The following is a 72,089-nucleotide window of genomic DNA, read 5'->3' as shown; positions in this document are numbered from 1 at the left end:
GATTCCACTATTTCTTAAAATGTTTTAAATTGGAAATCTGCTATAAGATCTCAGGAGGCAGTTTTTGAAAAGTGGGGCGACCCTGACAAATGGCAGCCCTTCTAGAATGCATCCTTGGGAAATGACAAATATCACAGAAAGATCCAGTAAAATTGACCACCCTAGAGATGCTTAATGATTCTCTCTGTTTTTCTACTACCCCTAGTGTAGCTTTGACAGAGCCTGGGAAGGAGAGACGAGGAGGCATGCCTGCAGCTTGGTCTCAACGTCCTGAAGCTGATCCCATCCTGCTACCATCAAATACTCACTCGGAATCAAAGGTGCCAATTCCAAATCAAGACCCTAATGATTTCTCCCAAGCAAACCAGGCCTACGGAGAGACTGTGAGCTGGCGACCACTGGATCTGAGACGGGGAAGCCTGGGGACACCTCCTAGCCAGAGGGCTCTGCGACATAGCAGCAGCAGTATCTTCTCAGGATCTGTAGGTTTGGAGACCTTCCGAGAGAGAACCAAGGGTGCAGTCAGCTTAAAGTGTCCAGTTATCACAGAAGTGCAGGAGGCCAGTTCAGAAAGGCGAGCAGAACTCCCCCTGGGGAAGAAGCTCACCAAAAGTTTTTCCCAAAGCTCGATGCACTTTAGCTCTGAGGGGAAGGTTCACAAAAGCTCCCCAGTGGCTCACAAAGACTCAAAGCTGTATAGGACATTACCCTTGCGGAAGCTGGAGGGCAGCAATTGGAGATGCCGGGGACCTTTCAGCTACTGCTTTCTGAACCGAGGACAGGATGAAGATGGTGATGAGGATGAAGAGGAGGGAGAGGCCACCTATCAGGTCTCTTGCCTCTTTCGACCACAGACAACTGAAACCACGCCAGAACCAACCAGCCCACCCCTGGCTGTTGGGATTCCGAAGCAAGGAGGGGAGCTGTCCAGAGTTTCAGTGCTGAAGGTCTGGGCAGAAGATCTGAGTGGCCCAGATGACCTGAACTTCAGCAACCTGGCTTTTGATGCCCGGATTGCCAGAATAAATGTCCTAAAGGAGAACACATATGCATTGCCCGATGGGTTCCTCGCAGCCCAGAATGATGCCAATGAGCTGCTCTGCCTTGTCAGGGCAACCAAGGGGAAGAGAGAGGAGTTACGCCCTGACGCGTATGACCTTACACTTTCTCAGTACAAGCAACTGTTATCCATCGAGTCCAGACAGTTGGGAAGTGCCTGTAGGAAAATGGCGATGGCCGAGAAAAGCCCAGAGGAGATGCTCCTAGCTATGACTTCCAGCTTTCAAGTGCTCTGTTGCCTAACAGAAGCTTGCATGCAATTAGTTAAAGTTGTGAACTCAGAAACACAGCGGCAGGAAATTGTAGCGAAGATTGATGAAGTGGTCATAAACTACATTTGTCTCCTGAAAGCTGCTGAGGCAGCCTCTGGAAAGACCACTGGGGATCCGAATGTTGGACTCTCCATGCGACATTCAACCACCATGGCCGCTCTCGTAAGCACACTAACACGTTCTCTCAAGATGCTTTTAAATAAGTAAAGTACGGAAGTCACGTCATAATCTACCTTTGCAAAGCCATACATGAACTTTTATTTACTTTATGAGTACGATGAACAGATGTCTCCTTTCTTCTCTGTAAATTTGGCTATTTTGTATAAAACGGGAGATAAAAGTCACATTGAGGAAATGTTGAAATGTACTAATCAGATGTATTGTGTTTATATTATACATATGTATACATGTAAAAGAAATATACAAGAAAGTGATGACATTTGGCTATTTTTCATAGTCGAAACTCCAGGTATATGATGTGAAATTTTAAATTCCATCATGTTAGAGCAAAACAATGAATCCTATCCCCTTTCCTTCCAAGTGGATACGTGGAGACCATATCATTCATATTTAGAAGTTAAAAAAAAAAAGAAAGAAAGAAAGAAAAAAGAAATCACAATGTATATAAAACAGTAGTTATGTTTTAAAATTATGATTTTTAAGCATTGGAAATAGCAAAAAGACATTTAAAATTCAAGAAGCTATTATGAATTATTAGAGAATCTATATAATAAATTAATTTTTTGCTCATAGTGTTTGGTTATCTGATGCCTTCTTCCAAGAATCCTACAAATTTTATTTTGGCTTGTGCCATTTGGGTTAGAAATGGGTGGGGATGGATTCTATTGTGTCAACACAAATGCTCTTCATGATATTCCTAGAGTTAAAATACTTCCCAAATAGAAGAACAGAGGGAATGATGGCCAGGTTCCTGGATAATACCTAGTTATCGATGATCTAATTACATAAATTGAAAGGAATTGATAATACCAAAATTAAATCATTTGATGAAAAGAGAGATCTGCTTTGACTAAATGTCAAAATATATAAACCAAAGACATCATCCCCCCTCTCCCAACTCAACCATGAAACTTAGAGTTCCCTTAAGAGTGACAGAACATTTAGTAAAGTATTTGCAAAATTACACAACAGAAACATTTATTGATCATCAGAAGTAAGTGCAGATCCAGTCATGTAAAGCAAACTGCACACCAGCCTGAGTCACATCTCAGATCACAGCTCTCAGTGTCACAGAGCTTCATGCATCACCTCCTCTACCGGGGCCAATGCTTCCAACCAAATTTTGAATTACAGCCTAATGCTGGGACAAAATTTCAAATCTGGAATGTTCAGAAAATCAGGGAGATATCCTACTCTAATATAGAAGCCATGATTAAATAAATAATAAAATATTTATTAAATGATCTAATCTGATTTGGCTGATAGACTATGAAAACCATAAAAAACATAAATAAATAAAAACCGAAGTGGTAAATTTGACCACTTCAGGTAAAACTGACGGAATGCAAAGAAGTTTTCAGAACTGTCGTCTCTCTCAAACTGTATCTTTGGGTCAAAGCAAAAGGATGCCAACTCTGCAATTGTAAAATAAAATTGACGTGTACATATGTACTTCATGGGTCATTTAGTGCTTACGCTACACACACTCCTATTTATGTACGTGGCTTCTTAAAATATGACAGGAGTGTGCCAAGTACAAATTTTTTCATTTTTGTAGCCTACTGGGCAGGAGGCATAACACAGTCCACAGTTGCTGTCTCTCATCCGTCATTCCATAGAGATTCAATAACAAAAATCACACATATTTGTAGATGGTAGCATACAAAAGGAGTTTAGACATGTGTTATTAAAAATAATGTTTAAATAACAAAACATTATTTTACTAAAATTATAATTATAAACATTGATGTTTGATATTGAGAAATATTAATGGTGTTTTCTGTGGAAATTTTCGGTAAATATTCTGTGTACTAAAATACTAACATTAATAGGGTGTGTGTTCTATGTCAGACAATGTGCTAAACATATTACATATTATCGCATTTAATCATCACAACAATCTTATGATTTGGACACTGCCATTAATTCCCTATGGAGGCAATATGGTTTAACAGTTAAGGGCATGGAGCATGGGATTCGAAACTTCTTAAGTTTGAACTCTGCCATTTTCTAGCCCTTTTATCTTGGGAAAGCTAATTAATTTTTTCTGTGTCTCAATTTCTTCATAGTAAAATGCAAATCAATGATAAGTTGTATTTCCATAGGGTTGTCATGAGTTTTAAGTAAAATTATGTGTGTAAAGTTCTTACCACAATTCCTGGCAGAGTAAATCATGTTAGATATTATTATCATCGTAATCATTGCATTAACTTTATTGCCCAAGATAATATGTGGGTATGTTTGTTTTATATGCATATTGTATCCTGACTCTGTGCAGAATACATTATGTGTATTGCATATGTATGAAAGAAGTGTACAGGGAGGGGATGATTCTTGTTCAAATCATATATCCAGTTAGAACAACTTCCCCACCCATTCCAGTTCTTTGAGAGGCCTCAGTGAAATAGCTCTGGGTCTTTCTCATCTATCTCCCATTACCTACGGGTGCTCCAATAAGTTGCTCTTTCTTATAAACAAACACTTTGCTACTTAGAAAACCTTAAGGGCCCCCCCATTCACTAAACATGGGGCTCCTAAGTGGGATCCACGTCCACAAGAGTGTAGAAAGAACATATCAGAATGATACTGGTGTTTATTTTTAACCAGCTGTTTTTATGTTTGTGTATGTTTTATAATGGCATAATAGTACAGTGGGTATATGTACGTCATTTAAAATAAATAAATCAATTAACAAGCATATGCCTGGTGCATGTATGCAAAAATCTTGTCACAGGTAGGATTGCCTTTACTGAAGTTTGGAGACCACTCAACTAGAGATTAAAACTTTCTTCCACTCGAGGTCCTTCACATTTAGTCCCCAGCCTATTTTTCCAAGTGTATTATAATACCATCATTTTTATTAATTTATTATTATAAAGTGTTCAAGCATACACAAATGTAGACACAATCATGAATATAATGAATTAACAGGTACTCATAACATGCCAATTCATGTGTAATCTTATTTTCTCTATTTCTACGCATCTCCTTCCACACTGTATGTATTAGCAAATCTGACATCATAGCATTTAATTCACGAATATTTCAGTAAGAAATTCCTATAGATAAGAACTTTTAAACATAATCACAATGCCTTTTCACACTTAAAAATTAATCATTCCCGAATAATATCAACTAAATATTACAGAAATAAATGATAAAGAAAGTGAAAATTCCTATAAACTCAACCCCAAAGAGAGTCATTGTCAACAATTTAGAGCATCTTCTTTCCAGTTTTTCTAATATATATAAATGTGGTATTATTGTGTGTATTTATGAGTTTAACTTTTGACTCAGAAAGTTGTTCTGACCACATTTGCCCTTCTGTGTGAGTCTCAGTTCCACCATAATTTGGGTTGGCCAAAGGGATCTGATTGATGTGGGAAGACAGAGTGCTCAGATGACTAAGCACCACACCATTAGGCTTACAGTAAATCCAACCATGAATGCAATTGCCTCAGACATTCAAATTAACACAGACCCCTAGGCCCAGCTGGAATTTGCCTAATCACAAAAGATATTATTTTCCAAAAGAGAAAGACTGACAATATTGAAATGAGCAGGCGCAGCAGCCCTACCATGGATCAGTTGCTTTTGCTATGAATTTCATCTTTTGGAAGACAATATTCATTTGTTTATGTTCCTCTTTCATACATTTCGAAATGCCAGCTATTCTTTGTTACTTCTGAGCTACTCAGGATGTTACTCTAATTTGTTCTGGCTGGATTACTCTTGATTTGGCAGTAGGAGAAGTTTGCTGTCTTTGACTGGTTATTACCGTTCATAATTGTTAACTGTTTTTGAAATTGGAAAAAAAAAGCAAATTAGCTATGTTCAGGTGATTCCCGTCACTTCCAAGCATTTAGAAATCTTCATAGGGACCAAATATACATGGATATTACATTGTTTCTCTCTAACCTGATTTTGTGTCTGCTTTGAAAGTGGTCCGTTTTTGGGGGGGGTTGTTTGGGTGTATGGAAGTTTGGGTGTATGAAGGCATAGGGAAGGTGTTTGAATAGATAGTTACGGGTGTGTGTGTCTGTCTGTGAGACTAGTTTTCAGTTTGGCTTCATGGACTTCAGAACTAGTTTCCCCTCTGGCAGTACAAAACTGACGATAAAAATGTTCTTATATAACGTCCTACATCTTCCTTTAAAGTCAGATTGCAGAAATAGCTTCCCAGCTTTGAAAGATCAAAGAGTTAGAATCTTAACTTTTGAACTGAATTTTCATTCATAACAACCTGAACATCACTGAGTTAGATACTTTTCAGTTATTTCACCTATTCCCGGGCCTGTCCCTCTCACTTTTTAACTTTAAAGTCTATACTTAGGAAATCCATGGAAGAACAATTTGTGTATTTATTAAATGTCTCTGCTGCACAGAATAATGGAATGAATTAAATCCTGCATCTCTGAAAGCAGTAGATAACCAAGTAGCTTACCCCAAGTAGCTTATTTCACTATTCAACTTGAAATTAACCTGCTGCCTTCAACTGAACTCTCTCCACATTTATAATTCCATCTCAGTTTTCTGTTCCACATTAATTTCAAAGCATTGAGGTTTGCTTTTTTTTTTTTTCGTTATACCTGTTAATTCTCATTTTCCACTCCACAGTCTGGGCCAAAATTCTGTGCCATTTGCAGCAGTATCATCCAGAACTTTAGGGAGAATTAGCTTTGGGATTCAGGAAGCTAAGCCTTCTTGGTAACCTCCAATCAAGTAATGTTTCTCCGGTTTTCATTTTGATTAGTACCCTTTGTACATCTTGCACTTTGTCTAAGTGATCTGTGACTCCTTTCTGTCACCCACTGAAAGAAGCAGGGTATGTCTATTCATTCATTCAAATAGCTATTAACAACTTCCTAATCCAGGCAAACATTGTTCTAGGTGCTGGAGGTGGGGTACAATGGAGAACATAATTGACATGCTCCCTGCCAAAAATGGAGCGCCCATTCTAGAGTGGGTCATCACTTGTCATTTGTGGAGAAAGGAGGGGCTCAGAGTGAGTCAGCATTACAGGCAGTCTTCTCTTTGCGTGGTAATGCAAGACTGTCAAGATGGACATGCCAGCCAAAAACATGCAAGGTGATCTTAATAATCAATGAAAACAAATGAAAATTGTTCCATGACCTGTACCGATTGTTTTCAAAACATTATTTTCTGTCAGTTATAAATGTATGAAAAAATGTAGTAAAACGTATCTATTTAGTACATAGTAATTTAAATCATTACAAACAGAATTAAAATGGGTCTTTTTTGTAAAACCTTATAAAGAGTAGCTTGAACAGTCTTTACCCTCTTTGATTCAAAATGTGGAGTGAGCCTCTTTTCTATGCTTTGGCAAATTGTCATACTCCTTTCTAAATTTGAATCGGCTTCAAACATTTTATAGGTGGTGCTTTCAATGTTGTGAAATATCTCCAAGAGTTCCTTTAATGTGAGTGTTGTTTTTTTTCCCCAGTGTCACTTCCTCTGGGACAGCTTCAACCTTTTCATGACAGCCACTCTCCTGATTTATATCAGTAAGTTCGCTTTCGCTGCCGTCCTCTGCAGTGTCGAATGAGGGCAGTGTATTCTTCTGATACTCAATTGACATCTGATTTTCATTTCACTCCCACAGTGATCACTTTTTGTTTCTTCACTGCACTTTCATCTTTGTTGGCCAGTTCCCTCTTTCCATCATCAGTTTTATGAAACGTTTTGTGGCTGCCCTCAGGTAGTAAAGGCAGACCACGGTTCCTTGCCACAGGAGCATCTTCAACATGGCTGTTCATTTTATTAAACCTGCAAGGGGAATCTCTGTCTTCAGGGAGGGCCTAGTCCCTCCCCCTTTTATGGGTTTTCACCTGATCAAGTCAGGCCACCCGGGATAACCGCCCTATTGACTGACTCCAAACTAACTGATTTGGTACCTCAAGTACATCTTTAAAAGTCCTTCATTGTTGCCATATTCTGTTAGTTATAAGCATGAGAGAGGTCCCACCCACATTCAAGGTAAGAAAGCTATACAGGACATGAACACCAGGAGACAAGAGTCATGGGGACCACTTAAGGGTCTGTCTGCCGTGCCATCTATGGCTCTTCCCACAGTATAGGCACTTGAAATACAGACTTGAAAGGCTTTCGTAACCCTGACATAAGCCATCAGAGTACACATAGGTAGCCTCCAGCCTCTCTGCCCTGGCCCAGACACAGGCCCAGGCCCATTCTATAGATATTTTTGTGTGTTAAGATGCCCAGTTGCTCTGAGCTGGAAACACCAATAATTATGATGTACTGACCTATGCAGTTCAGGATTTTATTAGTGCCAAGTTCATAGATAAGCTCTCGGTGGCAATATAACTTTATTCATTGCACTCATTCTAGAATCAAGTTATGACTTCGAGATCAGGTTAGACTGAATAATTCAGCTGGCAGATGAATTATTGAAGAGGCTGAACTTTAACCAGTGTGACCATACCTTTCCCAAGTAGTCATGTGAAATGGGATGAGTGAACTCAGGTCACTTGCTCCTAAGTTGTTCATCTGGAAGTGGAATCCATGTGTTCAAGTTCAGCTACCCATCATGCCCCGCTCCTGAAAGGACGCTGCTTCCTCCATTTGGGCTCCAGCGGAGTTGCATATGTAACAGTTCATTTCTTTCTAGATTCTATGACCATTTATTCTCTCCCTTTATTTTCCAAAGATATATTGTTGACTCAGACTTTACTGAAGTACTCCTTTAGTACTCCCTGGATTTCCAAGAAAGGTGCAACATGGCACGTGTGCATGTGCACACCCACATACACATGCACACGTGTGTGTGCATGCGTGTAAGGTAAATAAATGTAGTGTGTCACATTCCCCAGAAATCATGCATTGACCAGATTTGGCTTTCCTTCTTCCAGTCTGCCTCTGCCCCCCACTGCTGCAAATTTGGTCTCCAATCTGTTGCCAGTATGATTATAATCACATTAATAATAATAATGCCTAATATTTATTCATGCAAATACTGTGCAGGTACTGTGCTAAATGATCTTCACGCATAATTGTCACTTCTATTTCCTAGAACAACCTATGAGAAATTACTATTATCATCCCTTTTTTTATGAAAGGCAGTTGAGTTTAGAAACTCCAAATAGTGTGCCCAAAATCATGGATGCTGGCCAGAATGAAGATTTGAACTCAGTAATTGTAATTTTGTTCAACAGTTTTTGGCCAAGCAGATAGATGGCTTCATTGCTTTTAATCAAACAAATACCAGCATAAGTTTTTTTTTTAATTTTATTTCCAACAAAGGACTTAGACATAAAAGCAACCATCTCCTGTTCTACAACTCCCCACCCTCAGTCCCAGTTCTACGAGACAACCCATTTCACCAATTTCTGTTTTTAGTGTTTTTCTCCTTAATTCTAAATAATATTATTTCTTGACTTGCCCACTTTGGATGATTTGCACCAACTACCACTTGAAAGATAAAGAATTCACTTACTTATGTTACCCCCTCACCTTTCGTTCTACCTCCCTAACCAATATTTGATAGGGAGATTATTATTATGTTCTATTCTTGGTTACCTATTCAGCTTTAAATATTATAATTGCATCTCTGCTTCTTGTTCAATCATCTTTAGATAGTCTCTGTTGATGCCTCGTCTATGTGGAACGAAGCTGTTTGTTCCCCCAGCCTTGCTTTCCCTCCACCTCACCACTTCTCTAATTCTTCCCCTTCTCCTAGGCCATCAGTACCTTCACGTTTACATTGTTATGAAAAGCAGTGTTTTCCACCGTGCTTACAGATCAAAATTTTGTAAACCACTGCAGCCTGGAACAACAGCATAGTCCACTGCTTTCCCAAGAACCATAAAGTTATCCAGAGCTCTTCTAGAGGGTAAATCAAACATGCTACGCATGGAAGGAAAGAGGAGTTTACCGTGAATTCATCATATCTTAAATTGAGGGTTCTCAAAGTGTGGGCCCTGAATCAGCAGCATTCGCCTCACTTGGGAACTTGTTGGAGCTGTAGACTCCTGCACTCCACCCTAGACCTACTGACTCAGACACTGTGGGGGATGGTCCTGTGATTTAACAAGCCTTCTAGATGATTCTAATGCATGCTCAAGTTTGAGAATCCGTGTGTTACATGATTTCAGAAAGTTTCTCAAAGTCATGCCATATTTAGATCCCTTTGTATTTACTTTCTAGGTTAAAAAAATTTTTCCTGGAGTTTCTATAGGTTTACCTTTTTTCTTACAAAATTTAAATGTGCTGTTCTGAATATGTATTGCTGCATTAAAACCACCCCAAAATGTAGGAGATTAAAGAACAATTTATTATCATGTCTCCTGGGTCTAGAAATGAGCTCAGCTGGGTGGTTCTCACGAGCAGTCTCTCATACAGTTTCAATCAGGTGGTGATGAGGCCAGATTATGTGAACCTTGACAGGGCCTCAAGATGACTTCTCTGTGGCTAGCAGTCGTCTGGGAGCTTACCTGAGACTATCAAGCAGAGTCATACATGTGACTTCTCCATGGGGTTTGGGCTTCTCACAGCACAACATTCTCAGGATATCAGCACCTCTTCCACAGGGGCTGGCCTCCAAAATGGACCATCTCAAGAGCAAGTATCCATAGAACCAGGCAGAAGCTGCACTTCTTATGACCTAAGAGCCTTTTGATTTCCTTTTCTAGGGTAAACCTGTTTTTATCTGAATAGGTACCATCCTAGGACCTCCCTTCCCAGCATTCTTAGATAAGGACCCCACAGTTTCCTGTATCCTCTATCGCCTAGAGAAATTTTCTCATAAAGATTATATGGAATGTAACCTTCTTGAATCTATCCTGTCTGAACATACCTTTACTTTGCCCTTATGCTTAGTTGATCATTTTGCTGCATATGGGACTCCAGGTTCAAAATGACATTCCTCGAGAACCTGGATGTCATTGCCCCATCATCTTTTTGCATCAGTTTGCTAAATATTATTCTTGTTCCTTTAAAAGTCTTCCCCCTTTATCTAGAAGATCTGTTTCTTCTATTTCCTCAAAGTGTGAATTTCACAAAGTTGTGTCTAGGTCTGGAATTTTCTTTAATTCCTTCTGCCTGGAATTTAGCGTGTCTTTTCCTTCTGATAATTCACGCCTTTCTTCAATTCTAGATCCTTTTCCTATTGTTTCTTTTTCTCCTCTCAGTTTTCTCTACAGCCATTATCTAGTGTTCAGTGAACAGAGCAAACCAGTTAGATATTTGTTCAGAGATATCAGCTACACTGTTTTCAAAAAATTCTTTTTAGTGCACTACAGAGTTCTGGCTTGGCATTTTTATGATTTTGGTTACAACGTGGGCAAATGGACTATGTGAAGGTCATAAATGAATAGTACAGTTCCTTTCCTGGCCGTGATCTAGGTGTGCACAACAGATGTGCAGGTACCTTTTTTTATCTCTACTTTAACACGAATTGATTTATATTGTGATTTTTGTATGGCATATTTGAAGCATACATTATTCTCTATAATTTTCTAAAGTCAATTCCTGTGCACCTACCACCCATATTTGTCAGATCCTAGCAACTTACCATATTGTTTTGGATCTTTGTTTTAAAGAAATAAACATCACCGACAGAACTGGAATACTCTGAGTAACCTTCCCCAGTGCCATGTTCCTCCTCAGATATCATCAAGCCTGATTTTGTTTTTGTATCAGTCCCATGTGGTTCTTCATATATTTACCACATAATTACATGTCCTTAACAATGTGTTATATTGTTTGGCATGTTTTTAAACTTGATGTAAATGGTATCATACTGTACATATCCTTCCACACTCTGATTTTGTTATTCAACATTAGTTTTGTAAGAACTGTACCTTTAATAGATATAGTTTTTATTCATTTAGCTTCATTGCTTCACAGTAGTCAATTGCATATTAGAATTTAGATTTTGCTCTTAATGGACAATTAGGTTGTTTACAATTTTTTGCTATTAAAAACACTGCTGCAATGAACATTCTTGTACCTGTCTCTTTGTGCATGCCTGTTGTGATTTTTTTCTAGGACGTATGCCCAGGTGTGGAATTTGAGAAGTAGAATGTATTTTTCAACTTTACTAGATGGTGATTCCCCTCCACTGAGCAGCCCCAACCATCCATGCTGATGGAGAGAGAAAGGAAAGCATTCCAAGCTAAGTTGCTCTGAATCTTCTTTCTCCAGCATCAATTCCTGAGTGTCTGAGGTTTCCTTCCTACCAAAGCAGGCTGGCTGATTTTATAGGAAAAGAGAGTCAAGCAGAGAGATAGAGAGATATTGATTGTTCTCTCTGCAATAAATTATGTATTCCCTAACACTGACCCAAACCAAAAGACCCAGAAGCACACTTGAGTACTTATAGGCTTATTTCAAACCCTTGTATGATAAGTTTTGTTCCTCTTCATGACAGCATGACTACAGTGTAGAAAAATGTTGGTAGTGGGTTTATACTGACACTCATAAACACAACCCGAATAAATCAGACAATGAGATGAGAGAAGGAAAGGGAGGGGAGGGGATTAGAGAGAAAGGAAAGGGAATGGAAGAAATAAAATGATCAGGAAGCCCATCATCTGAATAGCAGGTCTTCTGGAGAGTTAGAAGAAAAATGTCTCACGAGTTAATATAAATGGTCCTGTACTATAGACCTCATTCTAATTATTATATTTATCTTGACTTTCCGATGTTGCTATGTGTACTCTTTGGTCAGACCCTCATTTCTAATTGCTGTATGATATTCCATAACATACAACCACCACCTTTCTTTATTCATTTCCCCAGCGAAGGACACCTATGTAGATGACCTTCAACTTCCTTCTACAAACACAACTGTGATGAATATCCTCATACATCCCCCTGTGTAATAACAAAAACAACAACACACGCGCATGCACACGCTCACGCACACACATACACACACACTGTCTACACACCTGTCTACACACCCACGGGACATTGATCCATTTATCCCACCAACAATGTACATTATCCAGCACTATTCCTTGAGGATTTTGTTTAAAAGTCCTTCCTCAATTCTTTATGGGAAATGTATTTTCCCACATTCCTTTCTATTTATACTTTCACCATTCATATTTAGATTTTTAATTCATCTGAAATTCACTTTTTTATGAAGTCTGGTAGGAATGCACATTTCTTTTTCTCCATAGATGTAGACAATTCTCCCCACATCAATCTCTGATCAGCTCCTATGGGACAAGCATCATACTGAGACTTCGATGGCAAGGGGTAGACAGATTGGGGATGGTGATTTGCGTCACTTCTAAGGTATACACATCCTGCCTCTGGTTCACCTGGGACTCTCTGGAGAGAACACCCTTGGCCATGACACAGATTCCATCATGAATATGTGGCATGGGGAAAGACTAAGGTACTCCACCCATTTAGAGGGAGTAGATCACAGCAAAGATGAACTGAGGCAGAAAACCATGGTGGATGTCACACATTCTGTGCAGAACTGTTGGTGAACTCAAGTGAGATACCATCAAGACCTCCCGGGAAAAACTGGATGAGACATTAACAGGAAAGAAAATTCCTACATTACTCAGTGGGTACAAGAACAGCCAAGCAATGATAAATTTCTATTAATTTGATGCCTTCTGGAATCACACAGCTGACAGGCCAGGGGAAATGGAACAATATATGTAAATTGTGTCCTCTGCTGTGTGATAGGGTGAAACTACCATTTTATTTTCGGGTTCATTAAATAAGAATTACATTCTTAGGAATAAATTGCAGTTTAAAAAGAAAAAAAAATTATTCTTGAAACCAAGCCTGTATATATCACCCATTCATGTTGTTATGAGTGAAGGATTACTCTATATTTTAGAATTGTTTTTCTATTACATAAGATTCATACTGATAAAGGAGAATGGATATGGAATAAGACATTATAATTATAACATTTAATCATGTGAAAATATCACTATATCACATTTGAACATATCTTAAATAAAATAGCACAATAGAAAGAATAACTAAATCCAGGAAGACATTTTTATCTGTCTTTGAGAATACGGAAGGCAGAGTGGAGGTCACAAATGCCTGAGGCAACACAGGAATAAACACAGATTGAAAGTATAATGATAGATTTTTGACAACTACTTGAATTTGGAATTACAATTTTAAGTGACCCTTTTCAAGGAAAATAGCTCTCCATCTTGAAGTCTTTTCTCCACTTTGTCCAACTCATGAAGTCGTATTCATTTTTTTCAAATCACACCTCAGAGGTCACCTCCCTAGGCAGCCCTCCATGATTGGCCTTCCAATCACGCCCTCCTTCAAGACTTCAGAGAGACACTTCCTCTTCTGCGCTCCCTGTGTCTTGTTAATGCTCCTATTATTTCATTCTTCACACAGTATTATTATTTTTTGGTTGTGTTCTAAAATCTGTTCTGTTTAGGGAAGTACGTGCATCTTACTTACATTTGTATTCCTCATGCTTACTACAATACTGGCACACAGCAAATGCCAAATAAATGTCTTTTTTTAAAAATTGAACTGAAATGCTAAGGGCTTTCTTTATGTATTGACATAGTCATGAAACAGTTGTAAGGACGGGAAGCTGTATGTTTAAAAACTTGAATATAATCTGATCTGTGACCACATTCAAACTGAGAGTTATCCAACCTGAACTTTCGCATTGAATCTAGCCCAGTACCTCTCCAACTTTGATACACATTTGCAGCACCTGGGCATTTGTTAAACTATAGATTCTGATTTAGGAGGTCTGGGGCAAGCTGAGATTCTGCCTTTTTAACAAGCTCCCAGGCCATGCAATGTTTTTGATCTACCAACCACACGTAAAGTAGCAAGAGCTCAGTCCCCACACCCAACCCCGCTAATCAAATGTGTGAATTACAGCTACAACATTTGGACAACTGGTCAACATGCAAACACATAAGAAAGTCAGCTTTTCTAAACTTCTCTAAGACAGTGGTTCTCACACTTTGGCTCCATCAATATCACCTGGAGGGTTTGTTAAAATACAGGTGGCTGGGCCCCATACCCAGTGTTCCTGATTCAGCAGGTCTGGGGTGGGGCTAGAGAGTTTGCATTTCTAACATGTTCCCAGGTGATGCCGATATGCTGGCCTGGGGATCACACTTTGGGGACCACTGTTTTAAGAGTCACCTTGAAACAATTGTAATCAATGACCAAGTCATCCATAATTGTCTGAATCCAAACATTCACACGAATGATATTAGAGGAACTAATTGGAGCACCTTGGAACCATTTGTCACATGACAGTGAGTTGGTGGCTCATGATATTAGAAATTTGTCTCCACCTGGTAAGGAGGAAAGAGCACTGAGTGATGACCTGGCCTCCAATTCTGGGTCTTGAACCTGTGATTTACATCCCCTTGAGAAATTTGTGAACCACCCCCAAACTCCTCTTTCTCTAGCTGTACTTCTAGACTCACCTGAAGTAGGCTCTGAACAGCCGACCTACCAGAGCTCCCCCAGGCAATTCTGACCACCTCGGACCTCACTGGACCTTTGCCCTTGACTCTTGAGTAATACAGTGTTGTGTCTAGCTGAACAATAACACTCCAAGTCCCTTGAGGGCAGAAATGAGTTTTGTTTATGTTTATTCTCAAGCAACTACAGGCACCTCTGGCAAATTGCAGGTACTCATTAAATGTTTACTATTGAATGAATAAAAATAATAAATCCTGGGTTCCAAATAGCCCTTTAGGACCTGTCTTTATGCTAATTCTCTAATTTTAGCGGCTTTGAAATATCATTAGAAAAGATCGCTTCACCAAGTAAGGCTGGAAATGAGAGACACACGATTCAAAGTTTCATATCAATCTGCAGGGACAAAGCTATGGTTATGCTGCTGTGCTATAAATTCTTTTATTTTATTTTCAGATTTAATGATACATAGAATTATTTTTATAGGAAGTATTTTCACTGCTGCTATTTCTCACAAGCTATATAAGGCAAGTTTTCCTATAGGGCCTTGCTTTTATAAGTAAACTGGATCTTTCATTACTGTAAAAGTTTTCATTAATAAAAGAAATGTTTTTGTGCTTAGGTGTCTGTTTTTTAGATTTTAGAAGTTTTACTTTAGTTGGAAACAATTTTCTGGTTAACAACAAATCCATATTTGTCTTTTTTTTTTCCGCTTGCTAAACAAAAACTTTCACAGCTGAAAATTTTTCTAAACGAAGGGTTTGTTGAGCCATACTAGCCAGAAAAAGGACCAGGTGTTGAGCCATGCAGTATAAACCACCAGTCGCAGGGCCAGATGGAGAAAGCAACATGTCAGCTGGCCTGGGGCTGATTGGTTCTTGCGTGCAAACAGTTTGGGGAAGAAAGATGCCAGTTGTTTTGAAAGAATTTACATTGGCTACAGATAAAGGGGGTGGGAGAAGGTGAGGCGGGGGCTAGTTCTGGGATAGGTGCAGAGTCCTTAAGGAAGAAAGGTTTGCTCTTCAGTATTGGTGTGGGCAACAGTCCAGAAAGTTCCTGCAGAAGCAAGAAGCAGGGGCTCCTGGTGGTCAGTGGCACCTAGTGGTCAGTGGCTCCAGGTGGTAAGTGGCACCTGGTGGTCAGCTCCTGATGGTCAGTCGCTCCTGGTTGTCCGTGGCACCAGGTGGTCGGCTCCTCACCCACTCCCTTTAGAAAATTGTAGAAATAGCCACCTAGAGGTGAATTCAGTTTCTACATACATCCATGAATATAAGCAGTGTTTTGTTGGTTTTGCCCTGCAGCTGTAATTGACTAGCTTCCCTCGTCTCTCTCCCTTCCACCTGCCTGCATGGTGTAATTTAGCACATCTAAGAATTTTCTCTGTCAAGCTCTACCATGTTCCAGCCGTGACTTTGGTGAGTGACTTTGGGTGAGGCATCTAATGTTTTTGTGCTTCAGTTTTCTTATCTATAAGATAGGGATAAAACCGTTCCAATCTAATAGTTTTCATAAGAAACATATGAGTCAATAGATGTCTTTAGAAGAGTGTCTAACATGTAATAAGACCTAATTTAATAAATGTTACCAAAGACTATTTTAAGATTGAATAAAATGAACACATTTTCAGGAAGGTGCAGGCTTTCTAACCATAGCCAGAGGTGACGTGTGCCCCCAGCCAGATCATGAGCCAGGAACAGGTCTGGTTTGGCTAGTTCTCATGAGCTCATACAAAGATGGGCTCCCCTGCATAATTCAGTGGGTGGAGTCTCTCATTTTGTTCATGGCTTCAGAAAGGATGGAGTGCTTCTCCAGGTCTTATTGTTTTCCCTTAATCTGCGTATCTTAATGATTCATTACATCTTCACTTCCATGTTCCTAGCAGTATTAGCAGTACCCAGATTACTGGGTCCTTCTTTGTCTCTTGTTGTAAGTCTATTTTGTCTGGTATAAGTATTGCTACTATAGTTTTTTTTTTTCATTTCCATTTTCATGAAATATCTTTTTCCTATCCCTTTACTTTCAGGCTGAAGCGAGTCTCTTGTAGGCAGCATATGTAAGTGTCTTGTTTTCTTATTCATTCTGCTACCCTGTGTTTTGATTGGAGCTTTCAATCCAGTTACACTTAAAGTAATTGTTGATAGATATGTAGATATTGCCATTTAGAAGTTGTGGGAACTTCTCTTCCCAGCACTGGACCCCTGGGCTGGGGAGCCTAATGTGGGCCTGGGAACCCTCGCTCCTCCAGGGGGGACCTCCACAGCCGAGATATCCCTCCCGATTTTTAATGGTCACCCGTGGGTGTGGGACCAGCCTGTTCCATGTCTCCGCCCCACCTACCAGTCTCAAGGTGGCTCCTTCTGTAGGGCCTTAGTTGCAGGGCTTTGGTTCAGCTAAACTTCAGACAATTCTCAATGATGGTTGTTTTGTAGTTTAGTTGTCGTTTTGATGTGGTCATGGGAGGAAGCGAGCACAGTGTTTACCTACTCCACCATCTGGACCAGAAGCTACCCCCAGGATCTCTCATTTGAATCCACCAAAAATTCCTCTGCTGTTCTCTTTGCTCACTGCATCATAGAGGGCACCAGAAACTGGAAAGTGCAAGGGGGAAGAGGGGAGTGGAAGGTTAGGAGGCCAAGCTAGGTAGAATGAAATTAAGGACTAAAGAGGGTGGTATCGGCTACCCTAATAGTCAGTCTGAGCCCCACAAATAAAGGGGAAGTAGGTAGCCTTGATTGCCTGCAGGTTGGGGCTTTGGTTACACTTGTATGCTTAGGTGGGGTTGCCTCCTGTCCTTCCGAATACTGTCTCCTGTGGCTTAAGGCTAGGAGCAGTTGTCAAAAAGTGCACAGGCAAACAATGGAAGGCAAACCAGCTAGAAGCATAGATTGCCTAAAAATACTATATCCAGCAACGCAGGTCTGTTTTTCAGATTCAAGTTGTTTGCTATCGTGGGTAATTGAGGTAATGAAGAAGAAATGAAGCTGATGGAAAAACAGGGACAAAGGCCCAGGAGACAGCAGTGACAATAGAGAAGGCTGCCCGTAGGCTAAACAGTTAGGACATGGAAAATCTCAGACAAGTGTGCTAGGTGAGACACGTGACCCAGTTGCCCTCACACCCCAGGTGATAGCTAGGCAACCTCTAGAAACAGAAGGGCCCAGGTGACCTGTTACTGACCATAGTTTCATGAGAGAATCAACTGAAGCCAGAACTGCCCAGCCAAGCCTATAGAGCCAACCTAAAGAATCATGAGTGAGGTAAACAGCTGTTATATGAAAGCATTAAGTTTTGGGGTGTTTGGTACGTGGCAGTGGATAACTTAGACAGGGAACAACTACGGTGTTTCAAATATGGACTGCATATTATACGATATCAGGGTGTTATTAATTTTCTTAAGTGTGATAATGTTATTGTGATTACATATAGATAGGTCTTTATTTTGAGGAAATATAGGAGTGATATAACATCTGCAACTTTCTTTTAAGAGATTCAGCAAAAAATAGGTAGCTTGATAAGTAGATCTGACCAAAAAAAGCAAAAATGACAAAATGTTATCAATTGTTGAATCTAGATGGTTCAACAATGTAATCATTGCACTATTTTTTTCAACTTTCCTATATATTTAAAAATTTCATAGTAAAAAGTTGGAAAATAAATTTTTTAAAAATTATGCATATCCCACAGTAAACATATATTTATATTTAAAATTACATTTTTACTTAGTTATGAGTAATCATTTAACTAGTTTGGGGCTATAATTTCTTGGCTCTTCTCATGAACATGCAGGAATTTTGTGAAGAATAAAATCCAATTTATAAATTGTTTCCAAATATACAGAAATTTCTATAAAATTTATGAATTTTTGAACACCAACTTTATTTATCTAATTTAACAATGTATAAAGTTGGCATATTAAATCTCACAGCCATTCAATAGAACATTTATTAGCTAATTAATTTTGACTTAGCAGTTTTATTTTTCCATTTAGGAGCCAGTAACTTTTCTTCAGCCCTCCAATGTTTTCATAAGCTATGTATAAGTAGTGGTTAAAGGATAAAGCAACCAGTTCTACTCCTTACTCAACTGTGAGAAGAAGCCAAATACCTCAGTTGAAAGCTGCAGTAGAGAGAGTCATTCCTTGTCAGGGTCTTGGAATTGTGGTCATGGGAGCCAGAGAGTCCTGGGTTCAAATCCTAGTTATGCCAGTTTTTGAGAGGCCACTTAACCACTCTGAGCCTCAAGCACTCTGAGGTTTAAAATGGAGATGATAATGACTATGTGACTAGATTGTCATGATGACAAAATGAGGAAATCACATATAAGCCTGGTGCCACTGTTACTGGGCCTCATGGTTTCATTTCCTTGAAAACAAATGACTGCAGAGAAGGAAGGCATCTGGTGGGGTTTTCAGCTTGGCCCTACACGGGTCTCTGCAGGCTTGGCAGGAGGATGGATAGCTTTGCCTTCCAGATCACTGCATGTCCAACCCGGTAGAGCCCCTTGGAAGAGCCTCAATAAATGGTTGTCAAATAAATTAATGAGACTTGTCGCTACACTCTACACTCCTCAGAAGGAATATTGTATTTGGGGGATAGTGCAGAGGCAAGAGGTAGGAAGTTGATAAAAAGAAGTAGCTAAAGCACAACCACTTAAGTAACCCAGTCACCACTAGTTCACATGACATCTTTGTAAAAATTAGAAAAAGGTACCCCTTCCTGGAGATACTTTCTTTCGCGTGTTGGAAATTTGCTGAAATATACTGATTTTTTCTTTTTTTAGGCCAAGACAATTTGTTATTGTCTGCTAGGAAATTGTCATAATAAATATACAAATTAATTATAGCTACACTGTGAATTATAGATAGAAATGTTGCTTACTTTTTGTGGCAATGACTGGATGTTCAAAATTGGAATACACACACACACACACACACACACACACACACACACTCACCATGCTCAAGAGTGAAAGAAGAAATTTAATTCACTGTCACTCTTCCCTGAGCAGCTGGGAAAGTATAAAAAAGCTCAATCTACGTAAAATTTAAGATGCTTGTAGTACTAAACCTAGAAGAAAGAAAAACCAAAATCAATTGTAAAAAAATACCCTGTATTTGTCATGAAATTATTCCTTCTTGGACATTTTTGGGCACAGACCAGTACCAGTATTTGTTCCTTGTTTTACTTTTAACCTTCCTGAAAAAAAATGCATTTTAATTTTTATTCCTATTAAGCTGTGACCATTCACAAAAAAGAAAGCAGCCTTGTCTAGTCCAGTAGTTTTCCAAAGTGATGAAACATCATAATCACCTGGAAAACTAAGACTATGGGGAGAAAAGCTACAAGAAAGAAAGAAATACACAGGCCCAAGTTTCTCACTTCAGCTAGGTTTGGGACCCATTGGTCTAATCAAAAACTATAAGATGAAGAGATAAGATGCTGATATCAACTGGAAACCCTTAGTCCTTCTACTCTCAGCTTCCATTCCATTTCCTCTCTAAAGCCAGCAGGTTGTGTAGAACCAGAAAGAGCCAGTGACCCAGTTGAAAGGCCAGCTTGCAGAAAGAGCCCATGTTTAGTTTGAAGACCATGGGGGGGGGGAAGTTTCCAACCTTTTGTTCTACTCAGGCCTTCAACTGATTGAAGGAGGCCCACCCACATTAGGGAGGGCAATTTGCTTTACTCAGTCTACACATTTAAATGTTATTGTCATCCCCAAGACACCTGCACAGAAACACCCAGAATAATGTTTCACCAAATGTCAGTACCATATGGCCCAGTCAAGTTGACACATAAAATTAACCATCATGGAACACTGCAGGTATGTACTGAGCCCTTCCAGTGGAGTTGCTTGCACTTATGCCACTTCCATTCCCAGGTGCCAAATTTAAATTTCTATGCTTGCCATTTTTAACTGCTTCTCGTGCTATTGTTAGTTCTACTTCTTTCTCTACCCCACAAGTGGTCAGAGTTCAAGTCCTGTCATCTCTCACTGAAAAGTGAGACTAAAGATGTTGTGCAGGAGACCCTGCTCACTGCGCCATTTGTCGTACAGGGGACCCTGCTCACTGTGCCATGTGTCATGTGGGGTGTCATGCGAGGTCTCAGCTCCCGCTCCCCACATAAGAACGCAGGATATGGTGAGGCCAAAAAGGAACACCCATGGAGCCATAGGTAGGGGAGTCATACCACTATCATCTCACTGGCAGTACTATAGTCTCACTGGAGGCTGGATCCACATGACCTGCAACCTGCTGTCTGCTTCTCTGCCTGTCAACCAACTGACTCACTGACTCGACTTGACTCCCCTATCTATGGCTCCGTGGGTGTTCCTTTTTGGCCTCACGATATCCTGTGTTCTTATGTGGGGAGCGGGACCAGAGACCCCGCAGGCCACCCCACACGACACATGGCGCAGTGGGCAGGGTCTCTCACATGACAAAAGAGAACTTATCCATAAACAATGGGTTAAATTTTCAAGTTGCCAAAAGATTTTGGCTTATTTTAGAGCAAGCTTTGCAACATTTCACACAACTTTTCTTTATCAGGAACAGAATGAGCACAATATGTTCTAACAAAGAATGTAGACATCGTTGTCGTATAAAGGAACTAACTCTTCTAAAGTTGTTGATACATGAGTACCCCCCAGGAATTGTGTTATCTGTCTCTGTGTGTATTAACCTGGAAGCTGGGGGTGGGAAATGAATCTTCTCCCAAAGAACAGCCAGTGCTAACTGTACAGGTGCGCCTACTTATTCCTTTCACTGAGAAGAGAAAAATAAACAATAGGCAAAAAGACCATAACAGCTGCAACTAGAAAGAGCTGAAAGCAGAAAGGCTTTCTCTCCCAATAGCTTCCTTAGGGTCAACCTTACCCTCTAGGAGTAGAGACTGAGTTTTGCCATCTCTCGAGGGACACCAAAAGTGTCACTGACTACAGAAGGTGAACTCCTGCCCAATGGATCCCAGTAACCAGAAAGAGGGAGACCAAACAGAAGTCCTATAACAGGTGGCTTCTAGTAAACAATAATAGGTGGAAGAGACATACCACCTCTAACTGAAAAGAAAATGAAAGAGAAGACATAAGGAAATTCAATTTCAGCCTTGGAAAAAGACTTCTGGAACTAAAATCAAACAAAAATGATTTCCAAGTTTTAAAAGAAAATGTATCAATTTTGTTCACTGCTCTATGACCCTATTGTTGCACATTTACACAAATATTCAATAAATAAAATTCAATGGATAAAATAGAAGAGGCAATGGGAACAAATGAGAACAGAATTAGAGGCCTCAAAGTCGATTGGAAAGGGCAGAGTGGGAAGAGAAGAGGATGGGAGCTTGAGGAAACAAGCTATGGAGAGACTGGCAGAGGAAGAAGAGCCCATGGAGAAGTCTGGAAGAGGAGCCACAGAGCAGGAGAACCTGGGGAGGGCAATATCACAGGAGCCAAGGGATGAAGAATGTCCCGCTCATGTGCACTTATCTACTGCTGTGTAACACACCACCCAAACTTTGTGTCTTGAATCAGCACTCTGCTATTATTGCAATCTCTCATGGCTTGGGGGACTGACTGAGCTTGGCTAGGTTGTTCTGGCTCAGGGTTTCTCATGTGTCTGCCAGTCAGCTGGAGTTGTCTCAAGGACTTCCTCACTTCCATGTCTGGTGCTTAGGCTGGGAAGGTGCGAACAACTGGAGCCTGGAACAGTTGAGTAAGCACCACTCTATCTCTTTGTAGTCTTCCACACTGTCTCTTACCTGTGACTGCATCAGAGGAGTCTGACTTCTGACACCTTCCAAAAGTGTGTGATCCAAAGAGAGAGCCTGCTAGAAGTCACGTCACCTTTTATGATATAGCCACAGAAGTCACGAAGTATCATCTGTTGCATTCTCATTAGAAGAAAGAGACAAAGACCCACCTCTATTTAATGGCCCTTGATGGGAGCCAAGGCAAAGAATTTCTAAACATGTTTTAAAACCACCACGTCTCAGTCATTTTTGTTTTAAACTACTGCTTCGTTGTCACAACAGGACAAGGATACAATTTCTGGAAAGACCCCAGGCCCAGGATATAAGTTTCTTTAGTGTAGCTACAGAATATAAAAGATCCGTGAGCAATCTACCCACAGAAGGAACCCTGGCCCACCTCCAACTGGAGGGGCAAGCTTTACTAAGCTTTACAGTACCCCAAGTCACCCAGCTGATCCCGAAGTTTAAGTTTGCCATTCCCTCAGCGCTTTTCATACTCCCTAGCTTGCACTCACATCTCACCAAATGTTCTGGAGTCCTACCTAAGCAGCCCAGCTCTCAGGTGCAAGCTACAATAACAACCCCCACACATTCCATTTTCCTTAGTGTTCACTGCAAGCTTGAGTGATCAAAAGTCACTTCTTTAGCCTAGCTTCTACTAGCTGGCCGTGGCATCCAGGCTGCTTACAGCCCTCCATGCACCTTCTTATCTAAAATCTAAACCCTACCTGTTTCCAAAACTTTGAGGCTGCTCACTGATCAAGAAAAGGCACAATGGGGTAATCAGAGAACAAAAAAACCCAAGTGAAGAGGACAAAGGGAGTAGAGAATTATCGTGCAGCTCTAAGTTTCCTGATAGCGAAGCAAAAAGGCAAATTTTGGCTTCTGTATCTTTTTTCATTCCTCTTCAGAGACCAACTTTTTCCTAAAGTAAGCTCACTTATCACAGCAGAGTAGCAAATAGAGGATACTTGGTTACAAAGTCCACACAACACCTTTCACTGCAGTTATGCAAGAGTCATTGGCTGTCTGCATGATGGATTCTCCTATATTGATCCTTTATAAAGATTGAAGATATAACATGCCCATTAGGCTCTCTCTTCCAATATTATGTGTCTTAAATGAGTCTTTCTTAGGTTACTCCTCTAAAAAATGTATTGAACATCATCAGTATGTCAGATGCTGTGCCAGGTACTAGAGGAGTAGTCAATTTATTCTGGAGTCCTCTAAGACAGGACTTCTCAAATGTGAGTGTGCAGCACTATCTCCTGGGGAACTTGTTAAAACTCTGGGCCCCTCCCCAGGGTTTCGGATTCACTAGGTCTGGGTGGAGCCTAACGTGTTCCCAGGTGATGAGGTTGCTGGTCCAGGGCCCACACTTTGAGAACCATTACTCTCAGAGTCATTGTAGAGATAGGTATTCTAACATGGTTTTCAGTTTGTTACATGCTTTGGATGTGAGACTTGAGAGGAAAGGAGTGGTAGAATATGCGTGCATCTGAGAAAGATTAAGAGGCAGGCTTTATTTCCAGCTATAAGGAATATCAAGTCATTTCATGAAAAGCAGGGAAATAGTGGGTGCATTATAGGAAGTGCAGTAATTTTTCTCAGCCAAAAACTTGGTATCTTTTTGAAAAATGTGTAAGTCCCTAAAGGTACTGCCAAACCGTATGGCAGAGATGATATTTGGGCTGAAAATCATTTGAAATATCTGTTTCCTTCTCATAGCTTAGTCCATACAAGAACCCCAGTGTTGCCTCTAAGAGTATGCTAGCTTTATGAAGAACATTATCTTGATGGACTTGTGAGAATGAATTCAGTGCAAAACGCCATCTGAAGCATGAGAAATTGTCATGCTAGGGTCAAAGAGAAGCTCATAGAAGCTTCCAGAGAGGGAAAGCAGAGAAGAAACAATCTCATACGAAAGTGCAGGGATTGAAATACTTTGAACAGAATTCTCAGCATAAACAATGGAAGCTAGAGAAGTATATAGAACAAAGGCCTTAAAATGTTGAGTAAAAACAATTTCCAATCGAGAATTCTTCAGCCGACCAAGTTGAAGTTAAATATAAATGTATGCTAAAGACATTTACAGGCTTGCAGAACCACAAAAATATACTTCCTATGCCCCATTTCTCAGGAAGCTACCGGAAGACAGGCTTCCCCCAAATGAGGGAGTGAGTCCAAATGAAAGAGAAAGAGGATGTGGTTCCAGGAAATTTTTGAACTGGTGATAAAGGTGGAGTTAGGAGCAGGAAGACTGGGCTTAAGAGAAAAGCAAATATATTTTTAAACAATATTTTACATGTATTTTAAATAACAGAGAAAATCCTCTGGAGCAAGGATCTCAAACTTTAATGTGAATCACCTCGGGGGCTTGTTGAACCAGTGAGAACTTCCTGGCAGAAATGGTTCTCTATCCATATTATTGAGATATGTGGAGGTTAATTAGGAAAAAAAGGAAGAGTTGAAAGTGATTGTATGTAGGGAAGAAAAAATAGAGCTGCAGGAAGTAGGGACTTTAGAGGAGGAAGTGTGCAGTGCAGAAAACTATTGAGAATAACATTTTGGCTCTAGCAGAAAAAGATTTGACCCCTTTTAAAGCAAGAGTCAGCAATTATGGCCAGAGAGCCAGCTGACTATTCTTGTAAATAAAGTTTTATTGGCACGTTCTCTGGCTACTTTCCCACTATAAGGTCACAGTTCAGCAGTCGGGACAGAGTCCTTGTGGCCCACAAAGCCTAAAATATGGACGATCTTACCCTTTACAGAAAAAGTTTGCCAACCTTGTTTTAAACCATCAGTGTTTAACTGACAAAAATAAACACTAAATGAAAAAAGTACAAACCATAGATTAATAGCTATAGAATCATAAAACATTAGCGGTAGAAGAGATCACCTGCAACTGCGTTGATTTACAAGTGAGGAGACTTAAGTTCGGGGAGGTGAGATAGCTTGTCCAAGGTCCAGGGAGAACGGGAAAGCTAGGCGTATTCTCCAGGCTGCTGATTCTCCTCTCAGATGCATGCCCATTGCTGTGCTGCTATCACCTTCTAATCTAGCACTGTATTTAAATAGTTTCCATCTAGATGAGACACAAAAAGTTACTAAAGTAAGGTATTCATGAATTAAAACCCCCACGTGACTAGGCTTCACCAAGAGTTCTAACTCAGCATTCTACAGTGAAAGCTGTGGACCATAAAGCTCATTACGGAGCTGAAACTCCCACATTTTTCAAGAAGAAATACTTATTTGAGTGCACAATCAATGTTGCCTTGAGCGTGATTTTCAATTGCTTTTCCTTGTAAAGTATCACTCTAGCTTGTCAGTTATTTCATCAACCCATGTGTATTCGCCAACTGGGGACCTATAATCTTCTCAAAGCAAGGTTTAAACTACCTAAGATTGAGGGTTCAAATATGAATCATCCACATGCTTTATTATAAGCTCAACTGCTGTAACGTGTAGATTCAAAAATGTAGTGGCTCATACTCAAAGAAGTTTCTGATTCACATAACACTCTGAAGGCGTAGGAGTTGAGGAGGGTGCTGTGTACAAGGTTAGTGGGGAGAGGAAAGAAGGGCTCTGCTCCACACAGTCATTCAGGGACCCAGGCTGATGGCAGCTCTGCTATCTTTCAACATTTGGCTTCCAGGCCCACTCTATCACTATCATTCCAGCTAGCAGCATGCAAGGAAGTCCATGGAGGAGTATGTGAGGTTTCATGTCACTCCTGCTCAAGTTCCACTGGCTAGAACTCAGCCACATGCCTGCACCTGGTCAGGAAGCAGACGCTTGTGAAACCAGAAGCCAGGAGACCCCTGAACACTGCTTCTTGCTCATGAAAATGGCAGGGTTGGCTGGGGTCAGAAATCTGCTTTTGCTCTCCTTTTTTTTCACATGTAGTAATCATGGGACATAAAGCCATAGCAGTAAGCAGGGAGAGTGTGTGCAATAGTTCAGGTGATAAAATCCAGAGATCAGATACTCCTGAGTTCAACCCCCAGCTCTGCCACTTGCCAGCTGTTCTTCACCCAGCAAACATCACGTTACTTATTCTCTCTGCCCGTCAGTTTATTCATCTGTAAAATCGATAGTAATTCACGCCTCTTCAGCTTTTGTGAGGATCAATTGAAATCATGAATGCAAACACTTAGCACAATGCTCAGAAAATACATAATATGGACTTAATATACAAGGTGTGATCAAACAATATGGTGAATGTTTAAATTAAAAAATATTACAGTAAAAGACACATTGCCAGTAACCCCCCTCAAAATACTCCCTCTCACTTCGAACACACTTATCCCATCGTTCTTGCCACTTTCTGAAGCAGTTCTGCAAGTCCTCTTTTGTGAGTGTCTTTACTTCATCCTCCATTATAACAATGCTCCATGTTACACATTGCTTCTGGTAGGGCAATTTCCGTCAAATAAAAACATTACAGTGTGTCCTCATTCACCTCATTCACAAGAACTGGCATGGTGTGACTTCTGGCTCTTCCCCCAAATCGAAATCATTCAGGACATTGAGGCAGCCACAACTGTACAACTGAAGACCCTCACGAAAGAGGACTTCCAGAACTGTTCCAGAAAGTGGCAAGAACAATGGGATAAGTGTATTTGAACCCGGGGGGTGGGGGGGCATTTTGAGGGGATTCATGGCAATGTGTCTTTTACTGTAATAATTTTTTTATTTAAACATTCATCGTATTTTTTTTTATCACACCTCATATAGCCAAAGACTAGAAATATAGTTTTATAATTGTGTTTCCCATGGAAAGCTAGATAACAGTATGTGACTGGCTATTTCATCAGTCATTCTAAATGACAGGCACAATTCAAATTGTTCTTTTTTATAAAAAGGTGTGGGGGCTGTGGAAAGAAAAACTAGGAAACACCTTATTTCTCTCTTCAGAAGTTTCCCCGGTATTTTTTCCAAGTTTTTATATCTTTGTAAGGCAACTGTTCTCAAACATTAATTTATTAAGACATTTAAAGTTTTGATTTGCATACAGTAAACTTTAATTCAAGACAACAAAATGCTATACCTTTGGAGTTTTTTCCCAAATTTAAAAATTAACAATATGCAATCTTAGCGCACACATCAATATAATATCCAAGGCGTAAAACAGTCTTAAATGTCTTTCACTGTTAGAAAGCTAAGCTTGCTGGAAGTTGCTCTATTTCAGAAAGATAAAATAGTAACTTCTCATTCCTTCTCTTCTACCTACTTCACCATAAGACCTATATAATTTCCATATTTTCATTTTTCCAAATTGCATAGAAAAATGCACAATAAAAATTTAAAGTATTACCAAAACAATGGTGACACAGTAAAAGCCGTTCTCTGGAAGAAAATTGAAATATAAATGGATTTCTAAAATAAGTACTACTGGGGAAATTAAGGTAAACCTGCAAATCTCAAGCTACATATGCGTACAATTGAAATGAAAAGGAAAATCGCCAAGCAACAGCATCTGAATCAAAATTCTAAATTAGACAAGTCCATGTTACCTGTTTTCTTAGGGATTTTCACTATTCATTTTAATATTCATTTTTCAATATTCATTTTAAAGTTGGGACTTTATTTAATTCTCTGAAAGTACAAGACAGAGCACAGTTCCTATGCCATGAGAAGCACATGAGCTTTGACCGTCGAGGTCCCTATTCCTCCACCTCAGCCCTGACTGCAAGGCTCTGTGAGGTAAGTGCAGACTCACCTGCTTCAGAATAGACCCCATATTACGGCAGCATTTACACAGACCTATTCGATATGCGCTTTGTTGTTTTTTTCTTCTGCAACAGTAAAAGCACACTTCCTCTCTAGGGGGATAATTAAATTTCTCCAGATACATGCACATCCTGAACTGCAGGCCCAGGATAATTGGAGTCAGGCAGCTATTTGCCCTCTAATTTAAATAGATCCTAAGGCTTAGAGGTAAACAAGCAAAATCAACTACCTGCAAGAGTCGAGACAGCAATGGAAATGTGTGACTAGGGCATGGTGTAACGACAGCCAGAAGCACACTCATGGTGAAAGATGACAGTTGACATTTGGCCTCCCTAGGAATATAAGAGAGACTGCTGGAGCAGGTGGCAAAAAGGGACAGCCTCAACACAGGGACAAACAATTGTGGCTCCATGCAGAAGCAGGACCAGTGCTGCCAGACCTTCCGATTTTTCCAGAGAAGTCAAAGATCCAGCTTTCATATGAAATCTGTATTTTAAAAGTTAGCACCTCATTCAAATGAAAAGCGACAACACAGCATCACTGTGATGACCAAAGAAAATAAAACTGCAAGACACTGGTTTCCTATCTGTGGCCTAGAGTATGAAGTTTTCTTCAGAGCTGCATTTCTCCTTGAAATATAAGTTGAGACACATGCTATTCTTTCAAAAACTCTTCTCTAGAAGAAATATCAAAGGAAAAAAAAAACACATTAAATGCAGTCTGGTATCCTGGACTCGATCTTGGAACAGAAAAAAACAAACAAACCTCCCCAAAACCATAGTGGTAAAGTAGTGAAATCAAATGAAGGATGGAGTTTAGCTAGTAGCATTGAACCAATGTTAATTTCTTAGTTTTGACAGTTGGGCTGTGGTTCTGTAAGCTCTGAATGTGAGAGGAGACTGAATGGAGGGTGTATGGAAACTTTCTATACAAGTACAGCAACTTTTCTGTAGTCTTAAAATTATTCCACAATACAGGGTTTATTTAAAAATAAATGCATAGAATCAATTAAGTCATCAAACACATGTTGAACAAGCAAGTTGTCTGTGAACATCACTGTGGCAACTGTAGTGTGTGGGTAGGAAATAAGGGTAAATACACAACTGAGTTCAGGTATGGGTGGGGGGCAAAAGTAAAAATGCCAGAAAGCACAAGATATCTTAAGACAATTGGGTAAACCAATGTGAGTGGGTCAGAGGGTCTGTTAGGGGAGGATTTAGGTGAAAAGTCTGAAAGAAAATGAGAAAAATCTGAAAGCAAAACTGTTACTGTCCTGAATTCCATGTAGACAGACTGGACAACGGCATAGCTCATTTATTTTCTCTTTGCTTAAATATTGTTTTAAACACAGTAAGACTTCTTTATTCATCTGTGGTCTACCAATTTCCTAGCTTCTGACTTTCCATTGTTTTTTCTTCACCACGTTAATGAAATACAAGGTGTATACTAGGAAAGATTAAGCACAAATAAAGGGCTAGAAGAAAATGAAAGAGATATCAATCTAAGCCACAACAACACATACACACAGATGACCATCTAGTCTATAAATTCATCCATAGTAGGGCTTCTCAGCCTCAGTGCTATTGGCATTTTGGTCTGGATCATTCCTCGTTGTGGAGGCTGCCCTGTGCATTGTAAGATGTTTAGCGGCATCCCTGGTCTCTCCTCATTAGGCACCAGTAATAGTTCTGACAAACAGATGTCTCCAGACATTGTCACATGTCCCCTTGGGTGGGGGGGCAACATTGCCTCGGATTGAGAACCACTGTCCAAGAGAAAATGTGTGTTTATCTGAATCAGGGAGTATATTCCATCCCTGTACTACCATTCAAGTTGTTAGAACTATCAGGTAAAAACAAATGCAACTGCTGTTTTCGTAGGTCAAAAGTGGTTCAGTATCGGCAACTTCATAAGTTTCAACCTGAAATTGCTGTACTTCTATGTTAATTGGTGAATAGCAAAATAGTAAGTGCTATTAGTGGTAAAAAATAGTAACTTGCATTATAATATAAACTTGTTAGTGCAAAGTCATTGCCATGTCATAGACTGTCATGATAACCAACCATCGTGATGGTTGTGGGACTTGGTAAATCATAGAGATGTTAAATATATTAACATCCCAATGAGAGGCAGTGGCTGGAAAATGTTTTTATTAATTGGCTGTGAGTTTATCAGAAGCAGAAAGTAAATTCAGCGACGAGAATAATATCATTGCTGTCAACATAGATTCTCGGCTGATTTAGTTAAGAAGTCACCAGCAATATAGCCCTCTGTCGGCTTCAAAGGCAGGCAATGGGACGTGAAGGATAGTGCTGGTATAGGGTACCTAGCGATGGCATTGGGAACAGGGTGCCTAGCAAGCTGGAGCAGAGGGCATTGGTGGCACCATGGTCCACACCATGTAGAAAGCTGTAGTTTCCACAGGCTCAGCCAGCTGAGATCTGAGGCACCCCCCTGGTGGCCCCTGGGCTACACCAAATCTGAGAGCTGGCATTGGGGCCCTAATGACAGCCATTTAAGGGGCACTTCATTGGATGAGTTGGATGTAGTACCTTGTGTCGAATCATGGCTCAGACAGGGGCATCATTTAGCTAGTCATAGTTGAGTCAAACAAAAGCTCATCACATCCACGATTTCTAAAAATCAGAAATGACTCATAAATTACAAGAATATTCAATGAGCAATGTGCTACCGCTTAGATTACTTGGGAAGCAGTCTTGGATTGCTGTAGCTTAGTTGATGTAGAGAGCACAAGGGAGCACATTTATAATTTTACATAGATTGATTTTTATGTTCCCCTTGCAGTTGTAAAATATTTCAATGGTGGCCTATCATCAGATGTGTAGAATCCTAGTGGTTCCCAAAGGACAGCTCACCCTATCCAGATTGAAGAGTGAGCAATTATCTTCTGTGTTTCAACATAAAAAAAAAATCAAACGTATAAACCAAAAACAGAAGAGAGTTCAAATCCTCGCCCACCACTAACTTGGGTGCCTTACTAACTCTCGCTGAGCCTCAGTTTTCTCATGTGCTTTTGGAGCCAGAGCCACCTCGGTCGCTTTGAGAACTAAGGGTGACAGAGCATGGCCCATAGGAAGGACTCGTGTTCCCTTCCGTGGTTCCCATTAATGAATGAATTAATGAGCAACCTTTTTTTATATTAAACCTATATGATTTGTGCTTAATACTTTGTATTTCACACAGTAGGGGGCTTTATTAAATGTATCTTATTAAATGTATCTGGATTAAAAGTACCCGGAATTTAAGGGTCTAAATAGGCCAGAGGAGTGTGTTTGAGCTAAAATTCCTGATGGTGGCTTGTTGCTGTTCTTCTCTTACTTATGATAGTGTAACCTTGAAGGAGTGCCAGTGGAGTTAATAATTTACAAAGTGTGACTTTTTCCCCAAAGACACTTGAGCTGAGGCTTTTTCAAGCCTGAATAAGGTCACATTATTATTCTTTAAAAGATCAAGAAATTCACCTCATGCTTTGAGAATTGACATGTAGATAGCTAATCACAAGTTGGCATACAAGAAAATGAACATTTTTTGTTAAAAAGCTATGTTTGTAAATCAGAATCTTATATACAATAAACCTTCCAAAAGTACATGCCAAACTCTTTTACTTCCTTTAGAGTTCTATTTTGGAGAAAAAGTTTTCAAAAATTATTCATTTAATCTTTTAAAAAAATAAATACTATTGTTTAAAGTAAAGGGATTTAAAAAAAACCACTAAACACTAAGAAAACATCGGTTTCAACATTTCCCCACTACCTTTGCTAAATTAGTTAGGTGACATAAACCATTTATATCTTTTTAACTGGCACCCCTGAGCCAGAGGAGCAAAAGGTCTTTAACATGGGAGACTAAAGAGAAATTGTTACCATCACAGCCCTAATGATTTGCAAGCTGGTGGGAAAGGAGAATGGTGGCCTAAAGAACTAAGATAAGAATAAAACGACCACAACTAAGAGTACATGCACCATTAAGTTCGTGCTATTCTCAGGTTCACTACAAGTTCCTCCAAGGAAAAGTGTCTCAGTATTCTGGGGAAAGTGAAGGATGGTACAATTCAGAATCTAGAGGGGCAAAAAGCCAATGGTGGCACCAGAAAGATTAGGGATATGCGTGGGGGGAGGGAGTGGGGATCCCTTATTATGCAATGATCAGAAAAACAGGCTTTGTTGAGTTGTTCCTCATCAGCCTAAGACGTTTATAGGGGTCACTTGATACTAAGTCCTATTTTGTCACTGGAGTATTTATCAGATACTCCAGTCTACACAGCCTAAAGAGAAGTGGATATTTATTTAGGAAGATGCCAAATGATTAAGGTACTTTTGGCTGCTGTCTACATTGATCATGTCAATTGCAAAATAATTGCATTTTCATTTAACCATATGTCATGCACAAATTTAAAGAATATTGATTGGTTGGAGAACATTTCTCATTTTTAAGTTCTTCCCTGCATGCCTTCTTTATTTCAAGAAAAGGGTGGAGAAAGAAAGGAAAAGAAAAAATTGTGAGAATCTGCCAAGCAGTGTGCTAGACAAGGGATTGGCAAACTATTTACAGCCTACGGGCCAAATCTCACCCGCCTCTGTTTCTGGAAAAAGAAGATGAATATATATATATACACACACATATGTACATACATACAGTAGAATATTATTTAGCCATGAGAAAGAGGGAAATCTTGCTGTTTGTGACAATTGGAATGGAACTTGAGGACATTATGCTAAGTGAAAAATAAGCCAGACAAAGACAAATACTGTATGATCTCACTTATATGTGGAATCTGACAAAGCTGAACTCATAGAAACAAAGAGTAGAGTGGTGCTGGCCAGGGGTTCGGGGGCTGGGGAAGAGATGTTGGTCACAAGGTACAGACTTCCAGTTATAAGATGAACAAGTTCTGGGGATCTAACGTACAGCATAGTGATTATAGCTAACGTACTGTCTTATATGCTTGAAAGTTGCTAAGAGAGTACATCTTAATTGTTCCCATCACAAAAAACAACTGGTAATTATGTGAAATGAGGGAGGTTAGCTAACATATGGTGGTAATCATATTGCAATGTATGTGTATCAATTCAACACTTTGTACACCTTAAACTTATACAACATTCTGTGTTAATTATATCTCAATAAAGCTGGAAGAAAGAAAGACTTCTCATCCGAGAGGCCCAGCTTTTAAGCCACATACCTCTGCCACAACTCCTCAACTCTGTGACACAGAGCAGCCATAGACAATGTGTAAATGAATGGGTGTGTGAATGTGTAAAATTTCATTTACAAAACAGGCTGTGAACAGAATTTGGCCTTCGTTTAGTTTGCCAACCCTTATTGTTGAGTTGGATGTTCACATCTAGCCCTCAGGAAAGAGGTCTGAGCTGGAGATATAAACATATAAATTATCAGGATTTGATTATGGGCCTGGATGATGGCAAGGAGAGCTTATAAAAAGAACAAAGACAACAAAGCCCCAGACCATTCTTGGAGGCATTCCAACAACATCCCAAGAAATGTTCGGTGAATGGGATAATCTTTATCAAAATTGTAGGATTATTTAGAAGCAGGAAACATTATCATAAGGAAGGAGAAATACTCTTTTTATATACCACATTGATCTAAAATGGAAAACCTTCAGCTGCTCCCACTTACATGGTAGAGCAAAGTAAGAGGCAGTAGATGCAGTAGTAAAATCTGTCTGGCTCCACTATGCAGCTGTGTGACCTTGGGCAAGTTACCTAACCTCTCTGTTCCCGTTTCTCTACCTGTCAAATGGGGACGAGGGTAACAACTATGACTCATAAAGTTGTTGCGAAGGCATGCTGTGTATTAAGTGCTATATGCGTGAAGAATATTATTATTCCTTCTCTCAATTGCTACCTTATTCTAGAAGGGATTTGCAGCAACTTGCTCTTACCGGTTCTTAATTTAGACCCTGCACCTCTCTCTTACTTTGGCTCGCACTAAAATGAAACTCAGTTCTGCTTAACTGTTGATTCTCTCATCAGAACATTACCACAGCTCCTCGCAATCACACAGAGCCTCTGTCCCCTTTAAGAACCTTCTAGCTTCATAGTTATACAACTTCCTCACACTTCCATCTCTACCCTGGTTGGGAATTCCTGGGCCACTTATCTTGCCTTGACTCCTCAGCTTGAATTATTCATGCCATATCCAGCTCTCTTAAGCTCATTGAGGGCCCCAGAGTCTTTATCTTTGATCTAATTTCCAGAAGTGACTGATGCAGCCCACATGAAAGGGGCATTTCTCTAGGCAGCATCAGATTATATGTAATTACCCAAGAAATCAGTCAGTTCCACCTTCACCTTGCCAGTCAAGAAAATTTAGTCTTCAGTGACCAATTTTTCATGGAAAGGAGTTAGTTTAATATCCATATGGCTTCACTGGATTCAAGTGAAGCTTACTTTTGTTCCTGTTTTTTTCTGGGTTTCATTTGATTGAGTATCGTTATGGACTCACTGTGTTTGATATATTTGGTGCATTTCAGGCAATTATCATTCCACGAACTTTTGATGTCCACACTATCCTTTTGATAAGTAGTAACCACTTTAAGCTGGCCGCTTTATCCTCCAGGTGTCCTCCCGCTCGTCTTGAACACAACTGAGGTAAGATGTCCTGGTTCACGTTGTCCGTTCCTGCCCCAGGTCTCCAATCTCCCTGGATACTTTTAGCAAGACGTAGCGTTTACACACCAAACTCCTTACTCTGAACATTGGTAATTAAAAGGAAGAATATGAAACCTTTATCTTGATTTCCAGTACAAACTGTATTTGGGGGTAACCAAGTAGCCCCAGAAGATGAAGGGGGTTCTTGTTTCCTGGAGAAGTCAGCTAATATTTGTAGACAGAAAGGGATGAGAGAACTAGAAAATTAGCATTTGCAAGGGTAGAAAACAGTCTTGTAATGGAGGAAATCAGACCATCACCATCTCAAACCAGTGATTGATCTCAATATCATGAAGAGCAGGAGACCCTGACATATTAACATCTCAGATGTGATCATGGTATTGGAGTCATAAAGAAAAACGTCCTTGTCTTTTTTTGATATAATTCACATTGGGATATAATTGAGATATAATTCACATACCATTGAATTCACCCATTTAAAGTATAAAATCCAATGGCTTTTAGTACTATGTTTCCCCGAAAATAAGACCTAACCAGAAAATAAGCCCTAGCATGATTTTTCAGAATGACATCCCCTGAACATAAGCCCCAATGCGTCTTTCGGAGCAAAACTTAATATAAGACCCGGTCTTATTTTCGGGGAAACACTGTATAGTCACAATATTATGCCTCCATTTCCATGATCAATTTTAGAATATTTTCATTACTCCCCCAAAGAAACACCACACCCCTTAACCATCCCCCCTAGTCCTTCCACCGTCTCACCCCCAGACCTAGGGAACCCCTAGTTTACTTTCTATCTATATTTGCCTATTCTGAGCATGGAATCATGCAATATGTAGTCCTTTGTGACTGGCTTCTTTCACTGGGCATACTCTTTTCACGGTTCATCCATGTTGTAGCCTGTGTCAGAACTTCATTCTTTTTTGTGGCTTAATAACATCCGATTGTATGGGTAGCCACATTTTGTTTATCCACCCTGGACATCTGGGTTGTTTTCATCTTTCAGCTAGAGTGAATAGTGCTGCTATGAACATTCATCTAAACTATTTGAGTACCTATTTTCAGTTCTTTTGGCTATATGCCTAGGAGTAGACTTGCTCAGTCATATGCTGATTCTATGTTTAACTGTTTGAGGAACTACCAGACTGTTTTCCAAGAGGGCTGCATCACTTTACATTCCTACCAGAAATGTATGACAGTTCGTTTCTCTGCATTCTTAGCAGCACTTGTTTTTGTCCATTTTCTAATTATAGCCATCCTAGTGGGTGTGAGGTGGTATCTCATTATGGTTTCAATTTGCTTTTCCCTGATGGCTAATATTGCTGAGCATTTCTTCATATGTTTATTAGCCATTTGTGTATCTTCTTTGGAGATATATATCTATTCAGATCCTTTGCCTATTTTTTTTTAACAGACTTTATTTCTTTTAGAGAAGTTTTGGGTTCTCAGCAAAATTGAGTGGAAAGTACAGAACATTCTCACATACCCGCTGCCTCCACACACACATAGCCTCCCCTACTAACATTCTGTACCAGAGGGTACATTTGTTACCATTAATGAACCTACATTGACACGTTTTTATCCATCAAAATCCAAGGCTTACATTAGGGTTCACTCTTTTTTTTCTAACTTTTATTTATTTTAAGTGTGTTTTTCCAGGACCCATCAGCTCCAAGTCAAGTAGTTGTTTTCAGTCTAGTTGTGGAGGGCACAGCTCACAGTGGCCCATGTGGGGATCGAACCGGCAACCTTGTTGTAAAGAGCACCGTGCTCTAACCAACTGAGCTAACCGGCCGCCCAGGGTTCACTCTTGTTGTTGTGTGTTCTGTGGGTTTGGACAAATGTACAATGACATGTATCCACCATTACAGTATCATACAGAGTATTTTCACTGCCCTAGAAATCTTCTGTGCTCTGCCTATTCATCCCTCCCCACAACCCTGGCAACCATTCATCCTTTTACTGTCTCCATAGTTTTGCCTTTTCTAGAATATCATACATTAATAGTTAGGATCATAAACTGCTTCTTTCACTTAGTCATGTGTATCTGAGGTTCCCGTGTGTCTTTTCATGGCTCCACAGCTCATTTCTTTTTAGCACTGAAAAATATTCCATTTTCTGAACGGACCACTGTTTTTGTTTTATTTTTTTTATCCATCACCTACTGAAGGATATCGTGGTTGCTTCCAAGTTTTGGCCATTATGAATAAAGTTGCTATAAACATCCATGTGCAGCTTCCTTTGCCCACTTTAAAATTAAGTTGTCTTTTTATTGAGTTGTGGTGACTTTTATACATTCTAGATCCCAGTCCCTCATCATGTATGTGAATTGCAAACATTTTTTTCCCATGCTGTGCATTATCTTTTCACTTTCTCGATGGTATCTTTAAAGCACAAAAATTTTTAACTTTGATGTCCAGTTTATTTTTGTTGCTGTTGCCTGTGCTTTTGGTGTCATATTAAAGAAATTATTGTCTAATCCAAGGTCATGAAGATTTATACCTATGTTTTCTTCTGAGAGTTTTATAGTTTTAGCTCTTCCATTTAGTTCTTTGATCTATTTTGAATTAATTTTTGTATGTGGTGTGATATCCTTATCTTTTCATAGATGCAGACTAAAGAATTTAGACATGATTATATGATGACTGTAATTCAAAACACTTCAGAAAAAAATAGATGAAGCAAATATGGCAAAATTTTGACAGCTCTTAAGCCTAAAGTGATGGGTTTATCGGTGTTCGTTACACCTCTATTTTTTTAAATTTCTTTAAGTGATAGAAAATAAAAATCAGAATAAATACTTGATTTATGAGTGAAAATGTTACTAATAGAGGAATAAACTTGCATCCATTTAAACTTATACGTAAGTAATTTTTTAATAAATTTTAGCATTTTATAATTAGTTGTAAGTTATTTGTCACACTCCTGATAAAAATACAATAGAATAGATGCATCAGGGTGTCTTGGCACTGCTCTTAGGAACCAGTGTTCTAGAGCTTCTCGTTCTAATATGGCAACTGCTAGCCACGTGTGGCTGTTGAGCACTTGAAATATGGAGTCCCAACTGACGTGTGCTGTAGGTGTAAAGTATATGTCGCAAATTTTGACTCCGGACTGGGTGATAAATAATTAAGGCTTTGTGGGCCAAGAGGCAAAATGAAGAGCAAATTATGTAGGTATTTATATAACAGAGAAAAAATTTTCACAATGTTTTTATTGATGAAAACCAAACTATAATAATAATTGAGTACTTTATTATTTTTTTTATTGCAGCACATACCTACTAATGAGAGGAAAGTTATTTTTTGAGGGAGATATTTCTCTTAATCGGAGTTCAAAGGTAGTGTAAGTATTAGTAGATTACAATGTTCATGTGTGAAAACAGTATTGAGCTCTCCGGTACAGAGGCAGCGCTGTGGGTCTGGCCCTGGGCCACAGTTTGCAGTCCCCTGTAGTTGGACACTAGTCCTTTGCACTGAGTTTGGGGTATACTAGGTTGAGGGATCGCTCCCGGTTGCCAGGTACCTCCATCGCCTCTTCCCGCACCCTCCCTCGATGCTCACTTAATCTGGCTCATTGGCTTTCAACCGCGAGGCAGGACCGAAAAGTCAAGATTGTGGTCTGGAGCTCTCCCACGGAGCAAGGGCACCTCAATGCTTCAGGACCACCCAGGGCCTCCCGCCTTCGGTGTGTGGTCAGTTCCTGACTCCCAGCCCCTCCCGTTCTCCCTCCACTCCTGCTCCCCAACCCTCTCCAACTCCCCTTCTCCTCCTCTTCCCACGCTGCTCCTCCCACCTCCCCCCGCTCCACCAGCGAGTCCAGCCGCGGCGCTCTATCGCTCCTCCCCCAACCCCGCCCCCTCCAACTCCTCCTCGGGGAGCTCCGCCTCCCGCGGCTTCCAGTGGCTCAGCTCCTCCCTCCGCCCGGCAGCCGAGCTTTCCCGCCCCGGCTGCAGCCTCCGGTGCCACCGCCACTCCGTCTCCGCCGCGTACCCCTCGGAGCCCCATCATGCCCAACATCGTGCTCTTCAGCGGTAGCTCGCACCAGGACCTGTCCCAGCGCGTGGCCGACCGGCTGGGCCTGGAGCTAGGCAAGGTGATCACCAAGAAGTTCAGCAACCAGGAGACCAGGTGGGGGCCGCGCTGTGCGGGGGAGGGCGCGGGGCGCGCGGCTCGGCTGTGGCGGGCGCTCCCCCTTCCGGGGCGGGCCGGCCACGACGAGGCCTCCGCGCCACAGCCGCTGCGCCCTGGGAAGCCAAGGAGGGCGGCCCCAGCCCGGAAGGGCGACTTGGGGGCGGTCACAGCGTCTCGGGGCGCCGTGGGCGCAGCCGGCGCGAACCGCCTCGGTGCAGGACACGCGGGGAGGGCCGCCTTGGTTGTGCCTGCTGGGGTTTCGCGTCCCTGAGGGACTTATCCCAAACCCGGCGTGCTCGGGAAGGTTCCGCCCCCGGCGTGGGCTGCGCAATGGGATTCACCTGGTTCCCCTTAAAACGCCTCTTCTCCGCCCTGCCCCGGGGTCTGAGCCCACTGGCTGGGGAGCAGCATGAAAAAACCTCCCAGGTGACTCTCCTGAGCAGCCAGGGTGCAAACTTCTGGGTTAACCAGAAGGTGGTTGTGCAAAGGGTTTAAAAAACGTGGGAACTCCGAGGCGCACGTGCTGGGTTCCCCAATGCTTCCTCTAATTTTTCTGCCTCAAAGATGATAGACTTTAAGCTCCTTCGTAGTTCTGGGACTCTGCTGTGTCCAGCAGCCAGTCCACGGCTGGAATGTAAATGCCACCCATGTCTCAGGTCCAGAAGTGGTCGCTCTGCTCAGTGAGGGCAGGCCAGAGGCAGAACCAGGGGTTCCGTTTTCCACTTGCAGGAGTCCTCAAAGTTCTTTGAATAATTTCAAGTTGGTCTCATTTCCCCCCCTCAAATGTCTAGCACTGTACATGGTTACTGATCATTTTTATATCTTTGTCCAAGATCCACAAACATTTTCAGCAAGTGGGGCTGGAATAATTGGTGCCAGCTGCCAAAAAATAAATAAATAAATAAATAAAAATAAAGAACATTCGTCCATTCTTCCCACCATTTCAAAAACTAACTTGAAATGGATCATAGACCTAAATGTAAAACCTACCTAGAACTAAAATTTTCTAGATGAAAACATGGGAGAAAGTCTTGATGACTTTGAGTTAGGTGAAAATTTCTTAGATACTGAGGTGTTATTTTAATGCATATGGGGAAGGTGGTTTGTTGTTGTCAGCTTTTTGGGAGATGGGACTCCCTTCTTCTAGGTGGGAAATTACAATTACATGGCCCTGATGATAGTGTAAGTGAAGAAACGTTTGTGACTGAGTACCAGGTGGTATTAATGCTGGGATAAAGAATTCCTCCTTGCAGAGTTGAACACAGAAGTCCAGGAGGATGTCGGCCTCTAGAGAAAGATAGTATAGCTAGGTATAAATGTTGGAATATTTTGACAGTCCTATTCAAGTTTCAGTAGCTTTAATTACACGGCTAGGTCTTATTTTTGGGGAAATGCAGTAAGTAAAGGAGAAATTTCTGGGTGAAGTAGATTTTAGAAACAAATCTGTTGCCCTTCCATGTTATCTCAGTGTAGCCCAATCCATTGCTAAAGAAAGTGGTTAATCTACATCAGAAGTCCATTGGGAAGTCAGCATTGGATTTCTGCTAAAAATACTATGTGTACTGTTGGGTGAAACTCACTCATTGAAGTATTAAAGCAGGCCTAATTTTACTTGGTTTTGAGTATTTTACAACTACCACTTGATAATTAAAAATCATGAGGTCTCAAAAACCATTCTACATGAAGTCTCGGAATTGCTTCTACAGTTATATTTTATGTTTACAGTTATGTTTTATGTTTTAACCTCTTAGACTCTAAGAGGTTAACTTCTCGACTTTTCTCTTTCCCATGAACTGTGTAGGTCCAGAGGCTGATTTTTATCAACAGTCCTCTCTGTACCAGGTACTATGCTAGTGATCCAGTTTTTACTGTATGTTCCTAGGGACCAGACACAGAAGAGCAAAGGGAAGACAGGACTGATTCAATTCATGTAAGGGGCCCCTTTCTGAATCTCTTACTGAACCAGGACCAGAAATCTGGTTTGGTGTCTCCTGGTCATCGCTCCTCCCATTCATTCCCCATTTTCAAACACTATGTAATCGGACACAGAGCCTCCTGATTTTAACTTCTCATCTCTAAATCATTTCAGACATGAGGGAGATGTCCGCCTCAGCTTTACTATAGACCACTGAAATGCCATCATAATGTCCTAGGACAGCACCAATGATGATGTCTGAACATCTGTTGTAACAGTTTATCCTGGTCAGTTAACCTGCCCAGAGTCATTAGCTATGTTGTAAGACCCAAAATTCTGGTTGTCTCTCATTGTGTAACAAATCACCTCAGAATTTCATGGTTGGTAACAATAATTAATTATTGAACTGTCAAATCTGCAGTTTGGGCAGGGTTCAGCAAGGAAGGCTTGTTTGTGCCTCATGTGGTGGCATCTGGGATAATTAACGGGCTGGAGGATACACTTCTAAGATGGCTTCCTTACGTGGCTGGTAAGTTGGTACTAGCTTTTGCCTGGGAGCTTGGTTAGGAGCCTCAGTGCCTCTCCACAGGGCTGCTTAAGCTTCCCCCTTACAGCATGGAAGCTGGGTACCAAGCACGAGTATTCCAAAAGACAGGAAGTGGGATCTACCAGTTTATTAAGGCCTGACCCCCGAAGTTGGTGCTGCATCCCTTTTGTCATATTCTGTTGTCAAGCACAGAGTCCTCCCATATCCCAAGGGGAACCTTCTTGATGGGAAAAGTGTTAAAGAGTCTGCGGCCATCTTTTAATTACCACATCTATTCATTGTTGACTCAAACTCATCAGTCTTCTTATTTCAGGATCAGTAAGGATCCTTTATCTGAACAGCAAAGGGATGCGGCCTTCTGGCCACAAGTTTTAAAAGTCCTACAATAAAGATCAGTCGTGATCATGTTTATGAGTAGAAGCAGGAATAACTTTGGGGAAAAAGTTGCCATGTTAGTAGTATTTTCTGTCCTGCTCTGGACTGTTAGTCATAGGCGGATTGAGGTTCCTAAGGAAAAATGGACCAAAGAGGCTGAAATGTTGGGGATCAGCAGTCGTCACAGCAGGAATTGGCAAACTTTTTCTGTGAAGGGCCAGACAATGAATATTTTAGGCTTTGTGGGCCCCTGTCTCCGTAGCTGCTGCACTGTGCCATTCTGTAGCCTGGCAGTCCATCATGGGTCACTGTGCCCCATTCTGGAGCCTCTGGGAGAGAATCTCAGCCTTGCCTTTCCCACCTTTTAGAGGCTGCCCACATTCCTTGGCTCTTGGCCCCTTCTTCCATCTTCAAAGCCAGCAACGTAGTATCTCCTGACCCTGTTTCAGTCCTCACATCTCTTTGACCTCTTTTGTCTCCCTCTTCCATTTTTAAGGACCCTTGTGATTACATTGGTCAACTAGAACAATCCAGAATAATCTTATTTTAAGGTCAGTTGATTAGTAACCTTAATTCCACCTGCCACCTTGCTTCCACTTTGCCATGTAAACTGAAATATTCAAGGTTCGAGGGATTAGGATATAGACATCTTTGGGAGGCCATTATTCTGCCAATCACATCATCCTCAGCTCATGGCTTAGATTGTCAACCCCTGAGCTATGCAATAAATGATTTCCATATTGACTTCATCCCACAGTTGATGTGATGTGCACAAAGGAATTTAGTTCCTTCGTATTCAAGATAGAAAGGGAGCACATAGAATTCTGTCCCTCTCATCCTGAGGTTGACATCATATTGTTGTTTTTTACCCCCACTTCTTCTGCCTCATCATCCCCACTCCAGTTCAAGCTGTTGTTTCTCAGTCTAGTTGTGTAGGACACAGCTCCCTGGCCCATGCTGGTATTATGAGCCTTGCCACCCCCACCCCCCACCCGCTGCTGAGGCAGTCGGTCGCTAGTTGTCAGTCGGCCACTCACGGCAGCTCACACTGGCTGCCGGCCACTCACGCTTGCCACTGGCCACTCATGGCGACACAGCAGCTTGCGGCAGCACACGTCAGCACACGTCAGTCCAGCTCCAGGGAGAGCTGTTGTTCACAGTCTTAGCTATAGAGGGTGCAGCTCACTGGCCCATGTGGGAATCGAACCAGCGACCTCCGCATTAGGAGCACAGTGCTCCAACCACCTGAGCCACCGGCCAGCCCAGCAGCATACTGTTTTCATCCATGCAAGAATATAACCCACTATTGCCAAAACTCATTTTCAGATCATGTTATCTTGAATTACTTCATTTTTCTCTTCTAATTATCCTACTTGAACTTAATAGAAGCTTCTATTGATTCAGATAGGCTACTATATGGTATCCCAAATGCCACTTGTATTTAAATTTTTTATGAAATAGTTGGCTCTTTTAATAAAACCATATCATTGGGTATAATTGGCTTCTAATAGCAGGAAGGGGCATAGGGTAATTGTTTATGTGCCTCACTTGTAATTTTAAAGTAAGATTCAGTGGCTTTCTTTTTTGGATGTGCCTTCTTTCATTTACAGTCACTTCTGTAAGGTGACAGACGAATTCCAAAAAATCTCCACATTATGCAAAATCATGCAGCAAAAAGCCACAGGGCTTATGGGAAAAATGGGGTTAAGGGCACAACACTCAAAAATTTCCTCATTGGCATATTGAAAAAAGATGGGAATATAATAAAAATGGAAAAACACGTACTACATGTTTACAACAGACATATATACAATAATTGAAAAAGACCTGCAACTTGCTTGTTGAAGTGGGTCTCAGAAGGGTTACAGCTTTTGCGTTCTCGTGAGGAGGTTAACTGAGGGCAATCTGAAATGGTGCAGAAACACCAGATGTGGATGGGTGAGTGTGTGACGTGTGTGTGTGTGTGTGTGTGTGTGTGTGTGTGTGTGTGTGTGTGTGTGGAGTATTTCTTAGTGGCTCCATTTACCTGGGTGCAGTGTGGTCTTCTGCATTCTCATCTCAGGATGAGGGATCATGGTAAAGCAAGTGAAAAATTCATGTTATTCTCAAACTTTCTAGTATATCAATCATTGGAACAAATTGGCCTTTTCAAAACAAACATTGTAGTAGAGCTGACAGTGCCCTTGGCTCTCAGGCAGTACTCGGTGAAGGACTGGCCTGAGTACATGGCACTGGTTTGCTTTCCTTGTCGTGGAAGGCCCCTGCCAGTGATGGGCAGGCTCACTCTTGGGTTGAACACTCAGAATTATATACCCAAAATACAGATATTTTCCAACATGCAGTTTTTGAAGCCTTTCAAAGCTCCTATTTACTCTTTCTCAAGAAACTACTGGAGGACACCATTCAGCAAAGCAAGGAAGTACACCAAGAAAGGGTACAGAAAGTGGGAAATGGAGTGATGGACAGGGGTGGAGGGGCATTCCAGGCGGCAGCTGGGCAGAGCAGAAAGAACGCAGGTCAGACAGCTCTGGGGAGATGCGGGCAGGAAGGTGAAGTCTCCGAGCCGGCACTTGAGGCCTCCAACGTCCTTCAGCTTGTTAGCCAAGTGTTTAGGCTGGAATGTGTATTCTGTACTCAGAAAACTTCGCAGATCAAAAGATAGCATAATTTCCTCTAGGGAAAACAACCCGCCCCCCCCCCAAAAAAAAGAAACCCAAAAAAACAAAACTTGTGCTTAGATGAGAAATAACTATGAACTGCTTTAAGTTCCCTATATGGGTTCAGCTCTGAACAGTATTTACACAGTGGAAATGTAGCACTCTTATTTGGTTAGGATATTGATCTGTATTGGGATGATGGCCAGACGAGGTAGGCAGGGAGGCTGCACATGATTCAGGTGATGGGATGAGGAGGAAATAGAGTTAAATCCTCATCTTCATAGTGACGCGTCAACACGTGATGCCTAAAAATGAGAAATCAAGATGAAGCAATCCAGACACATCAGCTAAAGACTTGAAGATAAACATCGAAAAACCATATCAGGAGTTGAAACTGGTTGCCTCTGGGCTGTTTGTTATAAGCCTTGCAGAATGATTTGAATCTTTTAAGCAATGTGTATATGTAACTTGAATAAAAATTAAAAGTAAATATAATATTTAACGGAAAGGAGTTCACATAGCAAGGCCGAGACAAATTTCTAAAGAGCATATAAGATCTTGTACATGAAAAACGCCTGCTGGCAAGGTGGCCCTCAGCTGGTGTCTAGGAAATTAACTTTTGCGAGGGTTCCCTCCATTCCATGATAGAAATGTCTCACTGCTAAACCCAGTGGACACCGTGCTTAATTAATGCTGAATGCCTGGGAGTCTGGAGTTTTGGTTATGTGCCAGGCAGAGGGTGCCTTGCGGGACCAGCCCGCCAATAAAACCCCCCAGGAACTAAGTCTCTAACGAGCTTCCTTGGTAGACAACAAGCACTTCACATGTGTTGTCACAGCTCTTGCTGGGGGAATTAAGCTCAACCTGTGTGACCCTACTGAGGACAACTCTTGGAAGCTTACACCTGGTTTCCCCTTGGATTTCACTCTGTGCGCCTTTTCCCTTTGCCCACTTTGGCCCTGTATCCTCTCACTGTAATCAGAGCCGTGAGTACAACCGTATATAAATGCTGAATCTTGGCGAATCATCAAACCTGGGGATGGTCCTGGGGCCCCGCACAACACAAATATGCTTTCCTGTTAATAGGCGGCATTTTTCTTTTCCTAGTGTTGAGATTGGTGAAAGCGTGAGAGGGGAAGATGTCTATATCATCCAGAGTGGCTGTGGCGAGATCAACGACAACCTGATGGAGCTTCTCATCATGATCAATGCCTGCAAGATTGCGTCGTCGTCCAGGGTGACTGCAGTGATCCCGTGTTTTCCATATGCCCGACAAGATAAAAAGGACAAGGTACGAGAGCTGTGTCCTGTTGAAGGAACGTGCTCTGGGTTATCGTCTACATTTTTCTTCCTCACATTACTTCAGAATATCTAGAAAATGTTTGCCTTCTATTTTAATGATCAAGTAAATATGCTCTTTCACCTTGGCTTTTTCAAAGGTTTGTCTTTGAACCAGCCATCGTGTTAATATTTATAGGTACAGAAACAGATAAAGCATAGTTTTGTAGGTAGGAAAATACCATTATAGTCTTTGTGGGGTGAAATTGTTGTGTAGCTTTGGTGGTAGCTAAAACTAAGTAGCTACCCCCCATGTACCCGGTGAGCACAAACCCTGGGGGAGTCGGAAGCAGGTCACTAGACTATCAGTGGCAGTCTCCGGGCTGTGATGTACCATAGTTTTGCAAAATGTGACCATGAGGAGAAACTGGGTGAAGGACACACCGGATCTCTGCATCGTTTCTTACAACTGCATGTGAATACATAATTACCCAAAATAAAAGGTTTGATTTTAGGAATATACCATTATTTCTTATTAACTTTTCGAGAAGAATGAACCTAATGTCGTTGAGTTATTCTTTTAACAACATTAGCACTCTAGGAGACTTTGAGTTTCTAGAGGAAATTGAAGAAGATACGGTCTTCCACAAACTCACAAACTCAGTGACTTGAAACAACAGCAATGTATTCTGTCGCAGTTCTGGAGGCCAAACGTCAGAAATCCTAGTGTTGGCTGGGCTGCGCTTCCTCTGAAGACTAGCAGAAAGGCTTCGTTGCCTCTTCTGGTTCCTGGTGGCTCCTGGCATTCCTTGACTTCTGGTAGCATCATTCCCATCTCTGCCTCTGTCTTCACATGACCTTCTTCCCTGTGTCTCTGTCGTTTCCTGTTTTATAAAAGGACAGTCATTGAATTTAGGGTCCACCCTAATCCAGAGTGATCTCATCTTGATCTTTACCTTAGTTATATCTGCAGAGACCCTGTTTCCAAATGAGATTACATTCTGAGGTTCTGGGTGGACTTGGCTTTTGAGGGATACCATTCAACTCACCACAGGGATCAACTTTGAAACTGTTATCCACTCTATATCTTATGCATAGATGTTAGGTCAGGTTCCGCATGAATCTTTCCAGTTTATAAGGCACACTGCTGTTCTGTGTTGTGGTGACAAATTGTGAGAAAGGTTTTCCCCAGTACACCTCCATTTATCTCCGTAATTCATTTTCTGAAACAATGCAAATTTCTAAACAGCACCCAAGATTCCCTCACGTAGGAAAAAAAATCCCTTTATAAGTTTGAATTCATATACCAAGGTGGTATCATTTCCAGACCTCATGCTGAACACAGCTTAGTCAGTTAATTTCTCACTGAAACCTTGATCTCCAGAACTCCATTCTGTACTTGACATATAATTTGCCACATATAGGTTAGAAGGGGTCAGCAAAGTTTTTCCGTAAAGGGCTCTATGTTCACTGTGGTAACTACTGAACTCAGGTTGTATCTCAAGGGCAGAAACAGACAGTATGTAAATGATTGGCATGGCTGTATTCCAATAAAATTTTTATTTATGGACATTGAGATGTGAATTTCATATAATTGTCACGTGACATGAAATGTTCTTTTGATTTTTTTTTTCAGCTGTCTAGTCATATAAAAACCATTATTAGCTCACAAGTAGTGCAAAAATGAGTGGCTGGCCAGATTTGGCCCACAGGCCATAGTTTGCCGTCCCCTGAATTAGAGCGTTGACTGGTCGTATGTGTGTCTGTTGTGACTTAGCTTTAGCTAAGGGTAGCCAAACCTTAGGTTACATATGCTGCTGTGAAGCCCACTTATTATTCATGGAATGTCTTTTATTCTAAACTTGGTTTCAAAGTTTTTGAAACTTGGTTCTAAACTTGGTTTTGTGTGTATTTTTAGCTCTTAAATTTCAATTCATTTTGTCCCATCAGTGTAGTCTCTTCCCTTCATCTGTATGTTTCCACAGGATGCTTTAGCCCTTTGTCCTTGTCCATGTCATACAGATAATTAATATTCTGCTATTATGTCTCTTCAGGTAACAAGAGGTTTAGTAAATTGTATATCCTGTAATTTGTAATCAGGTTCTCCTTTCACTTCGAGTAGCTTTTGCATTTGGGCTGAGATATTTGATAATGGTATCATAAATAAATGATTTCTTTTATCATTACAGGGCCCTTCCCCACTGATTTGTAACCTAACTTGTTCTTTAACAGATACAAATATTGAGATTCCCACATTCACTGTTTGCAAGTAACCGGTTCGCAATGGTTTCCAAGGTTGCATTTGCAAACTTTGTTTCTTAAGTGCGTTCATAATATAGTCTTTGTTGTACAGAGCAGCGGGCACTGGCTGGTCTCCTGCCTTCCAGAGGTTGTGATGCGTTCCTGGCCTCTGACCCTTGATTGCCAACAGTGCCCCCTACTACTGTGCTGACAAAAAAGAGCCCCGTGGAGTTCTTAAAACCCTCATGGCTTTAGCTGTTCTGTGCAACTGTGTCGTCTGACTGGCGCTTCAGCCATTTTCCCATTGTGGGACGTGTAGAAGGGTTTGCCATCGGGGGCCATTTCGAGCACTTGTTTCTTTCCTCCCTTTCACCTTTTCTTCATCATTGTGCTATAAGTGCGTTTCTTGGAAACAACATGGTAGCTGCTTTTAAACTCAATCAGATGATTCCCCAACTTTCCAAATTTAGCTGCTGATGGAAGAAATAAGACGTTGATTGTCAACAGCACAGAAGCTAGGATATGATAACAGTTGAGAGACTGCACGAATAGCAGATGAGGGAATCCTGAGTTGACAGATTGTGTGGCTTATTGTTAGAGAAACTAGTAGAGAAGACGCAGTCATGGAGGGCTGTGTTAGTTGCCTGTTGCTACCATAATAAATTGCCACAAACTGGGTGGCTTAAAACAATGGAAGTATATTCTGTCACACTTCTGAGGCCAGGAGTTGAAAATCAAGGTGTGGGAAGGCCACACTCATCCGGAGACTCGGGGGAAGGATCCTTCCTGGCCTGTCCCAGCTTCTGGTAGATGGGGCGTTCCTTGTGGCCACATCACTCCATCCTCTGCTTCTATCTTCACGTGGCCTTCACTTGTCTCTGTCAAATCTTCCTTTTTAAAGATACGTGTGATAGCATCTACGGCCCTCCAGGATTATCTCCGTCTCAGAGTCCTTAACTTAATCACATCTGCAAAGACCCTCTTTCCAAGTAAGTTAACAGTTAAACAGCTTCTAAGGATTAGGACCTGATATCTTTGGGGCCACCATTCAGCCCACTCCAGGGGGCCCTGAAGGAAATCATTAATGTATTAATAAGTGGATATTTTAAGAACAGTTCAAGGTTTGAGGTAGGGTCATTATTATATATCATTTATCATCTAAGCCAAGACACTTGAGAGCTTGAAGGGGCTCTATGAATAACTATAGCAGGAAAGAAGTATTCACCCCAGCTATCCCAGGCGAGTCTGACACATAGCCACCCTTTTATAGGCCTCGAGCTTTGGGACTGACGTTGGAGGTGGCCAAGACGAATAGATTGTTCTGGCACTATTATTTCTGACATGTCAGTATAGTCAGTGTGACTTGTATTATAAGGAGAGAGACGGTTTCATTCTTTTACCAAACTGGTCAAAAAGGAAATTCTTACTTTTGTCTATCGTTTGAGGGATGCTTTTGTATTTTTTCAATTGCTGCTCATATCTCTTGATCATTTTTCTAACTATCCATTTCTTTCCTTATATCAACTGGATTGGCTTTGTATTGGGAAACTATATTGAAGTGAGGGTATCAAGGGTTTAGTGCCGGCTTAGGCAAAATGGCCTGAGCCTGTGAGCAGACTTCATTTACCCATGAGGGTGAACGATGAGACCCAGAGTGATGGGGGAAGCACTTCTCCCCGCTTTTAGATTGCTTAGATAGACTAAAGGCCATGTAGTGTTTGAATGCGATGGGAAGTCATGGGCCACACTTGCTTTCTAGGCTCAGACAGAAAATTCTCCTCCTTAGCCAGAGGAGGAGCCCTGGGCAGCCCCCCACCCAGACTTTCTCTTATCTTTTCCCTCCCATAGAACTGTATTGCTGTGACGTCTAAGACGCAGAAGTTCCTGGTAATTGATAGCTGCAAAGAAGCCCAGAAAAAGCTAGAGCGTTTTAATCATATTCAAAGCTTATTTCATTATTTTTAATCTCACTGCATCTTTTTAAGCAAGCCCTGCACATCTGTACAACTTTATTTTTGGTTTTATTTATATGTGCAAGAAACCAGGGACAAGTTCTGACAGTGAAGGAATGGTTTCATGAATTTGACATATCAGCACAATGTAATAACCATCATGGAAAATGATGACAATATAGTATTAATTGGAAAAGGCATGGCACAGTGTGGTCTGAACTCTGGGGTTCCAATTTTGGAATCCGGTGGACTCAGGTTTGAATTTTAGTGCCATTATTTACTCAATATGTCCTTTGTAAAAGTAACTTAAACTTTTTGTGTCTTTAGTTTCCTGTAAATTAAGGATAATATTTGCTACTATTTATAAACTTCTTAGCAGACTTTTCCAAAAAGAGTCAGGTGTCAAACTTTTTAGGCTTTGTGGACCACCAGGTAGAGACAAATGGCTCAGTGCCACCATTTAGGCATGAAAGTAGCCATATATCACATGCAAAGGAAGGATTGTCACTGTGTTCCAGTAAAACTCTATTTATGGGCATTGAAATATAAATGTCATAGACTTTTCAAATGTCACAGTATATTCTTGTTTTGATTGTTTTTTCAACCACTTAAAAATGTAAAAACTTCTTATCTCACAGGTTGTACAAAAACAGACCACGGGCTGGGCTTGGCCCATGGGCCCGGGTTTGCTGACTCCTGCTCTAGTGGACACTTAATAATTGCTAGTGTCCTTTCCCAGTAAAAAACAGTATGATGTGGCCAAGGCTGGAAATAATTACTTCTGAAGTGATAGAAGACTTTTTTCAAAACAATTTTCCAGGTTATATTCTCTTTTCAATGACAAAATTGTTTCTTTTTATTTCTTAACTGGAAACATTGAGGACAGTTGTTCTGACATGAATTTCTACAATCTTGTACATTTTTAAAAAGTTGTCTAATTGTATGCTTTTAGCAGTGTGGCATCTAATACATTGGATAAGATCTGAAGTAGCAGGAGAGTCTTTGTCATGATTGGGCTGGTTCACAAAACGCTTGACCTTTATCCATTTTTCGTTAGGGGAATTGAACGTTTTATTTTTGACTGCTGTACCTTGACTCTACCTTTGTTGAAATGCCATATGAGTTTTTCTCTTTTTGGGATGTAAAATCAGGTAACTTGTAAATCATTTTTCCTGCAAGATTCATTTGGGTGTTGAGCCAAATTATGAAACACAGTGTAAAAACCAAATTTGTAAACAAGGTCTTAAGAGGGAAATCAGAAAGTATGAATTTGGAAGTTACCCCTGTAATTTGCATCTCAGAAATAAGAAATGCTCAATGCCACTGAGAGAGATGAGCAGAGAAATAGGAAGAGCCCCAAATTGACTAGCACTGTGAGTCAGAATCTATTACAAAGAAGTTTCAGTGCTCGATGTTTTTTTTTAATTATCCTGGAATTTTGTCAAACCTAATAATTCTCACAATCAGTGAGGCTAATGATAAAGCCTTGGAAACTTGGTATTACAGAGATTTCTATTGTGAAATATTTATCAAAGAACTATCGTATTCAAGGTACAGAGCTATGTGCAATAGATGATATGAAAATCTCCAAAACCAAATCTTTGTCCTTGAGGACTACATACTCTAGCTGTGAACTCTGACATTCGTACATATATCTGCTCACGTCAGTCTTTTAGCAGGCAGTCCCAAAGGGTGGGGGCCACATGCTTAGCCAGTGCTGTGTCGTTTTGGGAGGGACAGATCATTTCCCTCTGGAGTTCTCAGAATTCCTTAAGTTTGGAGATTTGAACCAGATCTGGAGCTCCAAACACATTGGCTCAGCAGAGATGGGGTGGAATGGAGGTGAGACAGGTATGCAGGTGTAGACAGCACTTAAAGTGCCCTTCAGAAAATGGAGAGCAGGCCCAGGACAGACTGTAAGGAGGACCCTTGTAGCAGAGGCACATGTGTGGGAGGACCAGCTCTCAGTAGCTAGAGCCAGACTGGCCGAGGCCTTTTGATCCCAAAGCCAACATGGAAAAGAACATGGGAGTAAACAATGAAAACTTGAATGATAATATGTAGTTAGTTGAGACGGTTGAACATTTTTAAAAATGAGAAAAATGCTTCCCCATAATCTCACTATCTACAAACATCTATTAATGTTCAGGGAGATTTCCGGTCAAAATGGCAGAATAGGCAAACACTGTTCACCTCCTCCCACTACCACATCAAAATTACATTCAAACTATAGAACAGCCATCATCGAGAATTGACTGAAGTGTGGCTGAACCGAAGCCCTACCACTAAAGCCAAACAGAAAAAGCCACTTTGAGACTGGTAAGAGGGGCAGAAACATGGAACGGCCTGGTCCCACACCCACGGGTGACCATTAAATATCTGTGGCAGTCCTCCCCAGAGGAGTGAGGGGCCCCAGCCCAGGGTTCCAGTGGGGAGAGAAGTCCTCACAACTTCTGGCTGTGAAAACCAGTGGAGATTGTGTCTGAATGAAACAGAGGGTGGCTGACGTCCCAAGTGCTCCTTTTAAAAAGACCATGCATGGACTTACTCACTGACAGACTCACTTGCTCTGACCCTCAGCCCTGCGGCAGCAGATTGAAAGGCACAGGGACATGCGGGGAGGAACTGAGTTGTCTGGTTTCAGGGCGAAGGCTTGAGGGGCAACTTTCTCCCAGACAAAAGTTCTAGCAGAATCCATTGTTCCTTTGTTGAGCCCTCCCCTCACCCAGCCTGCATACACGGGCAGGCACCCTATCTGTGTCTCCATCGACCTGGCTAACATCTTTTGCCTGCCCTGGTGATTCCCGGGGACCCTGCCCAACCCAACTTGTAGGCCCACCCAAGCCACTTCCAGTGGCTTTTCCCTATAAACTGCCTGTCTTGGCTCATGCTGAGAACTTTCCTAAAATCTCTCAAAGGTTCACAAAAGCCAAATAAACAGCTTCAGCATGTCCCGTAACTCTGGCTGAGCAGCCCTATCCCAGCATTAACAGCATCCAACCTCAGTTCATGGCTTGGTCTCTCGAGGCGCCTCCAAGCCCAGTGTGGGTGGCAGCCAGCTCCAGATTGCTTTGTGGCTCATGCCAGGTGACCCTAGGCAGGGCATAGGCTGCAGCTGAACTTGACCTGCAGCGGGCACTCCCGGTGGCCAGCTTCAGACCCAGCTGGCACATCACCCAGCCACCTCCAAGGACAACACCCCCAAAGGGCAGACTGGGCAGGCACCAGAGCCCTGCTAAAGTGAATCCTGCTTTGTAGGGTCAGCCCCTGCACAACAGCTCCTCTACTGTAGTCACGGCCAATCTTCACAACCAGTGAGCCCAAGGATCAATCCCTCCAGCAGACATGCAAATAGCAACCAGTGCTGAACTATAACCGGAGTGCACACATAACCCACACAAGGGACACACCGGGAGCACCCAGCTCAGGTGACCAGGGAGACCATGCCACTGGGCCCCACAGGGCACCTACTCCATAAGACCACTCTACATAAGACGAGGAGACATAGCAGCCCTACCTAATACATAGAAAAAAACACAGGGAGGCAGCCCAAATTGGGAGACAAAGAAACATGTCCCAAATGAAACATCAAAACAAAGTTCCAGAAAAAGAACTAAACAAAATGGAGGCAATCTATCATATTTCCCTGAAAATAAGACCTAGCCGGACCATCAGCTCTAATGCGTCCTTTGGAGCAAAAATTAATATAAGAGCCAGTATTATATTATACCTGGTCTTATATTAAAATAAGTCCGGGTCTTATATTAATTTTTGCTCCAAAAGACGCATTAGAGCTGATGGTCCGGCTAGGTCTTATTTTTGGGGAAACATGGTACCAGACATAGAGTTCAAAACACTGGTTATAAGGATGCTCAGTGATCTCTGAGAGAACTTCAAGAAAGAGATAGGAAACATAAAAATGGAGATAGAAAGCATAAAAACCAGTCAAAAATACAGAATACAATAACTGAAATGAATAATGCATTAAAGGGAATCAACCATAGATTAGATGAAGCAGAGGATCGAATCAGTAATTTGGAAGATAAGGTAGCAGAAAACACCCAAACAGAACAGCAAAAAGAAAAAATCCAAGAAAATGAGCACAGTTTTAGGGGCCTCTGGGAAACATCAGATCTAACAACATTCACATCATAAGGGTACCAGAAAGAGAAAAGAGAACAAGGAATTGAAAACCTATTTGACGAAACAATGACTGAAAACTTCCCTAACCTGGCAAAGGAAATAGACATACAAGCCCCAGAAGTGCACAGAGTCCCAAACAAGATGAACCCAAAGTGTCCCACAATAAGACACATCATAATTAAAATGCCAAAGGTTAAAGACAATGAGAGAACCAACCTTAAAAGCAGCAAGTGAAAGGTAGCTAGTTACCCACAAGGGAGCTCCCCTAAGACTGTCAGCTGATTACTCAGCAGAGGCTTTGCAGGCCAGAAAGGATTGGCAGGAAATATTCAAAGTGACAAAAGGCAAAGACCTACAACCAAGATTACTCAACCCAGCAAAGCTATCATTTAGAATCAAAGGACAAAGAGCTTCCTAGACAAGAAAAAGCTAAAGGAGTTCATCTATACCAGACCAGTATTACAAGGAATCTTAAAGGGGCTTCTTTAAGATGAAAAAATAATATGAATATGAATAACAAAATGTCAATAACTACATATCTATCAATGATCACTTTCAATGTAAATGCAGTAAATGCTCCAATCAAAACATAGGGTGGCTGAATGGATAAAACAAGACCCTTACATAGGCTGCTGCATACAAGAGACTCACTTCAGATTGAAAGACACACAGAGACTGAAAGTAAAGGGATGGGAAAAAGATACGTCATGAAAATGGAAATAAACAAAAATACTGTGGTACTAGCAATACCTATGCCAGACAGAATAGACTTAAAAGGTATAACAAGACAAAGAAGGACGCAGGAATCCCACTTCTGGGTATTTATTTAAAAAAAACCAAAACATTGCTTCGAGGGAATGTGTACATTTATATGTTCATTGCAACATGGTCTACAAGATGTGGAGGCAGCCTGGGTGTCCCTGAATGAATGAGTGGATAAAGAGGAGGTAGCACGTACCCGGGGTGCCATTTTTGGGGGGAGGTGCCAAAAAGATGTATACAAGTGGACACGTTGGTCAGTGTTGCTCAAGCAGTAGTTTACTGTAATCAGAAGTGTCTGGACACTGATGGTAAACACTTTGAGCACCTCTTGTAATTGCAGAAATCAAGCGTGACTTGTATTTGTCTTTTGTCATCGGTATATATTGAGTATTACAATTTTATTAGTTTTTTTTCCTTTCTTAAAACGTATAAACAGGGCGGCCGGATGGCTCAGTTGGTTAGAGCTCAAGCTCTGAATAACAAGGTTGCCAGTTCGATTCCCACATGGGCCAGTGAGCTGCGCCCTCCACAGCTATATTAAAGGACAACTACTTGGAGCTGATGGGCCCTGGAGAAACACACTGTCCTCCAATGTTCCCCAATAAAATTTTAAAAAAACAAAAAAAGACCCACAACAACTTCTAAAAAAAAAAAAAAAGTTTATACATTTTTTTTTGTCACCCTCTGTATATAGTTTGTTTCTTTGAGATTTGTTCTCTGTACCTAGTGTCAAGCACGTTGCCTTGCAATAGTATATGTAAGTAAATTTTTGGTGAATGAAATGGAATGAATACTTCTTGTTATAACATTAATTTTATTGTTAATTTAAATTATTAAAGTAAATAATCTAAAATTATTAATGTTAATTTTCTTTATTAACATGTTATAAATCAGCTGTGATTTATCTTTCTCATGTAAATTTTAGTGGGAGGAATCTCAATGTACCCATTTCCTCCCTCATAAAAATCCATGTCTTTATTTTTTAGAGTCGTGCTCCGATTTCTGCGAAACTTGTGGCCAATATGCTCTCAGTTGCAGGGGCAGACCACATCATCACCATGGACCTTCATGCCTCTCAGATCCAGGTTCTGGCATTTTCTTTCTTGCCCTTGGTTATGAGTACAGGCTTAATGCAAATGGTTAAATCCTAACTGTTTGTTAAGTGATTTTCGAAGGAGGTAACGTTACTTGTGTTTGAGTTTGGTATATGGTGATTCTCTTGGCTTTTCGTCTTTATTGAATGTGGACACAATTTAATGTTGATGTCTCCTATCTTCAGCACCTTGCCTCCAGTCAGTTTTGGAGGCGTGCAAATGACTTCTTGTTAATAAACTCCAAAGTTCCATCTCAACTTCTGGAAAATAATTAGAATGGCAGTCGTAATGTATGTTTTTTTAACCTCTTCATCACTTGGTTCCTTCATCTATAAAACAGGCCAAATTATCCTGTTTGTGCCTACTCTGTAATTTAGAATGAATGTGAAGTATTTGACTTATAATAAGGTGCTTAAGAAACAACAAACCTCTTCCCCACTGCCCTGTAAAGCCATTCTCTCTATTCCTTAGGATATAGGCGATCATAACGTAATAGAACACGTCCCCACAGATAGCAGATGGGACTGAAATATACTCCTGGAACATAGCTGTCTTTTGACTTAATTCTCTTAAAATGAAGAAAAGGGAGTTTATTGAGAAGGCTTTTTTGGAATAAACAATTCAAATTGTATTTAACGAGAGATTATGTTTTAAAAAGCCCTGCAGTGTGACACTGACTTGCCCCCTTAGGGATTCTTTGACATCCCCGTGGATAATTTGTACGCGGAGCCTGCGGTCCTGCAGTGGATCCGGGAGAACATCCCTGAGTGGAGGAACTGTATCATCGTTTCCCCCGACGCGGGGGGCGCCAAAAGGTAGGGCCTGGGACACCCTAGGCAAATTTCTGCGTTTGCTGACTGCTCTTTCCTTTTCCTGAGTATTCAATAAGGAAGCGTGTTTTAAACTGCTATTCTGCAAATGAGCAAGCAAGTGTTATAGCTATAGGCTTCACCTCCAGAAGAGAGGGCTGTCATCTTTGTCAACATTCTATCAATCATAAAAGAAAAACGTACGTACACAAATGCACATTCAGCAAAGAATACGTTTCACTTGAGTTTTTTGAGTTCTTTTTTCTGATTATAAAAGCAATCGCCTAATTGTAAAATAAGGCTTTTAATTAACAACACGATTGAGTAAGCTGGTCCTACCTACTATAAACACTTGGAAATGGTAGCCCAAATAGAATCTTACAAAAGAAATGTGTGTCTGTGGGGCACCGGGAAAGAAAGGGAGTTATCTGGGGCCAAGAAATAAAGAAGGGCTGAAAGCCATGCTTGGGTGCCTGTCGGGGGGGTGTGGTGTCAGGTGTCAGATCCAGGAGGAGGCTGGTGGCTGGGGTGTCAGTGCCCATATAGGGGCCTCCAGAGAGAAGGGAGATGAAAAGGCAATCTCTCCCCTGCAGCCCAGGAGGAAGGCCAGGCTTTCCCCAGGCCTTTCAATGGTGGGAGGAAATAGGCACCCATGAGAAGTCAAACCGAAGGCCTGTGCCTCATAGGTGTAGGAATACCTTTGCTGAGAAAATTTACAATAAAATCGGTTTCCCCTCCACTCCTCCACGCCCCCCACCCTGGCTGCAAAGCCACTGCAGAGAGCAAATTCCACAGGCCCAGCTGCTCAGTGAGTAGTCCGCAGCTGACACCTCATCTCTGCTGATTTAAGTTAGAAAATGGCACAGCCCACCTGGAGCGAGTGGAGCCAGTGTCTTCAGGTCACCGGGCCGCAGCCAGCCAGCACTGTGGGGTGACAGAACAGTTACTAGCTATAACGTTAGTAGGTTGGACAGAAACTGACATGGCACTAATAGCATCCGAGTACAGGCACCCTGAATGGCATACGAAAACAGTACTGAGCAGCAAATCTGGAGGGCTTTGCAGAGACTCACGGAATTAAAGAGGAGTCAATACAGAGCTCAGAATCAAGGATGACAATGATAGAATGCTGATTTGATGCAGAGTGTTCTACTGCAGGCTGAGACTTGGTGACTCAGAGTGACCTTGTAGGGCTGTACAGCTGCTCTCTGGGAAGGAAAAAAATGGAATGGAGTTTTAATGCCAAGGTCAGGGCCTCTATCAGGAAGGGAGAGATAAAAGATACCTCTCTCCACCAGCCCAGTGAGAAAGCAAGGAAGCCCGTAAATGTGCCATGAGAGACCAGTGACCATCAAGCTTCGGAACATCTTTTAAAATGCAAATGCCTGTACCTCGTTTGGCTCCCTCATGCACCTGTGGCCTGACTAGGGACCTAGAATTGAACTTAAAAGCTTCAGAGTAGCCCAAAAAGCGAAGGTCCTGATTCTTAGAAGCACCCTTTGTGCACTAAGCTGCCGTCACTACTGCTTAGATTTCCAACACAGAAGAGGAAAAACGGGACAAGTAGAGATGGGTCTCTGATAGCAGCAGGAAGTGGCTGTTGAAAGAGGTCAGAAATATATAAAATATACAAGGAGATACAAATATGTAAAAGACAGAAGCAGAAAGTTGACTTGCAAAGAGCCCAGCCAGGCAGCGACAGGGTGTGGAGCGTTCCGATATCATAGCCCAACACAGTGCGTGAGGCTCTCAAACCTGCCCCCAGCCAGGCCCTCCAGGTGGAAGCAGAGTGTGAGTGGTGTCTCCTTAAGTGGGGGCGGGGGGGATGTGAGCAACACTTGGGAGTACTGTCTGCTGGAAATGCTTGCCATTTACTGGGAAACTTAAGTCACAGTGGAATCTGTATTGAATATGGCAAATCCATTGGCCTGATCAAAGGTGAACAAATGGGCCAAAGGGTACATGAGCATCAGATGTCATTTGTTATTAATAACAGCTTTATTGAGAGAGAATTCCCATGCCTGCACTTTGCCTATTTAACGCACACACTTTCGTGGTTGTCAGTATATTCAGAGTTGTGCATCCATCCCCACTGTCTAATTCCATCACCCCGAAAGGAAACCTGTGTTCCACTGCAGTCACTCCCAGTCCTTGTCCCCTCAGCCCCTGGCAGCCACTCGTCTACTTTCTGGCTTTATGGATTTTCCCATTGTGGACATTTCATATAAATGGACTCATACAATATGTGGCTTTTGTGTCTGCTGTATTTTCTTTTTAACCAGAAAAAATTAACTTTGGCAGCTAATAAGCCAAAAGAATAATAGATCTCACAAACTCTTGTAGCCTTTTCTTTTCCTATCCCAACCCTGTTTTGTAATATACGAGTGTAGTCTAAAAGCACACGTTCTTAGCAAGCATTCCAACCAAACAGGATAGTGTCCCACGTTTCCTTCTTCAGAGACCTCTGTTCTTCCCAAGGTCAGAATTACGTTCTTCAGACATCTAGCTCCCTTTTTATTTCACAGAAGCAGTAATATGCCATGTATACTCCTTCACTGTGTTTTTATTCAAACTTAATTTACTCCCTGTCTTTTTACAGCTGGGTTATATTCCATTGTACGTGTATGTCATGATTCCTTTAACCAGTTTCCCGTTCCTCACTTGTATATACTGTTGTTTGTATAGTCACGCGCTGCTTAACGGTGGGAATTTGTTCTGAGAAATGCGTCATTAGGCGATTCCGTCACTGCGTGAACATCATAGAAGCGCTTACACACGCCTAGACGGCCTAGCCTACCGCACACCTGGGCTGCGTGGGGTAGCCCATTGCTCCTGGGCTACAAGCCTGTACAGCATGTACTGTACTGAATACTGTAGGCAACTGTAACACCGTGGTGTTTGTGTGTCTAAACATAGAAAAGGTACAGTAAAAATATGGTAAAAAAGACACAAAATGGCACATCTGAGTAGGGCACTCACCGTGAATGGAGCTTACAGGACTGGATGAGTTGGTGAGTGTGAGGGCCTAGGCCATTCATTACTGTACACTGTTGTAGACTATGGACACTACACTTAGGTTAGATTTATTTTAAAAATTCTTCAACAGTGAATTACCTTAGCTTACTGTAATTTTTTTACTTTATGCACTTTTTAAATGTTTTTAACTTCTCGACTCTTGTAATAACACTTAGCTTAAAACAAACACATTATGCAGGTGAACAAGAATATTTTCTTTAAAAAAAAAATATTTTCCTTATGTCCTTATTCTATAAGCTTTTTTCCATTCTTAAATGTATTTGTTTATTTGTTTTATTGTTTAATCTTTTTGGTAAAGAGTAAGACACAAGCCCATTCATTAGCCTAGGCCTCCACAGGCTCAGGATCGTCAATATCATTGTCCCCTATCCCCACCTCTTGTCCCACTGGAAGGTCCTCAGGGGCAATAACACTCAAGGGGCTGTCATCTCCTAGGACAACAATGTGTTCTTCCGGAAAGCCTCCTGAAGGCTCTGCCTGAGGCTCTTCTTGAGGAGTTGTCACTCCAGAAATGTGTCCATGGTGGTTTGCTTGGTTTGTTTTTTTCTTTTCATCATAGGTTTGCTTCTAAGCAGATAATGCACCATGAACATTCCTCTCTATGAAAACTTTTCAGTGTTGGGGTCCATATTTTCAAACTTTAAGGAGCTTGTTGAGGTCTGCAAAAGCTTCTGCTAAACGCTCACTGAATTTTCTTGAGGGTTCTTATGGGACCACCGTTGTATATGCGGTCTGAAACATCATTATGACTACCTCTTAAATACAGTCCTGCAGCACGACACTGGCTTTCACGTTTTGTATACACGTGCAAGTAAGATGCGTTCCTAGAAGCATCGAGTCCAAGGGCACGAGGCATTTTGGTTTCTATGAACAGTGGCAAAATTTGGTCTTTCAAAGAAGATAGACCAGTTGACATTCCCATCAAGTGTGGATGCCAGTGACTTTCTACACAGGTTGTTTTACTTTACAAATCAGAGAAGTGATCTGTGGTACCTCTTCCTGTCATTCAGGTTTCTATGGATAAGATTGAGCAACATTTCGGGCATGTTTATTGTCCCTAAGGGTCTATTCTTATCTTTTGCATGTTCTGTTGGCTGTAGGCGTTTTTCTTTGGATTGTTCGGCATTCTGCACAGGTGAGAGGTCACACCTTTGTTTCTCATGGTGGGGGGGCAAATATTTCCCCAAGTTTTCATTTCTTCCCCTTCTGCATTTTAATTCTCTGCAGGACTTTTAAAACATTCTTGTGTCGTCCAGTTTATCTCTTCACGTTACAGCTTCTGGGTTTATGAAAGATTCACCCTCCCTCAACACTTTTTTTCTAGGATTTTGTTTAAGGGTTGCCCTTTTCTTTTTAATGTTCTAGTTTTCCTTGACCTGAAAATTGTTTTGGAATCAAGAGTGAAATAAGAATCCAACTCTTCCTCCCCCCTTACACAACCAGCTATCTAGCTTGTTCCCAAAATATTTATTAAACAATCCATTTCTCCCCTACTGACATGAAGCACCATCTTTTATGATATACTGAGTTCCCATCTCTGTCAAATCCTGCTTTTTAAAATGCAGAATCAACTATCACAGAAAATGGCCGACACTGAGATGCTGTTTGTTCAGACAGACCCCCTTCAGAGCAGTCCCAGTCCACCACCCCCGCTCCCTCTGCCAGGAAATCCAAGTTTCAGATTTTTTTGCCACCTCCTGTCCCTTTCCTCAAGTGGATGCTAGACAATGTTGTCATGCTCATGTTGTGGAGTAAGCTATTCCCCACCTGACAGAACAGCCTCTCGGGTAGCACATGATATGTGCAGTTGACATTATCACTTCTTTGCATGATGCAAAAAGTCATATTCACCAAAGAAAATACATCTATATCTATCTAGCAAATTGGAACTTAGAAAAAGCTTTGAGGCCTTACTCATTCCTAGTTTAAAAAGAAGAAAAAGTAAAAAGAAAAAAACAGTATTGCCACAAGAGGTCACTGTTGGGTAGTCTTTGAAGCTTGATTGAGTTGACAGCTAAGGAAAAAATAAACCTTAGAAGGAAACACACCTGCCACTGTGGAGATACTCAATATTAACTAAAACTGACATGGGAAGTTGGTGAAACTAAGTAATTGAGATTGAACTTTTATTGTTTTTTTCATTTCCTGCTTCTGACATTACCAGTGGGTACCTGAAGTGACTGGAATTCCCCACTCGTGTCCCGTGCCAGGCCCCACCCCCTAAAAGCCCCATAGCTCAGCTTCTTTCCCACCCCAGCCTCTGCGTCCCACTGCTGGCCGGCCTGGACACAGGCTGGGAGAGTGGGGATTACCTGGCAGAGATGTGAATGCACATTCTGCTTGGACTTCACAACTCCCAGACCTTTGACCACAGTGTAGTGCTCTCCAGTGCTAGGTCGTGGGCCGGGGTACTGCCAGGATGAGGTCTTCCTGGTCCTTACAGATAAACAAACCGAAAATGTCGTATATATGCACATTGTATATAAGGTGTTCAACAGTCTTGGGACTACCTGTCTTGTCTTTTGAGAAACTAACTTTCCTTAGTTGGAGTTTAAATGGCTTTTAAGTTTTACGTACATCTTTTAAGGTAATTATGGGGCAAAATTTTTGTCACCATTCAAATTATTATTTTTTTTTTTGCTCAGTTAAGTCCTTAAGGTAGGAAACCAGTGGTAAATAGATGTAGAAAGAGAAAGGGTGTGAGCTGGAGAAGTTGGTTTTTGTTTTGAGGTGGAAGGGTGATTTGTTTTCTAAAGGTTGGAAGAACGTGGACCACCTCATCATAGTAACACTTCCCTTTATTTCAGGGACTTTGGAGATCTGAAATTGGTCCCTAATCTAACAGTCTTTGTCTTTGACTGGAAAGTTTGGTCCATTTCCATTATGATTACTAACATTTTGATTCATGACCACCATCTTTTGTGCTTTAAAGATGTTGTCCAGTATAGTGTTTTTCTTCTCCACAAATTAGACATTATTGTTGTGGTTTTATACAATCAACATTTATTTAGGTTTGTCCACATGTTGACTGATATCTTTGCTTACCTCCCTCCACCCCCCCCACCACATCTTAATGTATCTGTTATCATTTTATTTTTGCTTAAGTTACATTCTTTAGACTTTCCTTAAGTAGTTGTATATGGAAGTGACGTCTCGGGTTATATAGTGTGGTGGAAAACATCTTTATTTTGCTCGCATTCTTGAAAGGCAGCTTTGCCGGATGTAGAGTCCTAGCCTGATAGTTATTTTCTCACATCACGCTGAAGATAATACTTCCCTAACTGCTGGCTTCCGGTGTTGGTGTTAAGAGTTTGGCCATCAGTTTGGTTGCTGTTCCTTTCTAGGTGATCTGTCTTCATCCTCTGACTCTTAAGATTTCTTGCGGATTCATTTGTTGTGCTTACTGGATCAGAGGATCGGTGTCTTCCAATAGTTCTGCAAAATTCTCAGTCATTGTCTCTTCAAATATTGCCTCTTTCTTGTTTTGTCTTTCTAGACCTCCAGTTATTCCTGTCACCTTGTCATACTGTTCTTCACATCTTTCAGCTTCTTTTTCATATTTTTGATCACTTGTCTCTTGAGCTGCATTCTGGACAGTGTCTTCATCTGTATCTTCTAATTCATTCAGTCACACACTCTCTAAACACAGTCAGATGTGTTTAATCTCTTTATTTACTAAGTTGTTAATTTCAAACATAATATTTTCCATTTCTAGAATTTCCATTCTTTCTCAAGTCTTGATTTGTCATTCTTTATCTAGTCCTTTCATTCTTGTCTAAGCTTCTGTTTTATTTCTTTAAAACATAGAAAACAGTCATTTTTTTTGTTCATTCTTGTCTAATTCCAGTGTCTAACATTTTGCTGTTATGGCCCTGTCCCCAGTTGTTTCTGGTGGCCCTCACTTTGGGTGCCTTGCTTCCCTGGATGTTTTGTGACTCTTCTGGGACTCCTTCGTCTTCCTTAGAATTTTATTATAATTCTTCAGACAGGATGGGCGTTCGTTATTGCCAGTTGCCTTGGAGTGCTGCCCCAAAGTATCACTTTGAGTTAAATTCTGCAGTTGCAGGTTTCATCCTACACCACTTGGGAATTTGGATGAACGCCCCTCGGGAGTGCCTACAGGTGGTTTGGAACTCTTGAGAGAGAACTGACCCCCTCCATTTCGCGTAGAGTTTGAGACAGGCACACATCCTTCCTGTCCTCACCTGGGCGGCAGCTGGTTTTTCATTCCTCATTATTCTGAAGGCATGATCTTCAGCATCCCTGTGTTACACAGGGTGTCTCCTGTTACACTTGGTCTCAGCTGGACCCTCGGCTTTCTCTCTTACCTCCCATATCTCTGCCATCAGACAGAAGCTCGATGTCATTTAGGGCTCCATATAAACTCTCGGGGCAAGAGCTTAGCTGGATGCTAACTTCTCAGGATAAGCTACCCTTACATTCTCTGCCTCTGAAGATTCCTGCTGCCCTTCCAGTTCAGTGATGCGTTTATAAAGATATTTCCCTTTGTAATCTAGGATTGTAGTTTCCACCGGGAATCCAGGTAACCAGGGGCCTAGTCCGCTATAGTGCCAAAACACAACTCTAAAATGTCATCTGGAAATGGAGATTTTTCTACATGGAATAAAGGTGGCCTTGCCTTAGGTCTCATTTTCATTTATGTCCCTTGCTTGACGTAACAAATGTCCCTGCTAATTTCAATGTAGAAAAAAATATTAAGGTCTGAAAGAGGTGCCTGTAGTCTTTGATCAAGTTGGAAGCTGGTAAAATACTGGCCAAATAAGTTATACGCAGAGTTACTATATGACTCAGCAATTCTAGCAATTCTACCCCTGGGTATGTACCCAAAAGACTTGAAAGCAGGGCCTCAAACAGATGCTTGTATGCTAGTGTTCCTAGCGGCACAAGTCATAAGAGCCAGAAGGTGGAAACAACCCAAGTGTCCATCACCACATGAATGGATAGACAGAATGTGCTATATCCACACAATGGAATATTATTCAGCCATAAAAAGGAATAAAATGCACATGCTGTAACATGGATGAACCTAGTAACCATTATGCTGAGGGAAAGAAGCCAGACACAAAAGACCACATATTGTATGATTCATGTTCAGGATAGGTAAATCCACAGAGATGAAGTAGATTCCCAGGGCCTAGAGATGAGGGGAAGGGGGAGTGACTGCCTAATGGGCACATGGTTTCCTTTTGGAGTGATGGAAATGGTCTGGAAATTAGAGGTGATGGGTTGTACAATATGATGTGTGCACTTGATCCCACTGAATTGTACACTTTAAAATGATTAAAATGACACATTCTATTTTATGTGTATTTTACCACAAAAAATACTGGTCACTGGACATTCTCAGAAACAGGCAAGGGAAACTTGGGGTAAGAGACTTGTCCGCCTTCTCCTTGACCAGAGCACCCACGGAGTGCATTCCTGGTTGCCATCAGAAGATGACACAATGAATGGGACCAGGACTTGAAAAACGTACGGAAGTCGTGTGCTCCATTCACTGCACACTAAATGGGGGTGGGTGAATGTGTGTGTATTGATCCCTCAATATTTTTTCAACTAAATTGTATAATGATTGTTATTATAAAAACTGGGAAAGGGGTTGAGGGGCTGGGTGAAGGGATTAAAAAGTACAAATTGACAATTAAAAAACAACAACCTGGAATAGGAAAATCGTCATGTCACATTATATCTGTGGCATTATTTAGTGGGAAGTTTCCATCACTTAAGCCCACTTTTTATGGGAAATCCAAAATGTCCTGGGCTCACTGACAGGCCAGGCCTGCCATCTTCTCTTTCTGTAGCCAGCTCAGCCCTTTCTGAGCTGATGGCTTTGGGGCATTCGCCGTAAATGGGCAGAGGAGCCAGACTCATGATTTACAGTTTCCCGAGGCCTTGAGTGCAGCGGGGCCCATTTTCATAAGCCTACATGTTACGTGGATGTGTTAACCAGAATTCAGTCCCCACTAGCTGCACCCCTGACTACGCCAGTGGTGCTTTCTGAGTAACTTGCTTTAGGTTGTGGGTGCGATTTTAAAAACTAACAAATTGAAAATCAATTTCTAATCCAGTAGTTTTGTCCAGTGCTCAAAGCACTGGGACATCACCAAGCCTGGCCTTCCAAGTAAGACCTAAGTCTTTCATTATCTTGAGTGTGGTTGGTTACTACATTCCTAAAATAACTTTAAAGAACAAGGTTGTTTTTTTTCTTTTAGTGACCGTAATTAACATGTGCTTTGGCGTCTGCTCAGGGTCACGTCAATTGCAGACAGGCTGAATGTGGAATTTGCCTTGATTCACAAGGAAAGGAAGAAAGCAAATGAAGTGGATCGGATGGTGCTAGTGGGCGACGTGAATGACCGTGTGGCTATCCTCGTGGACGACATGGCTGACACGTGTGGTACAATCTGCCACGCTGCAGACAAGTATGACGGATGGTTTGGGAGAGTGTGAGGATAGCTCCTTAAGAAAAGAAAAACGTCAGCTTTTTAAAATTGGGCCTGTTTTTCCTAAATATTGCTGTTTGTTTATCAGTGGCATTTCAGACCAAAGGAAGTTCTGGGCTCCTTTATTTTTCTCTTGGTAGAAAGAAAACCATGGTCCTTTTTGGCCTGGTTTTCATTTTCAAGGTTGAGCTTTCGGTGTGTTTTATAAAGGGTCCGAGAAGGTGCGTCCCCTGAACCGAGCACAGAAGGAAAGACCATCCTGTGGGCTTCTTCAGGCCCTTGCTTCCTTCTGTTCGGCCTTCACTCCAGCCTTCAAAAGCAGTACAAAACGTAAAATCTCTCAGCGTTTTGTTTTTTTTTTAATATTGATTTTATGTCAAGATGGTGATATTGTGGCTATTTTGGTTGAAGCCAGTGGTTCCCCACCAAGGGCAGTATTGCTCCCTGGGGAACATTTGACAATGTCTGAAGACATTTTTGGTTGTCACACCTGAGCGGAGGGAGGCGTAGCTAGTGAGTGGAGTCCAGGGGTTCTGCACACCAAAGAATGGCTCGGGCCCAACACAGAGGTTGATAATCTCGGATTTAGTGGCGTACAAAGTATGTTGCCAGCACATATCTTAACGATTCTGTTTTCAGCTAGTGAAATTGGTTTCATGGTTTTCTTTGTGGAACACACATTTTGCTTTTAAATTCACACTAAGGGCAGACTGTTTCAAGAACATTTGGGTATACTTATTTTGTCTTCTGTTTCACAGGCTGCTCTCGGCTGGAGCCACCAAGGTTTATGCTATCCTTACCCATGGGATCTTCTCTGGGCCAGCTATTTCCAGAATAAATAATGCTGCCTTTGAGGCCGTTGTTGTCACAAACACAATTCCGCAAGAGGACAAAATGAATCACTGCTCCAAGATCCAGGTATTGTCTACACTGCAGGCTATCCAAGCAGCGAGGCACCTACCTTAGATCCTGAAAAATATCATCGAGTCTTCTGTGTGTGACAGCTTGCTAAGGCAGATGTCGGCAGAGGTTGCAGCTTCTCATCATAAGGGTATAATTCATGTTAGATCTCTGAGAAAGGCTGGGACTGGCAGAGGTCAAAGTTAGGAACAATAAGTGCATAAAACCCCAATAGAAAAACAGTAAGAAACAGGCTGTGTTAAACCATATGACCCAACAAGTCCATCTCTAGATATGTACCCCAGAATTTGAAAACAGGTGTTCAAATAAAAAGTTGTACACGAATATTCATCACAGACCTATTTATAGCCAAAAGGTGGAAACCAAATGTCCATCGGCAGATGACTGGGTAACCAAAGTGTGGTCTATCCATGCAATGGAATATTTTTCAGCCTAAAAAGGAAGGAAATTCTGACACATGCCCCAGTGTGGATGAACCTTGAAAACAGTATGCTCAGTGAAAGAAGCCAGACACAAAAGGACATATATTGTATGATTTCACTTCTCTGAGGGACCTAGAGTAAGTAGTCAAATTCATAGAGACAGAAAATGAATGGAGGTTGCCCGTGGCTGGGAGAGGAATGATGGGGAGTGAGTGTTTAATGGGGACAGAGTTTGTCTTTGGAATAATGAAAAGTTTTGGAAATACGTAATAGGGATGGTTACACTGTATTGGGGATGTAATTAATGCCACTGAATTGTATCGTTAAAATGACAGTTTTTATGTTCTATGTATTTTACCACAATAAAAACAAATGGAGGAGGAAAAAACAGAAGCAGCAGGCTATGCTAAGGTGTTTCTTCTTGCCCCTCCTGACTTGAGGCCACCAGAGAATTGGTGGTAATCACTTTACACCAGCTGGCCTGAAATACGCGTTAAGTTGAAAGGGTTTGAGTCCCCATTTTGCTTCTGTGTTGCAGTGAACCTTGGCAAGTCATGTCTAGAAGCCCCGAATGCCATCATTAAGATGTGTCAAAGTGATCTGCTTCCTGACCTTCGGAGAGTGAAGCAGTTCACTTGGCATGAGGAGGACACATATTTAGAAATGGTTAAAATAGCCCTCTCTGCCATAGATTTTCATGCCTCGTTAGCAGTAGTTGAGAGTCAGCAAACTACAGCCCACAGGCCCAATCTGGCCCACCATCTGCTTTGGCAAATAAAGTTTTATTGGAACACAGCCACACCCATTCACTTATATATTGTCTATGAGTGTTCTCCTACTACAACAACTGATTCTGGCCTGCAAAGTGGAAAATATTTATTATTGAGCCCCTTCCAGAAAAAGTAGTTTGCTGACCCCTGAGTTGGAATGGTCATAGCTGTACTTTTAAATGACATAGTCACTGCATTTTCTGAAACCAAGAGGGAGAAAAACCTTTCATGTAATGAATGAATAAAATTATAAAAAATGCCTTAAGAAAAGGATATCTGGTTAACAGTGGCCCTGAAAAGCCTTTTAATATCTGCACTGAAAATCTCACTTCCAGGATCCTATAGGGGTTTGGTTTAACAGATTGTAATTTGAAGATAGACCCAAAGCTGTCTGTCCTCAAAAGAAATGGGTATGGGAGGGCTTGATAGTAACACGTCGCACAGCTGGAGAAATTGTAGGTTTTCTGGCTTTTATGTTTTTAATTAAAAAGATGCCCTACTTTCCTCTCCCCTTTTCTGTTTTTTGGTGTCTAGGTTATTGACATTTCGATGATCTTGGCCGAGGCGATCCGAAGGACCCACAACGGGGAGTCCGTGTCTTACCTGTTCAGCCATGTCCCTTTATAAATCCAGGATGGGAGTGTGGAGCAAGCCTGCTGGCTTCTGACTTATGTGCATTTATCTGATTTTTTTAGCTTTAGGACTCAGCAATTAGAACGCAAAAGCATCAGATCTTTGTATACTCCAAGATCCATTCTTCCCCCTTCTATAGCTCAAGACCATTTATTTCTAGTTTTGGGTGGGGGGGGTGGCACTTATTTGATCTGTGAACTGTCATAAATGAGAAATGTTTTTGTCATCTTGACTTGTTCTGATAGGTGACTGTTTCCTTTGTTCAGTACTTTGAGGCTACAACTTTCAAGTATTTAATTCCATTGTTGAAATTCATAGTTTATATATGTCAGGGTTACCAAAGGTGACTTTAGATAAAACCTTCTATGTAGATATATAATGATAATGCCTATGGACATTTGGGTAAAACCCTGTATAGAATGAGCCCTTTACTTCTAAGAAAACCTTAGAAAATTTATAATATCATGAATTTTTATTTTTATTTGTACTTTTCGGTTATTGTGCTTAATTTGGACCAAATTAGTATAGTTTAATATGGGCATTGACACATTTTGGGGTAAATATTAGACATATCAGAGGCCATGTGGTTCAGTATTTTTTTATTACCACTTCTGAAAACACATAACTATAACCTACCTGAAATGTCATATTATAAAATTCCAAAATTATGTTCAGCAGTAGATATGACTTAGAAACCATTTTGAGGTAGTCTCCACACTCACTGTCGCGTTCATGCTTGCCTCTGTCCATCCCAGAAGGACCGTTCTTTGGGCACTTCTTATCCTGTCTTCTTGTTATTTCAGGTCACATTTTTAGCTCTAACTTTTACATTGCCTTTTTCCCAATGATTTTATGTTGTGGATTTCCACCAAAACAGAATTCCTCTAAGTCCCCTCAGCATTCCTAATCTGATCATCATTTAGCTTTTGTCGTAAATAAAAAGGTGAATTTTTGTGAGTGACACCAAATGCTTATTTAAACATTTCATTAGTTTTGATTTAATGTTCTTTTGCCTTTTGTAATCAGAAGTAGCAAGCCTTCTGGGCAACTGATTATTTCAGCTAAAGCTATTACATGAAACACGTGGGTAAGAAAGGTCTACGAAAAAAGTACAAGTAAGTAAACATTAGTTCCTCCATTAAGATAATATTCCGATAGGGGCCCAAGTGCAGTCTTGGAGGGGAAGATTGCTTTCTCCACAAGATGGCCCTTGATGGCATCCTCTTGGGTGAGGTGACCACCCCCCCCTCCCCGACTCTGTGGCCGAAAGCAAGCCTTGCACTTTGGTGGCAACCCACTGACTTCTTCAGCCCCAGAGGAAGGGAGTTTGCCTGCATAGAGTAATAAACAATAGTCTCTTCCTTCTGCTGAATCTTCAAATTTGAAGAGAATAAAGCCTTTGCATTCTGCAGCTGGAAACATAAAATCTAAGTCATTAACAAATACAGCAATCTTTAAGGTTTCAAACTTCACTACAGCAGAGGTTGAATCAAAGTTAAAAAGTATCATTTAGTCATTGCAGAAACGAGCATTTTCTTGTACCTTAAAGTAGATTTTGAGAAAAAAATGATATAGCCTGGTAAAGCCAGCTATGCAATACATATTGACTATATGTAGAAAGAGTTGACTTGAGATATGTAAAGAGTCTATTCAGAGTCTATGTAATTTTAATTTTGGATAAATGAGTGATATCTGTTTTTCTTGGAATTTCTGTGCATAGAGAAATGAAAATGTAGTTAGGAACACACATAGGTAGACAGTTTGGCATACAAGCGTAGACATGCTGACATGACTAAAACCAGTTGATTCAATGATTTAAAGTTAATCATTTCATCTAAGACAGTAAACTAGATAGCTAGTTCTAAAATAATGATCTGAAGATAAAAAGAAAAATCTGTATTGTCATACTCTGCATTAAGAACTGATAGTTTCTGTCATTTAGCACCACTTTTGTGTTTTAAAGTACTTTTAATATATGTGTTAACTAATTAGACTTGACTTAGCCATACACACTGGCAGTGTAGACCTTCACTGTTGGATGGTTTCTGTTCAGCAAGGATGAGGAAGGCGACCTCAGAGCACCCTCATCCCAGAACCCGCACTTCCCTTTGTTACTGGTGTGGAAACATTTACGTGAAACCACTGGATACACTGGTTCTATCCAGCTCTGCTGAATGGAAGCCGACATGGCGTATATGGAGCCAAAAAGGGGAGCCAGAGACATGTGAATATACCAAAGTTGTTTAGCCTCCAACTTAACATATATTAACCCACTTACAGATATTCATAATAGAACTGTCCTCTGTTTGATAGGAAGTCAACTAGATTCAGGAATATATCATTTGTTTGCAGTGCTTGTATTGGTTTTGAATATAAGATTTTAAGATGTTACAACACTGTACTAACATTTCAATAAAATCATGATACTTCTTTCTTTCATAGTTTATAGCGTCATTGTGGAGTGATATGTTTTGACGGAGTGATGTGTTTTGATGGGGTACCTGAAAATGTGTGCTACTTCACGCTTATAGCCCAGCATATAAAATTACAGAAAAGCCAGAAGTTTATTGAAGTCAGCTCTTCTCCATTTTGAAGGTATTTCTAAAGGACTGATGAGCAGTCTCCTTGCCCTAAAGCGTAACAGCTGTGCCACATAAGGCATCCAAGTTGATAATTCTAGATGTTTCCTGTAAAATTGAAGATTGCACAGTGTGTTTACACAGCAAAGTAATGTTCGATATTCGGAGATTGGAGCAGACCAAACTTAAATGTAGGCCCCATAGAAGCTTTCCATGCGCTTTGATTTCAGACGCATCAAGAACAGTTTCCTGCTCCCATAAAACAACTGCCTATTC

The 72,089-nt window shown here is 41.1% G+C and overlaps 2 protein-coding genes across 6 annotated transcripts in view; both read left to right on the top strand.

Moving 5' to 3' along the window:
- FRMPD4 (FERM and PDZ domain containing 4) overlaps window positions 1-2,076 on the top strand; it is a 750,657-nt gene extending 748,581 nt beyond the window's left edge. For all 5 annotated transcript variants that reach the window (XM_081042401.1, XM_081042403.1, XM_081042402.1 and 2 more), the window contains one exon: window positions 211-2,076. In XM_081042401.1, coding sequence (XP_080898527.1) covers window positions 211-1,538 — 1,328 coding nt within the window. In that variant the 3' untranslated portion in view covers window positions 1,539-2,076. The remainder of the gene's footprint in view (window positions 1-210) is intronic.
- A 36,933-nt stretch (window positions 2,077-39,009) lies between these two features.
- PRPS2 (phosphoribosyl pyrophosphate synthetase 2) lies at window positions 39,010-71,678 on the top strand. Its single transcript, XM_081042701.1, has 7 exons — window positions 39,010-39,212; window positions 45,817-46,000; window positions 56,072-56,170; window positions 56,870-56,994; window positions 66,294-66,467; window positions 67,247-67,406; window positions 69,136-71,678. The coding sequence occupies exons 1-7, from the start codon at window positions 39,091-39,093 to the stop codon at window positions 69,226-69,228; spliced, it is 957 nt and encodes a 318-aa protein (XP_080898827.1). The 5' UTR covers window positions 39,010-39,090; the 3' UTR covers window positions 69,229-71,678.
- Window positions 71,679-72,089: the final 411 nt, after the last annotated feature.

The sequence above is a fragment of the Rhinolophus hipposideros genome (assembly GCF_964194185.1).
Source record: "Rhinolophus hipposideros genome assembly, chromosome: X".
Classification (NCBI taxonomy): Eukaryota; Metazoa; Chordata; class Mammalia; order Chiroptera; family Rhinolophidae; genus Rhinolophus; species Rhinolophus hipposideros.
The sequence above is the reverse complement of the archived record's forward strand: the minus strand, read 5'-3'. Positions and strand labels throughout refer to the sequence as shown.

Coding starts and splice junctions, on each gene's coding strand:
- PRPS2 (XM_081042701.1), top strand. CDS start 39,091: ATGCCCAACATCGTGCTCTTCAGCGGTAGCTCGCACCAGGACCTGTCC. Junction 46,001..56,071: donor GACAAGATAAAAAGGACAAG/GTACGAGAGCTG, acceptor TTTATTTTTTAG/AGTCGTGCTCCGATTTCTGC. Junction 67,407..69,135: donor ATCACTGCTCCAAGATCCAG/GTATTGTCTACA, acceptor TTTGGTGTCTAG/GTTATTGACATTTCGATGAT.